Raw genomic sequence first — 72,089 nt, 5'->3', positions numbered from 1 at the left:
GATGTTATTTTAATCAAAGCATGGGGAACATTTGTGGAATCCAAGAAGCCTTGGAATTCCCTATGTCCCCCACGCTTGCTTTTTGGGAAAGCACATGGGGAACATTTGTGGAATCCAAGAAGTCTTGGAATTCCCATATGTCCCCCACGCTTCATATGTTGGGAAAAGCGCATGGGGAGCATTTGCGGAATCCAAGAAGTCTTGGAAATCGTTATGTCTCCCATGCCACATTTTTGAAAGAAGTAATAAATATAAGAAAAAATAAAATAAAAATACAAATAAAAACAAAGCATGAAAATTCAAAAAGATTTTGTATGTTGTCATCATTTTCCACACATAAGAAAATCGTGAAAAAAGGAGAAAATAACAGTATAGAAGTCCGAGTAGAGTTGAAACTCTGCCGAAATTTTGAAAATGAAAAAATGTCTTGTTATTTTGTTATAGTAAAAGCAAAGGAAAAATAAAAAAAGAAAATCATCATTGTTCTGTCTGGTTTTTTTAAAATATTAAAGAAAATAGTTTGTTTTGCCATGAAATGAAAATGAAAAAGAGTTTGTTTTTTTTTTAAAAAAAAAAAATGTTTTATTTTATTTTATTTTGCTTGTCTATGAAAATGCCAGAAATAAAAATAAAAAGAGTCCGGCGTTGAATGTGATTTTATTATTTGTTCCAAAAATAAGTATATATATAATCCAAAAAAAAAAATTCAAAAGAAAGTTCAAAATTCAAAAAGATAAAATAGATAAATAAAAATCCGAAAATATTTTGATTCTTCTTTAGAAAATTCAAAATTCAAAAATATTTTCTTCTTTTCTTTAGAATAAAAAAAAAACGAAAATCCAAAAACATTAGTCTTTCTTTTAAAAAAAAAGAAAATCAATCAAAAATAATATTTCCTTACTTCTTTTAAAGTAGTTCTTTTAAACGAAAATTCAAAAAAAGGGAGTTAGTTCATCTGCTTATTATTATTTGCCTACTTATTCTTATTTGACCGAACTACGCGGGTTTGATTCTCACCGGATGTGAGATACGTAGGCAACCCTCATCGGGTCCAACCCCACCTTCTCAAAAAAGAAGGAATGTTTTATGTTTTTCGTTAATTCGTTTGTTTGTTATAAATGAAAATAATAGAATAATAGTCTATTTGATTGTTGTGAAAAAAGAATAATAATAAAAAAAATAGAAATGGAAAAGGGTCTTCTCAAAAATAGCTTATTTGACCGAACTACGCGGGTTTGATTCTCACCGGATGTGAGATACGTAGGCAACCCTCATCGGGTCCAACCCCACCTTTTGCTAAAATAGCTAAAAATCAAAAATTTTAATCTTGTCATAAATAAGTCGGGTGATGTCCAACCCACCCTTTGCTAAAATAGCCAAAAAAAATAATAAAAGAATAACATGTCAAATTTTAATTTTGTCATAAAGAAGTCGGGTGACGTTGTTTTATCAAGACATAGCCGAATGTTCCCGAGAGGGACGCCGGAAGGCTGACTTTGCATAAACAGCCACCTTTGGGTCATATTTAAGATTTGGTCCAGTTGACCCACACAGCCTTAAAAATCTTCGTCCCCGAGACGTTGAAAGGCCGTGTTCGCAATATTGACTTTTCTAATTTTGAAAAACGATAAAAAGAGTTATAAATAAGTCAGGTGATGTTGTTTTGTCATAAATAGCCGAATGTTCCCAAAAGGGACGCCGAAAGGCTGACTTTGCATAAACAGCCACTTTTGGGTCATGTTTAGGATTTTGGTCCAGTTGACCCACACAGCCTTAAAAAGCTTCGTCCCCGAGACGCTGAAGGGCCGTGTGTTGCAACACCAAGTTTTATTATAATTTCAAAAAAAAAAGTCGACGGTCAGGTGAATACATACCGTTTGAATTTTTTCATAATAAGCCGAGCCAGCTTCGGCCGCGTCTTAAACCGTTCTTGCCGAAGTAGCCTTAGAGTATCTTTTCAGTTGTCGAAAGGTTATTTTCGTAAAAGAATGGACAAGTTTGTAAAGTGTCGAAATAATCCTCCCCGGCCTCAAAATTCATGTGAAATTAGGAAGGGGCCACATTTGCAAAAATAACCGTTTGGTTGCGCATTTGTCGAACAGAGAAAGGGAGCTAGCCTTTTGTTTGTGAAGTTTGTAAACCTTTTGATTAAAATAGGCGGGTTGTTTGATTTTCAAGTTTGCAGGTCATCTATAAACCTTTGAAACCCAGTTTGTTTCAATATGAAAATTGAAAAAATGTTCATTGTTGTTTATCTTTTATTGGTCCGAACTACGCAAGGTCTGATTCATGCAGGGACATGATACGTAGGCAATCTCCATAAGATTCGACCACCACTAAAATAAAAAATAAAAAAAATATAATAATAAATAAATAAAAGAGAGTGTGGAAGATTTTCCGGGGGCACAATTGCCTAACTGCTTGGGTACATTATTGATATATGATTGTCTGTCCAATGCCCTAACACTAACGTGATGACTTCCCTTTGATGTGTCCATATAAAGAGAGTGGTTGGTTGTGGTAACTCCTCCTTGCAAAGCAAAATCAAAGGACAATGGCTCAGAACCGCAGAACCGAGTGGGTCAGTACTGATGACCGACAACAATTGGTCGAACTGAACAACGGGTTGGTAGAAGAAGTGAAAATGCTGAGACAGCATGTGGCAGACATGTATCAGGCATGGATAACAGGAAAAGCACCACCCCCTCCACCGCCAAGTCTCTTGAACTCGGTCAATTCCCAAGCACCCAACACCATAATGGAAGATCCCCCATACTCTCCATCCCAACCCACTTATGGCAGCCTTCCCAGCTACCCGAGTAGCTCCATCACTCCTCAATGCTTCTCCACTCCCCAACACCACTTCTTTCCCCGCCATACTTCACTTTCCAGGAACCCGGCTCCACAAAATGCCTACCCACCTACACAAGCCTACCAAAAGCCACCTGGATCAGGTTTCCGGCCCTGTCAACATGCAAGAATGAAGAGGTTGCTGAAACGAGGAAAGGCTCTCACCCCCATCGGGGTATCTTATGCCAGTCTGTTTGAAAGGCTAAGGCATGCTGGTTCGATTGAGCCACTCCCCGCATGTACTATAAATCCGCTTGCAAGGAGCTTTGATCCGGCAGCACGATGCGCCTACCACTCCAATGTCGTAGGGCACAACATTGAGAGCTGTCATAGCTGGAGAAAGGAAGTAGAGAAAATGATCCGAGAAGGGCGGGTTGCAATTAATAACAGTGACATGGGGCACTCGAACCTCCTCGAGAATTCTCCGACGGAGGTTGATGAGGTTGAAGCTGGTAATGGTCTCGGCAGTATTGATGCAAAGCTCAGTGGCTAAAATGCCAATTTTGATAAAGTGGGAGGACGTTTTGTTCCTTAGTCAGCAAGAGAGAAGCTTGTGGTGGCTCATTTTGTTGTCATTTCTGTTGTTCGGATTATTAGGGTTATGAGTCGGATGTTGTCTTGTCCAGTTTGTTTTTAGGATTTTGTTCTGGATTATTTTGTTTGTTTTGTTATTTGAACCATTTCACCGGTAGTCTAATACAAAGTCCGGTCTTTTATTATTTCCAGTCATCTTTTTGTTTAGTCCTTTTACCATTTCTTGTTCGATGCCGATTCTAGGGACATGACATTCGCACCCAATTTGGGTCTAATCTTAAAAGTTAATCATAAAACCCCGGAAAGGTGATCAGACCATTTAAAGGAAATAAGGACGGTTGAGATTATTCAAAGCTCGAGTCATATGGAACTGGGGCAAGTAAAATATGAAGAAAAACCGTTAAAAGCAAGATTCGCCAAATTGGCATGAGGGGCGTTCATGATAATGAGAGTATCGCCCAACGGTGCTTTAGAAAAGGACCAATGAAAAAGCAAATGTTGAATATAATTGTCAAAGTCCAGCACCATCAGAAGAGACTACAAATTTAAATCGTGTTGTTTGCATTTGGCATATTTTGAAGACTGGAATGACGAAGGCATTTTGTTCTGCTACCCAAACACTTTATCCTTCGTTACCCCTTTGGAGCCTTATTTATTTTTCTTTCATACCCCTCGTTCGGAATCAGTAACAACGAAAAAAAGAGAAAGAAAGAAAACAACAAAACGAAAAAAAGAGAGAAAAGAAAAGAGAAAAAGAAAAGAAAAGAAATTGATAACAAAAAAAAAAAAAAAAAAGGAAAATCAAATGAAAAGAGGAATTGGGAACTACGTTTGACCTGATTCCTCAAAGAGGATACGTAGGCGCTTCACGGCTCGGTCATAGTTTTGAAAAATGAAAAAAAAAAAACAATTAAAATATCCCCAAGCAGGAAACTGGGGCAAAAGTTGCGTTTGATGTAAATAAATCTAATTCCGAAGGTTGTAACTAATAACCCAAAATCGATGCATTTTTGAGCCTTTAATACCCTTTCTTTCTAGCCCTATCCAAAAAACCACATTACGGTCCAAAGAAAGACCTTCTGATCAGTCTTTAAAAGATGCCAAGTCAGACAAATGAAGAGTCTTACCGGCGAACATAACATTCTGTTCCACAGCAGAAAGGACTCTAATCTCCAGCAGAAAGAGTCGTACCGGCGACACTCCAAATCCCCAGCTGGAAAGTGATACAAATGAGAGAGTCTTATCGGTGAAAACCTTCACAGGCACCATAAGGCGATGAAAGCTGAGAGAAAACCAAAATGAGAGAGACTTGATAGTGAAAACCCTTCGGGCACTACAAGTCGAATAAGATTGAGAATCAGAGGGGGAATCGCCAATGGAAGATCTTAAAAGATGATTGACGGCAGAGGATAGGCCACATACGCATGTCATGGCCATTAGAGTCAGTATCTGCATTTGATAGGGTTTTATTTATAGTTTCTTTTGTAAAAGAGTCATCGTTTCCTTTGTCTTTTATTTTGTTTCTGTTATCTTTCTCCTTTCATAAAAAATTTCCCCAATAGAGTCTGTCCGGTCAGAACAAGTATGAAATGACTTCAAAATATGCCATCATCTTTCCAAGATGAGATCTGACTAGTATATCCAAATGGTATAGTCAGCAAGGAACAAGCGCGAGGCCAGTGTCAAAAAGATATCCCCAGCAAAGGGAATTGACAGAAGGATTGACGAGCGTCAAGAGAGATATCCTTGCCAAAACCAAGGTTATAAACCTCAAAGGCCAAGGCCCATGAACAGAGCAAGAAGAGTAGTGAGCATGATTGGGCGAAATCCATACTAGACTAAAAGGTCGGGAAAATGCCAGTTTCCGAGCTATGCCACAAAAGAAGAGGGATATCCCCAGCAGGAAGGGATTATCCCCAGCACACGATATCATCCCCAACAAGTTGTGGAGCACAGAGAAAGGAAGGAGAAAGGGAAAGCCATCCCAGTAGGAGTGTCACAGCCAACCACCATGTTTTAAACTAACAAATTTTGTTTGATTTGAAACAGGTAAAGGAAATGGCATTGATGCAGAAACGCATGCCACAAGGGATATTATCAAACTGGGGCAGAAAATTTTCCTTTCATTTAGAAAATTTTCTGGAAGTCAGGTACCCTCAGCTGATAACATTTTACCCCCAACAGGTAAGTAAATCAAGGGAGGTAGTCTTCGAAGGAAGAAGCTATGCAAAAACAAAAAAGAAAAAAAGAGAATAAAAAAAAAAAGAATAAAAAAGATAATAATGAAAAAAGGGGAAAATTCATCCCAATCTGTTGGGTTAATCCGCCCTCAAATAGGATCTGTCGGGTTCATCCGCCCTCAAATAGGATATGTCGGGTTAATCCGCCCTCAAATAGGATCTGTCGGGTTCATCCGCCCTCAAATAGGATCTGTCGGGTTAATCCGCCCTCAAATAGGATCTGTCGGGTTAATCCGCCCTCAAATAGGATCTGTCGGGTTAATCCGCCCTCAAATAGGATATGTCGGGTTCATCCGCCCTCAAAAAGGATATGTTGGGTTCATCCGCCCTCAAATAGGATATGTTGGGTTAATCCGCCCTCAAATAGGATCTGTCGGGTTAATCCGCCCTCAAATAGGATCTGTTGGGTTAATCCGCCCTCAAATAGGATCTGTCGGGTTCATCCGCCCTCAAATAGGATCTGTTGGGTTCATCCGCCCTCAAATAGGATATGTTGGGTTCATCCGCCCTCGAATAGGATATGATACATTCAGTCTTTTATTTTAAGTGTTGAAATTGGGAGCCCGCCCAGATAATAGAGGCATACATTCAGTCTTTTATTTTAAGTGTTGAAATTGGGAGCCCGCCCAGATAACAGAGGCATACATTCAGTCTTTTTTATTTCAAGTGTTGAAATTGGGAGCCCGCCCAGATAATAGAGGCATACATTCCACGTCTTACCCATAGGAGATGCATTTCCTCCTAAGTTTAGTTTTACCCATAGGAGATGCATTTCCTCCTAGGTTTGTTTCAGTTTCACCCATAGGAGATGCATTTCCTCCTAAGTTCAGTTTTACCATAGGAGACGCACTTCCTAAGTTCAGTTCTACCCATAGGAGACGCACTTCCTAAAGTTTATATGTTTTACCAGTAGGAGACGCACTTCCTAAGAATAGTTCACCAATAGGAGACACACTTCCTAAAGTTTAGTTTCACCCAGTAGGAGACGCACTTCCTAAAAAACAGTTATCCCCAATAGGAGACGCACTTCCTAAGTTTATTGTACCCACAGGAGACGCACTTCCTCAAAGTTAAGTTTTACCCATAGGAGATGCATTTCCTCCTAAATTGTTTGAATAAAAAAAAAGAAAAAATGACCTAGTCCGATGAACCTTCTCCTAGGATCAAAATCTTAGTCCGACGAATTTTTCTCCTAAGATAGAGACCTAGTCTGACGAACCTTCTCCTAGGATCAAAATCTTAGTCTGATGAATCTTTCTCCTAAGATCACCAAAAAATGACCTAGTCTGACGAACTTTCTCATAGGATCAAAATCTTAGTCTGATGAATTTTTCTCCTAAGATAGAGACCTAGTCTGACGAACCTTCTCCTAGGATCCAAATCTTAGTCTGATGAATCTTTCTCCTAAGATAACAAAACAAAAAATGACCTAGTCTGATGAACCTTCTCCTAGGATCAAAATCTTAGTCTGACGAATTTTTCTCCTAAGATAGAGACCTAGTCTGACGAACCTTCTCCTAGGATCCAAATCTTAGTCTGATGAATCTTTCTCCTAAGATAACCAAAAAACAAAAAATGTCTGATGAACCTTCTCCTAGGATCCAAATCTTAGTCTGACGAATTTTTCTCCTAAGATAGAGACCTAGTCTGATGAACCTTCTCCTAGGATCAAAATCTTAGTCTGATGAATCTTTCTCCTAAGATACCAAAAAGAAAAGACCTAGTCTGACGAACCTTCTCCTAGGATCAAAATCTTAGTCTGATGAATTTTTCTCCTAAGATAGAGACCTAGTCTGACGAACCTTCTCCTAGGATCAAAATCTTAGTCTGATGAATCTTTCTCCTAAGATAACCAAAAACAAAAAAAAATGATGACCTAGTCTGACGAACCTTCTCCTAGGATCAAAATCTTAGTCTGACGAATTTTTCTCCTAAGAAAGAGACCTAGTCTGACGAACCTTCTCCTAGGATCAAAATCTTAGTCCGATGAATCTTTCTCCTAAGATGCTAAAAAACATTTTTTGAAAAAAAAAAGAGAAAAAAGAAAAGAAAAAAGAGTCATTTTCCTAAATCCAGGCGCCCACCTGTATAACGAGAGGAATATATCTTGGTTTTACTTTCAAGTGTTGAAATTGGGAGCCCGCCCATAATAACAGAGGCATACATTCAGTTCTTACTTTTCAGGTGTTGAAATTGGGAGCCCGCCCATAATAACAGAGGAATACATTCAGTCTTTAAATTTCTTGCTAGGCGCCCACCTGTATAACAAGGGAATACACCCTAATCTAGTGTTTAGTTCACTCTCAGCACTGCATCAGTAGTATCAGTGGGCTACGATTTTGCTAACGACTCACAAACCTTCCCAGTACAAACTGGGTTAGGAAATTTTGTTTGTTTGGTTTGTTTTGATTTTCAGGGGCCTGCCTGTAGAGCAGAGGATTGTTATATGTCAAAGATTGAAGAAGTTAGGGGACCGCCTGTAGAACAGCGGGATCGTTCAAAGTCAAGCCGTAACCCATTGGAAGGCAGAAAGCCACAACAAAAATCCCCAGCACTCAATCCAAGATAGAAGAACAAGAATCTCGCCCCAAGAATGCGAGTCAACAGTCTGAGAGGGTCAACAAAAGCTAGTCACAAAAACAAAAAGAAAAAAAAGAAGAAAAAGGAAAAAAGAGAAAAATGAATGAATCCGAAGCACGGATGAGGAGAACAAATGTGATCTGCTCAAGAACTAGCGCCTACAACTAGCAAGTATCAAGGTTCAAATCCAAAGTCTGTATGAAGCACCATTCAAGACTCAAGACCAAGTTTCAGAAGACTTAAAGATAGGAATCCTTGTAACTAGTAGCTGATAGACTTAGTTAGTCTTTTTCAGTTTTCATTTTTGTTGTAATGACAGGACCGCGGACCGGAACCTCAACGGAACGGAACCTCGATCGGCTCTTCACCTCGGTACACTCTACCATCTCTCTCATTCCCGAACTACACGTGGCCTGATTCCTGTATAACCAAGGATATGTAGGCAGCTCAGATACCAGGGCTCGGTCACATTCCCTCCCTTTCCTTAAGTGTGGTCCGTCCAAGTAATGGTCGGGTCAAAAACACGTCTAGTCGTTCTTTGTCGGAAAACTCTTCGTGTTTCCAGTCAAAGAGGGGCAGCTGTAAGCACGTGATTTTTGACCCTCCCCGAGAATTTTCACATTTTTAGCATGAATATGTGAAATTGGGTCCAGTATGGCTATTTTAACTATTTTACTTTATTTCGTTGCAAAAAAAAAAAAAAAAAAATTCAAAAAATATATATATAAATTTTAGTTTATGTATCTCTCATAAATTTGAAAAATACAAAAATTGTACTTTATTTTGGTACTTTATATAAAATTCGAAAATTACAAAAATATAATTCTATTAATGTTTTGTAGTCGTTTTAATTTTGGAAAAATACAAAAAAAAAATATTACTTTATATTTTGTCTTTATTAAAAACGAAAATTAAAAAAAAAAAAAATAGTTTTATTAATATTCTATAGTCATTTTAACTTTGAAAAATACAAAAATATTACCTCATATTTTATCTTAATATTTAAAAACGAAAATTATAAAAAATATAGTTTCATTAATATTTTGTAGCTATTTTAAATCTTGAAAAATATTCAAAAAGATATAGTTTTGTTTAAATACTAGTCTTATTTTTGGTAGTTATTTTGCTTACATAGGACTAGTTAAGCAACGTGTTCCTATTTCTCGGGTCCTGGCAAAAGAATAATATTCGGGTTTAAACTACCCGGTTTTAGGCCTAATTTTCGGACCTAGCCCATAATAAACCGTGTCCAGGACACGTGGGGAACCCCACCACGCGTGGGGGACATACGCCTCGAACCCCACCACGCGTGGGGCTCATTTTTCTGGGCAGAGACTATACAAATACACGGACAAAACTTTGAAAGGGGGGACTTTTGGATTTTGGTCAGAAAAAACGGAAAAAAAATTCCTTTTGCTCACTGTTCATCTTCTTCTTCACAAAGAAGAAGAAGAGAAAACCCTACCGGACACCACCACCCCGTCACCTCCACGCCATAACCATCACCCCAACCAGTCGGACCTCCCTTCCCCCACGCCTCAACACCACTGCCCACACCCCCTACTGTCCGAACGACCAAAAAACCAGCTGCGACACTCACTCCTTCGCGCCCGTCGACCATCGTTCGCCATCGTCTTCCTCACCAAAAAACCAGTCCGTCGACCACTGCTCAAACGATCATATTCCACCGTCGTCGTCGCTGCCCCCGACCCACTGTCCAAACGCCATAACAACCAACAAAACGCGGCCCGTCCCAGTTCACCAGCCTGACGTCCGAAAAACACCACCCCGTCATCCTCCTCTCCGCCTCAACACCACCATCCAAACGAAACCAGCCCCACCGTCGTCCAACCACCCCCCGTCAGTGAACCACCATTAACGACCCCTACTGTCAAACCCAATTCCTCCATAACCACCACCAAACGAGCTCGCTCCTCCAGTCCGTCGACCACCCTCCTCCTCCATCACTCTCGACAAACCACCACTACCCTACTGTCCAAACCACCATAACCCAGCCGGACGAGCAGCAGCTGTCGTTGCTGCGTCGTCACTGTCCGTCGCGCCACCAACTCCCTCCCGTTCGTCGACCGCTGCTGTGTCACCTTCCCCAGCACCACGACCAACAGCAATAATCAGTGTCCCTGTCGTTCCCCACGCCCCAGCTGCTATCGAGCAGCAGTTGCTGCTGTTTCCCTCGTCGGAACCACCATCGCTTCACCGTCCTGTCCAAAACACGACAACCAATCGGCCATGTTATCGTCGTTCTTCCACTGTCGGCGTACAGACCGTTGAGGTCGTCTCTGTTCGTCGAGGTCCGGCGCGTCGAGTTTGTTCGTTGAAGTCGATGTTGAGGTTCGGTCCATGGCTCCATGCATTTCTGTTTATTCAGGTTAGTTAAGTCTCGATGTATTGGATTAAAGAAATTTTACGTTCAATGTTTGAAGCTGCAATATATCAATTGATATGATAATTTTCTGCTTATGTTTTACCGTATGCATTTTATTTCATTCTTGTGTTATGTTATTATTGATTACTTGATGTCATTTGATTTAGTTGTATTAGTAGTCCTAAGATTAGTATTGTTATTATTTACGTTCAATGAGTTATGTTATTATTATCTTCGTTTATTTGGACAAAATTAGTATTAGTACATGTTGTTACTACGCCCGAGACATTCATTCGCTTAACTTCTTTTATCAAATCTTGACAAGTTATGAGATTGTAGATGTAAAGAAGCCGTATGGTTTAGTATTGTTAAAGGCGTAAAAATGGCATCCTTTAAAAAATAAAAATAATAAAAATAATAATAATAATAATAATAATAAAAAATAATAATAAAAAAAATAAATAAATAAAAAAGTAAATAAAAACAATTGAATAAATAAACAAATAAAAAAGAGACGAGCTTCGCTAAATAAAAATGTACAAATTGTGGAGCCCTCGCAAAATATATGTATTAAATACTTAGATTCCGGGACGTGCCGTTTTAGTAAATTTCACGGCCCTACCCCTAAATAATAACGCGCTAGTTGCTTTAGACGCGCCTTTAATAATGTTATCTCCCTAAACTCGGGTGCACATTTATGTGACCCAAATCCAAATCTCAACGGAGTCGAAATATGTCTCTAGTCACGGGCGCATTGATTGTGGCGTGGCCTGAGATGCATTTCCATGACGTTGCAAATTCTTTAAAGAAATAAGAATGAGATGAGCCTCGCCGAATAAAAAATACAAATTGCGGGGCCCTCAGTAAATACTTGTTTAAAATTACTTAGAATTCAGGAGGGTCGATTAGCGAATTTCACGGCCTCCGCAAAATAATAACGCGATAGTCGCTTTAGGCGCGTCTTTAATAATTTAATTTTCTTAAGCTCGGGTGCGCATTTCATGCGACCCAAATCCAAATCCTAAAACATCAAATAAAATATGTTTCGGATTGTGGGTGCATTTCATGTGACACAGTCCAAAGATATATTTTAAGCGATGTTCACATTCTTATAAAACAATAATAATAAAGCGGTTAAAAGATAAATTTGCACATAAGTTCATATTGTATTAAAAATCAGATAAATAAGCCAAATATAACAGTTGAGCGACCGTGCTAGAACCACGGAACTCGGGAATGCCTAACACCTTCTCCCGGGTTAACAGAATTCCTTATCTAGATTTCTGGTACGCAGACTGTAATATAGAGTCATTCTTTCCTCGATTCGGGATTAAAATTGGTGACTTGGGACACCCTAAATCTCCCAAGTGGCGACTCTGAAATAAATAAATAAATCCCGTTTCGATTGTCCTTTAATTGGAAAAAACTCCCTTGCGCCCCCTCGGGCGCGGAAAAAGGAGGTGTGACAGCGGCCCTCTCCTAACCTTGCGTAAATGCGAAATGCTCCGTGTACCGGATCCCCCCCTCTTTTATGTTCTTTTAATTTGAATTAAATTTATAATACTAGGACAATTCTTATATGTTTAGGTATATCAAACTTGAAAAAAGTTCCCCACAAAGCGATGTTCAATATATGTTATATACCTCTAAAACCTAATATTTTACCTAATATATATAATATAATTTTTCGATAAAGTGTAGATCCTACATCTAATGCATGTATTATTCTAACAAAAAATGTAATTTGTGACTTTTATAGTTAAATTGGTTATTCTATTATAAATATCTCGTGCGAGGTAAATATTTTTCTTGTCACTATCATAAATTGTTTTCTTGAAAATGAAGGAGTTAACTAGGGGGAAAAAATTTGGACTACAGATATCTCCTTCTCCTTTTATTTTATTTTATTTTTCAAAATTGAATATCTAGTTTTATTTATTTTTTGGATTAATAGAGTATTTAGTTATTTTTCCCTAGAGTTGGATATTTATATACCACATAATTCTTATACGTAGTGCCAATAATAGCAGCCCAACTTGTGTGGTTAATTTGTTCTGCTCTTCACTTTTATATTAATCAAATCATGAGAAAGAGCTGAGATAAAATGCATAAGCAAACAGTGACTGAGTACAAGACAATAATTTAGCGGTCAATACAACGAGTTCACAACCACTGCGGGTTCTAACATTGTTTTCATATAGCCTAAGCATAGTTTGTAACATGTAAGACAGTCAATAACTCAAGAAAAAAACAAGAATGAACAGGTGATAATAATGGGCTATTTGACTTTACAGTCTACCAGGACGAACCAAGTCTCAATCCCACATGGTGCACGCTCACACGCCCACCACCTAGCATGTGTGTCACCTTTAAATATCAACATCATATGAATTTCTAGGGGTTTCATACTCTCAAGACCAGATTCAAGACCGTTATTTATCTCAATCCGAACAAATCCCTACTCCGCAATGCTCGTGCCTCTCGATTTGTCCTCCAAATGCTTCGAATCTAGTCACAACCAATACAATTAATATATGCTAAAGGAAGCAATTCCATAAGAAAAACAACTATATTAGACTCAAAATCTGAAATTGGCTCAAACCCGGCCCCCGGACCAATGTCTGGAAATCCAACAAAAGTCACAAAATCCGAAAACACATTCACTCACGAGTCTATCCATACAAAATTTATCAAAATTCGACATTATTTGGTCCTTTAAATCCCCAAATTACACTCCCCAATTCCCAAGCCCTAATCTCCAAAATCTCACCTCAAAAACCCACCAACTAGGTGTAAAATCAGTAGGAAAATACCATTATTTAAGATAAATAGGCACGAGGAACTTACCTTAGTGATTACTTCGAAATCCCTCTCAAAATCCCCAAAATCCGAGCTCAAAAATAATGAAAATGGTGAAAAATCTCGAAGTCTTCTATTTATAGATTCTACCCAGACTTTTCGCACATGCGGCTTAAAATGCGCACCTGCGCAGCCGCTTTTGCGCAACTATCTCCGCATCTGTGGAAAATCACTTAAGCGCCCATCTCTGCACCTGTGCTCCATATCCGCTTCTGCGACCTCGCAGATGCGCACACCCATTCGCACCTACGATTTTCCCCAATCCAACTCACCTCCGCATCTTCAGCAATTCTCCAAACTTCAAACTTGATCCATTATCCACCCAAAACACACCCGAGGCCCTCGGGACCTCAACCAAACATGCCAATAAGTCATATTATCCCATAAGAACTTAGTCGAACCTTCGATTCACCCGAAACAACATCAAAATACCAAATTACCCTCGGATTCAAGCCTAAGAACTTCTAAATTTCCAAATTATGCAAACAATGCCGAAACCTATCAAACCATGTCCGAATGACCTCAAATTTTACACACGTCACAAATGACACCACGAACCTGCTTCAACTTCCGAAAATCCATTCCGACTCCGATATTAAATTTTTCACTGCCGATCAAAATCGCCAAATTTCCAACTTTCGCCAAATCAAGCCTAATTTTACTACGGACCTCCAAATCACATTCCAGACGCGCTCCTAAGTTCAAAATTACCTAACGGAGCTAATGGAACCATCAACATTCAAATCCAAGATCGTTTATATACAAGTCAACATCCGGTTGACTTTTCCAACTTAAGCTTCTAAATAAGAGACTATGTGTCTCAACTCACTCCGATACTACTCCGAACCCGAACCAACTAACCCGATATATTATAATATAGGTAAAGAACAGAAAAGGAAGCATAAATGGGAAAACATGGCTATAACTCTCAAAACGATCGGCCGGGTCGTTACACTACTTCATATTTTACAAACAAATTAAAATTTAGAGGGATTTGGACATAGGGATAGACCAACGTGTAAAATATTAGAATTCACATGTTAAGTCTCAGTTTGCATTTTCTTTTGTAAGAATATATTTCTGTTTTCAACTGAATATTTTCAAAGGTTTATTCTAGTCTTTAGTTGATTATAGGTAAACATTAACTCATTTAATATTGGATATTGTTAGAACTGAAAATACAATGGGTACGTATGTGATTAATGAAAGGATAGGGGAAAATAAAGTGGTAAAGATTTTGTGGTTTAGTTGCTTATTATTGGTTGTTGTTGGTTTTTTATTTTTATTTTATAATTTGTATAATATGACTTTATAGCTAGTTTAAATAAGGAATAATTTGGTGAGAAATATTTTATTTATTTTTAAAGTCTTAAATATTAGGAAAATACTCAAATGACTATTTTGTCTAATGTGAACTTTATTTTAAGAGGGTAAAAACGACGAACGACATCTCGTTAAGGATTTTCGTGCTTTTAATAAGGTATGCACGTTGCGCATGTACCCAACTTAATGAATACAAAATTTTAAAAAATAATACAAATATTATATTAAAAAATATATTTGAGTTCTAAAATAAAAGTTTAAAAAAAAGAAGTAAAAGTTTCTAAAAATGATAATCGTTGATCCGGATTAGCTAACTCAACAAAAAAAGAAAAAATCACATAAATATTATATTAAAAATTGTGTTTGTGTTATAAAATAAAAGCTTTTAAAAAAAGTAAAAGTTTCTGAAAATATGAAAATTAGAAAACTAAAATTTGTAGGAAAAATCAAGACTAAAAGTGAAACAATGAAATCTCGTGAATTTGTTTCTTTTAATAACAAAACTTTTTTGGATAAAAAATAAAAATGTACTTTAAGATATACTAAAACTATTCAATGATGACTCATACGTGAGCGTAATTCCTTTTTTTTTTGTATAAAAAAATAGATACCTTTTACATAGTTCTAAAATTTAAGTCCTAAATATTAGGACTTTTTACATAGTTCACATAAGGAAATATATAACACTCTAAAGTTTAGTTGATTTTAAGGTACCAAATATTAGGGAAATAATTTAATTACAATTGTGTCTAAAGTAAAATTTATTTTCAAAGGATAAAAACGGCGAACGACATTTTGGTAAGAGTTTTCTTGCTTTTAATATAATATAAATAAGATAGATAGATAAAGCTTAAGATTATGGCTTCAAAAAATTTTGTTGAAATTTGGGCCGAGGTTCTCCATCTCTGATTGGGCCACAAAAGAAAGCCTGTTACTAGTTTAAGGGAGAAATTCAAAATAGCCAGATTTACAAGTGGTCATTCGAAAAAAGCCACAATTTCAAAAATCATCGAAATTTAGTCATTTTTCATGTAATGATAAATCTGAACGAAAACACTATTCAAAACCTGGAAAATACTCCAGTATAATATACTGGAGTTCCAGCATAAGTATACTGGAACTCCAGTATATATATTAGAGTTCCATCAAAGTATACCGGTCTAGTATATTATACTGAAAGTTCATACACAGGTGCTCGAATCTCCAGTATATTATGCTGGAACTTTCTGCGTGCTGGAGTTCCAGCATAATATGCTGGAAGTTCATACATAGGTGCACCGAACTCTAGTATATTATGCTGAACCAGTCTCTGTTGCAGCAAAATAGTGGTTATTTTTTAATGACTTGACAAACGCTGGTTATTTTTCAATGACCGATCTGAAAACTGGCTAGTCCGTGCTATTTTATCTCAGAAGTAGGGTAGCTCGTCTGGTTTTTCAGAATTGTAATTTGGGCCCAAATTTGTGGGTTCGTTGGATCTCATGGCCCCAATTCAGGTGGGCTGGCTTAAACTTTGTTTGAATTATTTGAGTAATTAACCCAAAATGGCAACCCACCCAATTACTTAAATAAAAAATAGCCGATCGAGATATAATATATGTATAATTTATGTATTATATGTCTATAATTATGTATATGACTAGAAAAAATAAATAATGAATATGATTTGCATAACTAGGATTATTTAGTGCTACCATTTAACTTTTAATCCCATTAAATTCTTTCAGAAAAATAGTATTGCGTTAGAATTATGAAGTACACTGCTAGCTATGGCCAACATCTCATATTTGATTTGGGCACCATAACATATTGTGTATAATATGGCAATTACCAAGATTTTTCAGCATTGTGACTGAATTTCTGGTGATAGTCAGAATTTCTAGTCAAAATTCAGACGATCATCATAGCATGCGGGGTAAAAATCCACTAATAAATTTTTGCTTTATAATTGATCAAAATCAACTCCACAGCTTGATATAAAACGTTCTAATATCAACCCCATCAATTTCCAATAGCCATATTCAAATCTGACATAAACCTTCAAAAATCAATAGATCCATTTTTTCTTCTTAAATAAAAGAACTTCAGCTAAGAATTTTAATTTTTTTTCCAACCAAATCAATTCAAAATCATTACTTTGTGTGCTCATAGTCTAGAAGAAAATTTTGACGATGTCATGAACAATACTATGATTTTCTTAATGGGTCAAAAGAAAAAATGCCCATTTATTATTCCCTCAACATAAAGTAATTTCAATCAATTTATATATGCATATGTAAGCTTATGGTCTTTACAAATAATAAGCTTATCAAATTTTAGTTTAGTCGTTATTCACTCCCAAGTCTCATTTACAATTATTTATCTTATTTTTGAATTTCATATCATTATTAATCTCACTTTCCAACTCTAACTCACATAAAATGAAATAAAGAGAGCAATGCATATAACTATCAAGATTGACACATATATACAGTCAACCATCTCTATAACAGTCTCGTTTGTTCCGAATATTTTTGGATGTTATAACGAAGTGCTGTTATAGAGAACATATATGATAACATAATATAAAAATTAGTTCCGGAAAAGTTTAACTTTTATAATGAAGTGTTATTATATAAGTATGTTGTTATAGAAATCGGTTGATTGTAGTTAATTTCTTTCTCTTGGCCTCTTTTGTATTGGCCCCATGGAAACCCCCTAGCTGGAATATTCAATCATCCTTTTTTTGTCTTAAGCATATGTTGAAAACGATTGAGAATATAAAATAAAAAGAATCTTTACATAAATAGCAGATTGGGTTAGTTGTTTACGTTTATTAGCTGGTATACATATATTATAATCTATACATCAATCATATACAGTTATATACATATTTGTATTGGAAAAAAACTGAATCTAAATATTGAAGATGACGTGTCATGACACATGTATTGGTCAAAAGGTCAAAACGCAATAAATAGCCAAGAGGCACGGGAGACAACAGATATGAGGAGAAGAAAACAACATAGGTGTGGACCGTTACTCAAATAGGTACGAGTTTCGTACCTATTCGAGTCATTTAAAGACCGAAGATCGGAAGAAATTGAAGATACGAATCTGATGACGTAAAAGAGTCTAAATACAACATTAAATATTAAATACGTTAGAGAATTTGAATTAAATAGAAATGATTGTGTAACGTTTCTTTTAATGTCATTTATTGCTCATAATTGCCTCATTAAGACAAAGACATTACATCTTCTCCTAGAATCAACTATAAAAGGAGAAGGACTCAACATCTGCAAGAATAAGAAATATTATTGAGATTACACTGAAATACAAAATTACTTATTACTTTATTGTTCTCAAAAATCTTTTATTATTTTCGTCTCCAGATTATTAGTAACCCGAATTTCTCTATATTTCTAAGCTTTGACCAAAGACTCAGATTTTTGGTTAAACAAATTGGTTCTGTTACCGGGAATCTGATAATCTTCTCTTTTAAGCTACATTCCAGCCGTTGTTATCATCATGTCAAACAACAATAACAGTGAAAACACCTTGGGAAACCATGAAAATCAAATCCATCAAAATCAAGGAGATTTACAGAACATTGACGTGGCTCCCTCCCCTCAAAATTCACCACGTCAATCTCGTGAAGGCACTCCTGCTCCTGAATCTCGTGCTGATCAACAAGAGCAATCTGAACATTTTGAAGGGGTAGATGAAGCTTTACAAAAAGTAATTGATGCACGGGTTAACAAAGCTCTTCAGGCTCTAGTTAGTCAATTACCTATTGCACCACCCACACCTACACCTAATAATAATACATTGGAGAATCCTCGTTCTGGCCTTGTTAATTCTGGAAATGGAGGAACCCCCAGTGAACCACAGGAAGGAGAACCAGGTAATTCAAATAATTATCATTTGCAAAATTTAGTATTAACTTTGCAGAAACAGCTTAAGGAACAAAATGAGCGCATCGAGCAAATCCCTGGAGTTCCCCCTTTAATTAAAGGAGTGGATGTGGATAAATACTCACAACAACCTTGGAAACCAAGTGCTGCTCCCCTTCCAATCCCTAAAAAGTTCAAAATGCCTGACATCTCAAAATATGATGGCACAACAGACCCACGTGATCACGTAACTGCATTTACAACAGGCGTGAAAGGCAATGACTTGACCAAACAAGAAATTGAATCAGTACTGGTCAAGAAATTTGGAGAAACACTCACCAAGGGCGCATTAACCTGGTATTCTCTTTTACCCGAAAATTCTATTAATTCTTTTGCTGAGCTTGCAGATTCTTTTATTAAAGCACACTCGGGAGCTCAAAAGGTTGAGAAAAGAATGGAGGATATTTTCAAAATCAAGCAAGGGGACTCCGAGTTGCTCAGGGATTTTGTTGATAGATTCCAACGTGAAAGAATGACTTTACCTCGTGTACCTGATAACTGGGCTGCAATAACTTTTGCAAGCAACTTAAATGACAAAAGCTCAGAAGCCACGAGAATACTTAAAGAAAGCCTTCGAGAGTTTCCTGCAACCACGTGGAATGACATTTATAACAGGTATAGTACGAAGTTGCGAATTGAGGAAGATACCGTACCTCAGTTTCGTCATGAAGAGAGGAGTAATTCCAGGAGATCAGAAACCGAAAAAGATCAAGTAAAAACAGGTACAATCCATAAATGGGACCTGCAGGGAAAGACTCACGGTCAAAGCAGGATAGTTAACGATATGATCAAAATTCGAGGAACAGGGAATCTGGTTCTTCATCAAGTTCAGAAATGACCGAAACAGACAAGAGTCACGAGATAATGACAGTAGTTTAAAGGCAAGGTTAGGCGGATATAACTTTAATGTCACTACCTCCGAGCTCGTAGCTGTTCTGAGGAGCATGGGAGATAAGGTACGATGGCCAAAAGAGATGCGGTCAAATCCAAATAGACGCAATCCAGACCATTGTGCGAATTCCACAATGATCACGGGCACAAAACTTCAGAATGTAGATTCTTACAAAGTGAAGTGGATCATCTATTGAAACAAGGGTATCTCACTGAGTTATTTAGTGAGAAAGGTAAGCAAGCCTGTATGAAAAATAGGCAGGAGCTACCAAAGCCCCCTTCACCCAAGAGAACCGTGAATATTATAAGTGGGGGTGAAGATATTCACGGTGTAACATATACGGCTTCCAACAAGGTTTCTAAAGTAATGATAACACACGGGAAACAGGTACGACAGGTTTTAGAAAACGAAAGTATTTCTTTCGATGATGCAGATACCGAAGGAGTAATGACCCCATATAACGACGCACTGGTAATATCTTTACTTGTATATGATACTAATGTAAAACGAGTTTTGATTGATCTAGGAAGTTCCGTGAATATTATATTATTAAGGGTATTACGTGAAATGCAAGCTGAAGACAAAATGATACCTAAGGCGCATACCATATCTGGGTTCGACAATTCAAGTGTGGTAACAAAAGGAGAGGTAATTCTAACAACTTTTGTTGTGGGTGTTGTTAAAGAAACTAAATTTCAGGTAGTAGATATGGAAATGGCTTACAATATGATCATGGGGAGACCTTGGATCCATGATATGGATGTTGTCCCATCAACTCTACATCAAGTTATTAAATTCCCATCACCGTGGGGAATTTGCCAAATTTGTGGGGATCAGCAGACAACCAGAAGTATCAACGCTGTAACAGATACAAGCACCGTAAATAAAGAAAAATAGCAATTACAGGAAACAGTTGAAGGTATCAAGGATCAAACCTCAACAGAACAAGAAAAGACAGATTTAGACTCGAGACCTGATACAATTCAGGAACCTGAAGAGAATGAAGATATCAAAACAACAATTGAAGAGCTCGAGGCTGTGATATTATTTGAGCAATGACCTGAGCGAAAGGTTTATGTTGGAGCCAATTTAAGCTCAGACATGCGAGGTATGTTGATTGAATTTTTAAAAGCTAACGTGGGCTGTTTTGCTTGGTCCCATGCTGATATGACAGGGATACCACCGGATGTGATGACTCACAAACTAAATGAAGACCCTTCCTTCACACCAGTAAAGCAAAAGAAAAGAAAGCAAGGAGCTTTCAAAAATCAGGTGATTCAAGATGAGGTCCAAAAGCTATTAAAAATTGGGTTAATACGCGAGGTAAAGTATCCTAATTGGTTAGCAAACACAGTTGTTGTACCTAAGAAAAACGGTAAGTGGCGGGTTTGCGTGGATTATACAGATCTTAACAAAGCCTGCCCAAAAGATTCTTTCCCTTTACCGCATATTGATTAGTTAATTGATGCAACTGCAGGACATGAACTTTTGAGTTTTTAGATGCATATTCGGGGTATAACCAAATTAAAATGAACCCCAGTGACGAAGAAAAAACTTCTTTCATCATAGACAAGGGGACTTACTGTTATAAAGTAATGCTCTTTGGTCTCAAAAATGCTGGAGCAACCTATCAAAGGTTGGTCACCAAAATATTCCAAGAACATTTAAGAAAAATCATGGAGGTATATATAGACGATATGCTTGTCAAAACCCAACATTCTCATGATCATATTTTTCATTTATCTGTTACATTTGAAATTTTACGAAAATTTAATATGAAACTCAATCCAGAAAAATGTGCATTTGGGGTTGCCTTAGGCAAATTTTTGGGCTTTCTCGTTTCTAACCGTGGTATTGAGGTAAATCCTTCTCAGATCAAAGCAATAGAGGATATCCCTGATATCCTTACGAGTAAAAAAGAAGTCCAAAGGCTAATAGGAAGAATTGCAGCCTTGGGGAGATTTATTCCCAAATCTTCATAAAAATGCTTTAAATTTTTCTTCGCACTCAAAAAGCAAGATCATTTTGAATGGAACGAAAATTGCCAACAAGCCCTTAGAAATTTAAAAGCTTACTTGTCAAATCCACCACTATTGGGAAAACCAAAAGAAGGAGAAAAGCTACTCATCTATTTGGCTGTGTCAGAAGTTGCGGTAAGTGCTGTTTTAGTCCGTGAGGACCAAGGTAAACAGTCTCCTATCTATTATGTAAGCAAGTCTTTATTAGATGCTGAAACACGATATCCACAACTAGAAAAATTAGCATTAGCTTTGTTCATGGCATCTAGAAAATTAAGACCTTATTTTCAATGTCATCCCATTGTTGTAGTTAATGATTTTCCATTACGAAACATTTTGCATAAACATGAATTGTCAAGGAGGTTAGTAAAATGGGCTATAGAATTAAGCGAACATGAAATCATTTATCAACCTAGGACTGCTATAAAATCTCAAGTATTAGCCGATTTCGTAGCTGATTTTAGCCAAGGGATGCATTTAGAAGCAGAAAAAGAATTACAAGTTTTTAATGGTGCAAACCCGGGGACTTGGATTTTACTCACTGATGGTTCATCTAATGTAAAAGGAGCGGGCCTAGGGATAGTTCTCATACCACCTACGGGTGAGACTATTAGACAGGCTATAAAATGTCATTCTATAACTAACAATGAAGCAGCGTATGAGGCTGTAATTGCAGGTCTAGAATTTGCACAAGAACTCGGCATAAAACAGATTATAATCAAGAGTGATTCTCAACTCGTGGTCAATCAAATGCTGGGGACTTATACAACCAGGGAGACACGAATGCAAGAATATCTCGAAAAGGTACAGGAACTAATAAAGCAATTCCAAACTTGGAAGGTAATGCAGATCCCAAGAGATGAGAATGTGGAGGCAGATGCTTTATCTAATCTCGCATCTGCAGCAGACGTAGCAAACGATGCAAATGCTTCATCTTCATTAGTACATTTATTTCATTCCGTTCTCGAACCTGATAAGAACGAGGTAAATTTTAATCATTTAACATGGGATTGAAGAAACGAAATTATTGCTTTTTTACAGCGCGGAACAGTGCCTGCTGACAAAAGAAAAGTTTATGCACTTCGCAAAAAAGCTGCTCGTTACTGTTTACATCAAGGAAATCTTTATCGAAAGATGTTCGGTAGGCCATTAGCAAGGTGTCTCGGACCTTCCCAAACAGAATATGCGATGAGAGAAGTACATGAAAGACATTGTGGAAATCACGCAGGAGGAAGGTCGCTGGTAAAAACGCTGATTCGAGCAGGTTATTATTGGCCTAAAATGGAAGAAGAAGCAAACGGTTTCGTGTCCAAGTGTGATAAATGTCAAAGATACGACAATAATATGCATAGACCAGCTGAGCTATTGCACCCTGTTATAGCCCCATGGCTCTTTATGAAATGAGGAATGGATATCGTAGGTCCATTGCCACAAGCAAAAGGTACAAGAGAAGGAAGTTAAAGACTTCATTTGGAGAAATATAATATGCCGTTTTGGAGCACCAAAGGAAATCGTGTGTGACAACGGTCCGCAATTCATAGGAGCTCAAATCACTGAATTTTTTCAAAGTTGGCAAATTAAAAGGATAACATCTACACCATATCATCCAGTGGGTAATGGACAAGCGGAATCCACAAACAAGGTTATTATCAACAACTTGAAGAAAAGGTTACAGGATTCAAAAGGTAATTGGCCTGAGGTATTACCTGGAGTATTATGGGCTTATCGTACAACGACAAAAACAAGCACGAGAGAAACACCCTTTTCAATGGTTTATGGTGCGGAGGCTTTAATTCCAGTTGAAATAGGAGAACCGAGCACACGATACATTCAAGCAACGGAGGAATCAAATGATGAAGAGATGCAGGTGAATCTTGATTTGCTCGAAAGAAGAAGAGAAGCTGTATTAATATGGATGGCAGCACAAAAGCAAGTAATTGAACGGTATTATAACAGGAAAGCACGCCTCAGATTCTTTAAAATTGGGGACGTCGAGCTTAAAAAGGTGTTCCAATCTACAAAAGCTGCTAATTCAGGAAAGGTAAGTCCAACATGGGAAGGACCCTACAGAGTTTGTGACATTGCGGGAAAAGGAGCATACGAGTTGGAGATAATGGATGGCAAGGTTCTACCCTCGCATTGGAATGCTGTCCACCTAAAGCAATATTATTTCTGAGAAAGTACCTACGATCAGGTATTGCTGTATTAGAATTTTTCTTTGAATTGTTAAAATTTTACTAACGATTTTAGATGCTAGGCAAAAACCCTAACTCGTGCCAAATGATGAGTCACGACCTGCACGGCAAAATGGAATATTCTAAAATTCCCAGCCCAGGGTTACAAATTAATCTGATGGAAATACACACGGGTTAGGCAGTCTTCATCTTTAATCGCACCTCCGAGTCCCGTATGTTTTTCTGTTTTCAGGAAAAAAGACCAAATTGTGAGAAACAAACAAGTGCTCGAGGCTTCATACTTCAGCGCTCAAACACTTGGGGGACTGCATATTGTACACAAATACGTGTGGTAAGACGGAGACGTAAATTGAAACAAGTATCGAGCAGAAGTTACGGAACCTCAGCATTCATCATTGTGTTCTTTCCTATCAAAACAAAGGAAGATGCAAAACATTCATCGTAGTGTTCTTTCCCATGAGAACAACGGAATCACCTCTCAAACCCTTCCTAATACATTAAGATAGGGTCATGACTATGTATTGAAATAGGTTATAAGGAAAAATCTTGTTGAATAGTATTTACTTTATAAAAATCTGTTGCAAGAAAAATAGTTACGAGAAAGTTATAGATGTATCTCAATACATGTAATATTCAAAAGCTTGTCCATGTTCATGAATAAAAACTTGTCAAAGTTGTTTCAAACAAAACATATGTGTTCCTATTTCTTTCATCGTATTATAACACCATTATGAAGTTGAGACGTCTTCTTCATTTATTGTCGATATATAAAAAGGCCCTCTTTTATAAACCTCATGTTAATAATCCATGAGGAGAATCATAAAGCATTTTCAAAGGATAAAAATGCTAAACTATTCTATAAGTCCTAAGTAGATAAGGAAAAGGCAAGAATAGAGCACATTGAAGTACTAACAAACTTCTTGATATAATTAAAAAGACTAAGTAAGAACTTAATCAACAAAAAGTTTATACAAGTGCCCCATTATGATAACTGGGGACTTTCACCAAAAAATCCCTTAAAAAATAACTAAGGGATAAAACCATCATCCAACAAAGAAAGTAAAAACAAAGTCTGGAAATTTAACTAGTCACTGAAGGGGTTGGTACATCAGAAGTTGCAATATTAATTTCACTTTCAGAAACAGCCACAGGCACGGCGACAACTTCTGAAGAAGCAGCAACAGGAGCGGTTTCAGCTGGGCTTGAAGTGTTAGGTTCAACGAGGGGAGCAAGAGTCACGGAAGTTTCAGCTTCTATAGACTGAGTCGTAGAAATTTCACCCTCGGAAGCTGGAATTGCAACATCTTCAACTTCAACTGCCACAGCAACGACTTCGTCATTTACAGGTTCCTTAGCCACGGGAGCTTCAATTGCCGGAGAAGGAAAGTCAAATGATTGTTGGGTTCTTTCCATGGTTTCTAAAACTTTGGCCAACTCTGAGTCTAAGTCAAAGTTTTCTAGACTGGCCTCCGTTAAAGCATCACGACGAGAGTTTAAGAAAGCCCAACTCGCCTCTAAATCAAACTTCTCCTCAAGAGGTCCATACTCCCTTTCCCACATAGCAAGATCATTCTTTAACACTTGTTGTTCAGCTAAATGAGAATCAAGGGAAGCTTCAGGGGAGGCATGGGAACTTTCTAAGGCATGTACTTTGTCAGAGGAGATCTTTAAATCAGCTTGAACTTGAGTCAAGTTATGCACTAATTCTCCTGCATATTCTTCTTTCTTGTCCAAGAGTGCCTTAAGTTCTCTTATTTCTTCACTTGACTTTGATAATTGTTCTGAAAAGCAACATTCAAGGCGCTCATTGTCTTTTTCAAATTGACTTGAAGAAGCTTTGGCAACTGCTAGCTCAGAAGTCAGACTTCGCTTTTGCTGCTCCAAGTGATCTCTACTCTCTTGCAATTCTTATATGGTTCCCTGAGCATTCTCAAACTGCTCTTTCCAATTATCTGCTTCTAGCTGGGCTCTCTTGGCTATTTCCTCAGCCTCGTGGATAGACTTTTCAGACTCACGAGTTTTCTTTTCCAGAAGGGAAATTCTTCCCATCAATTCTGTACCAATGAGGTTAGACTACAGTGACAACTCATAGAAATAAAAAAAAGCTTGTTAGTAAGTAGAGAAAAAAAATACCTTCAAAGTAGAATGAACTATGTCATTCATCAGAGTTAAGCAACTGTGACTGCTCATCTTCTTCTTCTCAATATCTCCAATCAAAGGCCTAAGCCAGGCATCTGCTCCACTAGACTTCCTTAAAAGACTGTTATTAGCATGAACTTCAAGTGTAACGCTCCTCATAGCCAAGCTTCTGCTACTGGAACCCTCATCTGCATGTTAAACAGAGGGAAGGGGAGCTATAGAAGGAGGAGCGGTAGAAGAAGTGAAAATAACAGGAGTCAAAGGACTCGAAGCAGGTAAGGAAGCAGAGACATGCAAGGGAGCAGAAATAGATAAGGGAGCAGGAACAGATAGAATGGGCAAGGAAGCACTTGAAACCAACGGAGGAATAGAAGGAATGGGAACAGAGGAAGAAAAAGGAACTTCATCTAAAACTGGACCTAGTTCTCCACTTTCAAAACCACCAACGAAGAGACGTTGAATAGACTCATTGGTGTCCCTCGGAGTGGTTTCATCATCAGAAGGAATGCGAACAGGTTCGGTAAAAGAGGCACGGACATGGGTAACTTCAGCTTCATCCTGGGAAACGATGCGTCTCCTAACTCTTGGTCTAGCTATTAAAGAGGTGTCTTTATCTTCATCATTCTCAGAATCCTCTTCAACAACTTTCCTCTTTGATAGCGTAGCTTGAGTTCTCTCCAAAGAGAGTGAAGTACCAGAAGAGGCTCGAAGGGCAATAGCTAGTTCAGCTGTCATTCCTCGAATAGCAAATCCTGACAAAAAGAAGGATGAAAAAAGTTAGAAACAAGAAGGGACTTAACATACAAAAAAGTATAAAGAGATGCATACCGTGAGTTTTCACTTTCCAACCATGTAAATTGGAAATGGATTTCCAAGTTCTTACCTCCATAGGCACGACTTTCAAGATTGAATCTACCCAACCACGGAAATTAGAAACGGGTTCCACATCTCCCATAGTTGCTATAGAAAAGCAAAAAGAGACGAAATTAGAAAAGAAATTGAAATTCTTAAAGATAGGTACGGTAAGTAAAAAAAAAACTTACGTGCAAAGTTCCACTTCTCAGGGAAGGGGATATTTGTTTCACCCACCAAATCAACTGTGCGAACATCAACATAATGAGTGTACCACCCACGATTCTTATCATCTTCAGGGCTTACCAAGACCCTTTTACTTCTTGCAGTTAAAGTAAAAACCACATGGCGGAATAATTTGAGGTGGTAAAGATGAATAAGGTGGGGAAAGGTAAAGCTAACATTGACTTTTACAGACAAATATCTCAAACAAGCCACTTCTCTCCATACAAGGGGGCCAATTTGTCCCAAACAAATTTTGAAAAAGCGACAGAAATCAAGTATAACTGGGTCAATAGCAGGAATAAATCCCAAAGTGAAGGGATAAGTATAAACAAAAGAAAATCCAATCCTAAAAGAAGATGTTCTTTGGTTTGGATTAGGGATCACTATACAAAGATCACTTCTCCAATTGCAATCTTTTCGAACAATAGAAATCAAAGGTTCAGTGATTAGAGAAGGAAAAGTGTCAGGTTTCTCTAAATTAACAACTTGATCACGAAGAGATTTCCTATCATTCTCAAAGGACAAGTCATTGGGTACTATTTCCTCAACTAAAGGCTCTTGAAGAGGCTCAGAAAGTTCTTTACCTTTAGAAGAAGATTTCTTAGTGATAGAACCTCTAGAAATAGTGCTAAAACTAGAAGAAGGAGTGATGGAACCAGAGGAACCACCACGAACGGATCCTAGGCTACGAAGCCTGCCACCTCTACCCCTTCTATGTCTTACAAGGGCGTTGGGGAAGCTATCAAGAATTGAGATTCTCTTAGGGTTAGGATTCGGAGATGCCATTGCAGAGAAAGGATGAACTAAAAGAGAAAGGAACAAAAGTAAAAGTAAAGTATCTGTTAAGGGTTTATGAAGAAGAAGACAAAGGAAAAAAGGTTAAATATATGTATAATAGCAACCGTAAAACAAAGAAGCGTAATGATGGAAAGCCTATAATAAAGGCAACTATCACTTCGTAATTAGAGGGGATGAAGAAGCCTTGGAAAAAGGCTGTAGAATTACATACATATCAGAAGGTGACACGTGTGCAGAGCATTAAATAGAAAAGACAACTAAAGCGTCAGTACTGACATAGCATTGATTACGGCGAAAATTCCTTTTTCGTGAAGATCCACTTCCCAAATATTTAATTGATAAATAAATGGAAAGTGGGGGACTATCTGTATTGGAAAAAAAACTGAATCTAAATATTGAAGATGACGTGTCATGACACATGGACTGGTCAAAAGGTCAAAACGCAATAAATAGCCAAGAGGCACGGGAGACAACAGATATGAGGAGAAGAAAACAACATAGGTGTGGACCGTTACTCAAATAGGTACGAGTCTCGTACCTATTCGAGTCATTTAAAGACCGAAGATCGGAAGAAGTTGAAGATACGAATCTGATGACGTAAAAGAGTCTAAATACAACATTAAATATCAAATACGTTAGAGAATTTGAATTAAATAGAAATGATTGTGTAACGTTTCTTTTAATGTCATTTATTGCTCATAATTGCCTCATTAAGACAAAGGCATTACATCTTCTCCTAGAATCAACTATAAAAGGAGAAAGACTCAACATCTGTAAGAATAAGAAATATTATTGAGATTACACTGAAATACAAAATTACTTATTACTTTATTATTCTCAAAAGTCTTTTATTATTTTCGTCTCCAGATTATCAGTAACCCGAATTTCTCTATATTTCTAAGCTTTGACCAAAGACTCAGATTTTTGGTTAAACAATATTATAAATGAATTTTTATATATTATACGTTACCAACTATTTTTAGCTTAAGCGGTTGAGTGAACGGCTAGCTATTTAAGTTATTTTTTTAATAAAATAATAATATCAAGAAAATAATATATCGTTTTCAGCCAACTTGGCATCTAGGATGCACGTGACGTGATCACTTTAATAAAATTCTACGTCATTTATTGATTAATAAGAAATATAGACCTACTTTTCTTTTTTAATATTCTTGAAATCGCCTTAATGCTAAAGTCAAACATCTATATCTGATTAAGTAATTAATCAAAAAATTTAGTAATAAATAGGATGAGATTTGGGTGGATTCTGATTCTCAGATCCTTCTACTGCGGGTCAGTAATCAGAATTCAAGAAAAAAAAGTGCTTTTAACGTACAAACCAAGAATTACAAAACCTACATTATTCAACTTATTCTTTAGTTATTTTTTTCTTTTACTATGATTATTCTGCATATTTTATTTTCAATACGTATGTTCTCCGTCTGACTTATAAGTTACAAGTTCGAGCCGTGAAATCAGTCACTGATACTTGCATCAGGATAAGCTGTCAGCTGCCTACATCACACTTCTTAAGCGCGGCCCTCTCCTGACCTTGCGTAAACGCGAAATGCTCCGTGTACCGGACCCCCCCCCCCTTTTATGTTCTTTTAATTTGAATTAAATTTATAATACTAGGACAATTCTTATATGTTTAGGTATATCAAACTTGAAAAAAGTTCCCCACAAAGCGATGTTCAATATATGTTATATACCTCTAAAACCTAATATTTTACCTAATATATATAATATAATTTTTCGATAAAGGGTAGTCAATTGACCACCCTTAGGGTAATATAGCTTCGCCCCTGGTGAAGAATTAAGAATGTACTATAGAGGCATTTGATCCTACATCTAGTGCATGTATTATTCTAACAAAAAATGTAATTTGTGACTTTTATAGTTAAATTGGTTATTCTATTATAAATATCTCGTGCGAGGTAAATATTTTTCTTGTCTCTATCATAAATTGTTTTCTTGAAAATGAAGGAGTTAACTAGGGGAAAAAAATTTGGACTACAGATATCTCCTGCTCCTTTTATTTTATTTTTTTTTCAAAATTGAATATCTAGTTTTATTTATTTTTTGGATTAATAGAGTATTTAGTTATTTTTCCCTAGAGTTGGATATTTATATACCACATAATTCTTATACGTAGTGCCAATAATAGCAGCCCAACTTGTGTGGTTAATTTGTTCTGCTCTTCACTTTTATATTAATGTCAATGTCAATGACTTCCACAAAGACTTTCACTTTATTCATATATTGGATAAGACACATTTTCCTCACTAGCTATTTTGGTTGTAATATTTTGACCACTGAATTTTTATAAAACTCTGACTAAATAAATATTTTATGTAAACTCTTACATGTGTTTTTCAGTCATAATCCAAAATAGATGACCTTAAAGTTAAGATATTTGATGGAAATATATTATTAATAGCAATTAAATTGCTCCTTTACCAAGAGCAAAATTAATATAGAAAAAAGAAAACAGTCTTGAATTTATATCATAGTCACTAGTCATATTCTAATTACTATTAATTAGTTGTTTTTTAATTAATGGTAATTTTAGTATTATCAAAGTACGATTTTCATCTTGTAATTTCTATATTCCACGTTAATCTTTTCGGTTGATTAGTTCTAACGACAATGATTCCTTCCTATTTATCAGTTTCAGAGGCGTGACAAGAATTTGAAGCTTATAGTTTCGGAATTCAAATCTTTTTAAGTAACTGCTTTCTAAATTAATAATTTATATATATTAATAATTTGTTTAAAACAAATATAGAGTTTGAACCAAAACTATTAAGTTCTGTCAAACTATATAAACAATTACTAATTGCAAGTCTTGTATTACATGTAAATATTTGCATTTTCTCTACCATGTATATATTTATTTAATGTATTATAATATTTATATTTTTTTTATTTACCTGCTCTAATAAAAATTACTTTTCATCATTAATTTCCTTTTAATGGCTATTTTAGTTACCTTTCAAGAATATTTCATTGGATTACAAATAATCAGCTATCAGTGGGATTTGGAAACTAGTATCACAATATTCTATATCTTTCCTTGTAAAAGACTTCAAGAAATTAAATTATCCTTATAATTTCAATTCAGTCAACATACAAATTCTGGGAAGCAACCTCTTATAGAATTAATAAAATAATATAATATATGAAACATAGTAAATAATTTATTTATTTCTAGCAGCCTTGATCTTTATATTCTAAAGTGACTTAGAAAGTTTCATTTTGCTTCAGAATTCATTCTTTCAAAAACCAAAAAAAATGTTGTCTTTATTTGCTTCTAAGTTCAATACAGTGAAAGAGAATTTTGTATCTTTATTTGACAAATATTTTGTGTCTGGACTTTGCAAAGTTGTTCTATTTTCAGGTATAGTTCTTTACTTGGCTTCAATTTTCCTTTTTAAAGATCCTAACTGTTCACCTTCTGAGTTTTTAGAATCTTCAAATTCAAGACTGACAAATCCAAATCCAAATCCAAATCCAAATCCGAGTCCGAATTCGTCATTTTCTCACTTTATTTCATCAAATGAAACCAACCCCACAAATCTTAGCCATTTAGTTTTTGGCCTTCTTGGCTCAGAAAAAGCATGGCATTATAGGAAATCTTATATTGAATCTTGGTGGAGGCCAAAAATTACAAGGGGTTATTTATTTCTTGATGAGAAACCTAAGTGGAATTTATTACCATGGTCTAAAAATTCACCACCTTATAAAATATCAGATGATATTACAAAATTAGTTCAAGAAACTCAACATGTTGCACCAGTTATGGCAAGAATGGTACATGGTATTATGGAGTTGTTTAGAGAAGAACATGAAGGTGTAAGATGGGTAGTTATGGGCGACGACGACTCGATATTTTTCGTGGATAATATGGTTGATGTTCTTGCACAGTATGATCATACACAGTATTATTATTTTGGTGGTCAATCTGAGTATATTTTGTCAAATTTTTGGTATTCTTTTAGCCAAGGTTTTGGTGGTGCTGGATTTATTTTGAGTTATCCTTTGGCAAAAGCTTTGGCTGAAGATATGGAAAGTTGTTTAAGGAGATATCCATTCTTGAGATCTGCTGATCAAATTACTATGGCTTGTATTGTTGATCTTGGAGTTAGTTTTTCTCCCCTTAAAGGTCTTCATCAGGTATGTTTTCTTCTTCAAAGTACAAGAAAAGTCCACATCTTCATCCCAAAAATAAATAAATAAATAAAAGGCAAAAAAGAAAAGATATAATTGGTCAAACCTTTGAAAGTGCAAAGAATTTTGAATGCTTAGACTAGTTTTTTTGGGGTATTATCACTTTTAACCCCCGCCAGATACTATTTGCATTTGATAGTCGAAAAAGTGTATAAAATTTGTATAATTTTTGTATATAACATACCATGTGTGTGTGTATAATATGCAAATTTTATACATTGTTTCGGCTATTATTTTTACAGCGGCTATACAATATTATTTTTTCTTTTTTTTAATCCTCCGGTATCCGTATTAGAACCCTGACTAATTTGGATTTGAGCCCCTTAAGGCCCATTATAAGGGTTGAAAAGTTGATTGGGCTTAAGGGTGATGGAATATTATCCATCCTACCACAACCCTTGGTTGTATGCTTATAGTAGTTGTAAAGTCAGACCTCTTTATAACGACCATGCTTTATAATATCACTTCACTATAACGGTCAAATTTTCTTTAAAACCAATTTTTTATGTTATGTTATAATATATATTTTTTTATAACATCACTTTACTATAACAACAAAAAAATATCAAAATAGACAAGGCTATAAAAAGGTTTGACTGCATAAGGATTTGAATTTCAATCAATCACGATGTAATTTTCTTTTCCTTACATCATTAGTAGAGTTTAAGTTATTATAGTTAGCTACTCCTATTTTTATAAGGTGACTAAATAGATTTAATTGCGTAATATTTTTACATGGTCCGTACACTAAAATTAACATGATTTCAAATGTTGAAATGCATCCTAAATATTATGGATAATTATTTTAATCGAGAAGAGACATGACAATTATTTTGAGACGAAAAGAGTAACTATTGATTTTGTGCCTATTAAACCATCAAAGGCTTTGACTGCCGAGCGGGTTTGTTTCTCCTTTCAGTTTGGAGTGTATTTTTGAATAGTTATAGCGGCCCATAAGCACGAGATATACCTTTGGGGGGAGGGGCACGGTCCCCTGGACATAATCCTTTCAGGCAGTGGCCATTTAGTCCAGGGTCCATTGGATGGTCGGTGCAAGGCCAGAAATTGGAACACATTGATTCCGCTCGTTCCCGTCCTTCGCTTCACGACCTGTCCCTCGGTGTGGCGGTGGCCAGTACTCCATACTGTCGGGCAGCGAAGCTTACACTTGTTCACTAATTATGACGGTTCACCAGAACCTCTTTCATCCCCCCTTTTGTTAGTTTGACTTATAATAATCTAATATTTTCTTGCAGATAGATTTGCGCGGTGACATTTCAGGTTTATTATCATCGCATCCTAAAGTACCATTAATGTCCCTTCACCATTTTGATGCCATAGCACCAATTTTCCCATCAATGAATCGTATACAATCAACAAAACAACTTATGAAAGCAGCAAAATTCGATCAATCTCGTATGTTACAACAAACCATATGCTACCACAGGCCTAGTAATTGGTCATTTTCAATATCATGGGGATATTCAGTTCATATTTACGAGAAAATTATGCCTAGAAGTTACTTACAATATCCTATCGAAACATTTGATACTTGGAATAATAAACCACAAAATCCTCCATATTATATGTTTAATACTAGGTCGTCTGCAAATGATTCTTGTGAAACTCCCCATGTTTTTTTCCTAAAATCTATTGGAGAAACATGGAATAAAAATGAAATTTGGGCAACATATTCCCGGTCGGCGGTGCGGCGGTTGCCGGGTTGTTCGATCGGCGGCAACCATCCTGCAAACTACGTCAACAGGATTCAAGTCTACTCTCCTAGAACAAAACGTACACGAGTAAGTTTATCTTATTTTTACTTTTTCATTAATTTTATTTTCAATCGCGAGACTTTATACCCTACAAAAATAAAGTTTCAAAATTATTTTTTATCGAGTTAGATATAGAAAAAAAAAAAGATAAATAACTGACATATTTCTAAGTAAGTGATGAAACTAAAGATTCATCTTTTTGTAATAAAAAGAAAATAAATATATATTTAATGTGATTTTCTTTCTTATTTTCAGATGGATCGATGTGAATGTTGCGACATTATTCACATAACTGGCTCAAACAAAGCAAAGGTCAAATTCAGGGAATGCTTTAATAAGGAGAAAATTGCTTAGCCAAATTATAGAACATCGTTCTTTATTAAGAGTACTTATCTTACTTTCTATAACTTCTTACTAACAGGAGAAAATGATTTTCTATGATCAGTTACATTTTGAATAGAAGAAGATGATCATACAAAGATCTCTCGTTTTGTTTTATTAATTTTCTATGCTATTTTTTTAATATTTTAATAAATAGATCATATAACTAAAATAATATTTGTAATGAATCGCAAAATACGATATCTATACTATTATGCAAATCCTATGGCTAATTTCTTCAAAAAAGGTATAAAAAGCATATTAGTCTAAGAAACAATATACTTATCAAATTTTACAATAAATTATTCTGGGAATTTGAGGAATCTTTTTTCTTGCTGACTTTACAATAAAACCGGTTTAACTAATAACTTTTTATTATATAATAATGTGTTAAATCCCTTGAAGTATTAGTTTTATACTCATTGGATGCAACCTTTTCCTAGACTCCACGTGAATACGAAATATTTTGTGTATCAAGCTGCCCTTTTACATCAAGAATACAAAGTTTGATTATGTCCATAATATCCTTAACAAGGAACAAAACTGTAACGATCCGACTTGTCGTTTTGAGAATTAGCATCCCGTTCAATGGCTTAAGGTCCCGAGCAAATTCATATTGTATATTATGACCTCCGTGTGTGGTCGAGTTTGGTTTTCGGATGATTCGGGATTAAATTGAAAGAACAATTCTTATTTTGAAGCTTAAGTGAAAAGAGTTGACCGGAGTTTGACTTTTGAGCAAACGACTTCAGAATGGAATTTTTATGATTTCAATAGTTTCGTATGGTGATTTTGGACTTAGGCGTATGTCCTAATTTGGATTTGGAAGTCCGTAGGATAATTCGGCGCATTTTGGCGAAAATTGAAAAAGTTGGAGTTTTGACATATTTATAAGTTTGACTGAAGGTTGACTTGATTGATATCGGGTTTGGATTTTAATTCCGAAAATTGGAACAGGTTCAGTATGTCATTTATGACTTGTGTGCCAACTTTGAAGTCATTCTGGATTCATTTAATACGTTTCGGTACGAGTTCTGTAAATTGGAAAGTTTGAAAATTCATAAGTGCGATTCGAGGTGCAATTCGTAATTTTGACGTTGTTTGATGTAACTTGAGTCGTATGTGCCATCATTCCTGGTTATATTCATCGTTTAATTCGAATTTTGTGGAAGAAATTGAGAAAAAGTGTAAAACTTTTCAAAAACGAAAAATGAGGATTTGGAGGTCGATTTATTATTGGAATTTGATAATTCTCATATGCTTGAACTCATATCGGAATGCATTTTTTGAATTTTGTAAAAATTCTGTCGAGTTCCGAGATGCGGGCCTCGGGTTGACTTTTTAGTCTTACATTTAAAGTCGACGTTATATTATCCAGAATTATTTTCGATGAATTTTAATAAAGTTATGTAATTAATTTGGCTAGATTTGAGTCGTCCAGAGGTCATTTCACGCAAGAAGGCTATTTTGGAATATCGGCCTAACTCTACAAAGGTAAGTATCTTGTCTAACCTTGAGGGGGGGGGGGAGGAATTACCCCTTAGGCATTGAGTCGTATGTGCCATTTTGTGTAATGTGAAAGCCGTGTACGCGAGGTGACGAGTACGTACCCGGGCTTATATGTGCAAATTTTATTGGTTTAAAATCTTAGGCATTTTTATCTATTGAATTAGAAATTGTTGACATGTATTAAATCCTTTATTTGCCATGCCTCATTCCTTGTTTGTCGAGTTTGTTTTTATATGAAAATTTGGTGTGATTGCCACTTGATTTTTATGTGAATTTTGTATTTGTTTGAGTTGTCATTTCATGAAAATAATTACATTACGGATTTTTCATCTGCAAATAATTTATTAAATAAATTTAAAAGGAGGCATTAACCTATTTACCAAAAAATTGGATTAAAGAAGGCGTTTGTACCTTGATGAATTACTTTTCAGTTCATATTATTGAAATTGGTATTGAGTTATAAAGGTTGTGAATCATATTGAGGCAAAGTGTTAATTTGTAAAATTATTCGGTTGAGTTGTTCACTCCCGAATATTTTGTTAAGATCTTGTACACATTATGGTCGAGTTGTGGGCTTCTTATGTAATGACCAGACCGGTCGTTTTACTTTCTAGAACTACGTTCCCCTAAAAAAACTTTCCGTATGTGCTTTTACTATTTTATGACTTACAGGGATGGTTAGTTCGAGATTTGGAAGGGTTCGGGTTGAAATCAGAACACTTGGTTCCTTAAGGTTGACTAAAAGGGCTAAGTTTGACTTTGGTCAACGTTTTGAGTAAATGACCACAAAATCGAAATTTGACGGTTCCAACAGGTTCATATGATGATTTAGGACTTGGGTGTATGTTCGGATTGGGTTTTGGATGATTTGGGAGCGTTTCAGCGCTTAATAGTGAAAGTTGGCTCATTAATGATTTTAAAGTTCTTTAAATTTGGTTTGAAGTAAGTTTTGGTGGTATCGAGGTCAAATTGGGATTCTGAGATCAGGAATAGTTCCGTATGATGATTTACAAGTACGCAAAATTTGGTTCGTTCCGGGTAGTCTAAGTATGATTCGGCGCGTTCAGAGACTTGAAGTTCATAACTTGATTCAATTTGGTTTTGGAGTGTGATTCTTGGCTTTGTTATTGTTTTATGTATTTTGAAAGTTCGAGCAGGTCCGTATTGTATTTATGGACTTGTTGGTGCATTTGGACGGGGTCCCGAGTGGCTCGGCGATATTTTGGACTGCCCGGAGCTGAGTTAGAAAAACCAAAAATTCCAATTCTGATTTCCTTCTTCGCGAATGCGGAAGGACCCACGCGTTCGCGATGAAGGATTTGGGTAGTGGGGCAATTTTCTCTTTGCGTTCACGTTCAGGGGGTCGCGTTCGCGGAGCTTTGAGGTCCCTGGCCTATGTGTTCGCGAAGGCCCTCTCGCGTTCGCGTGGAAAGAAGGGGTTTGGGGAGGATACGTGTCCATTACCCTTCGCGTTCGCGAAGGAGCCCTCGCATTCGTGTAGGTTAGGCCAGGTAAGCCTCCGCATTCGCGAGGCCCCTGCCGCGTTCGTGCAGGGCATTTTCCTGGGCTGATAGAACTTTGCCTTCGCGAACGCGAGGCCTGTTCCGCATTTGCGAAGAAGGGGGCTTCTAGGCAATGTGTTTTAAATCGGGACTTAAGCCATTTTTGGGTTCATTTACTGCACCCTTGAGCGATTTTGGAGCTTCAATGAGGGGTATTTCAACCTAGCTATTGAAGGCAAGTAATTCCTACCCAATGTGAATTTAATACATAGATTATGGATAGATTTTAACATGTAAATTTGTGAAAATTTTGGGTTTAGATGAAAAATCTAGGTTTTGATTAAAATGGGATTTAACCACGAAAATGATTATGAAATGGGGTAAAATTATATATTTGAGTTTGTGAGCCTATGGGTAATATTTATCTTCGAAAATTTCCGGAATCCGGGTATGTGGACCCAGGTGAATTTTAGGAACCTTCCATTTGGGGTTAGGTAATTACTCTAATGGTTAAAATACGAACTTGTGAACGTGTTTTGATTAATTTATATAACATTTGACTAATTTTGAATTGTCCGGCACCGAGTTGGGGCTTTAGGACAAAATTGTGATCGGAAAGTGAGCTTTGAGATGAGGTAAGTCTCTTTTCTAACCTTGTAAGAAGGAATCTACCCCATAGGTAATTTGAATTAATGTGTGCTTCTAAATGTGAGGGCTACGTATGCACAAGGTGATGAGAGTCCATGCGTAGCTACTAATTATGCTTATGTCCGAGTAGTTTAGGACCCCAAATCATGAAATACTTGTAATGTTTGCACTTACTTGTTAATTGAAGTGCTTAAATTATGTTGGAACTTGATAAAGGAATTTTAAAAGATCGAACATCATTTACCTGAGTTTGCCGGATTACTTGACTGTTAATGGGAATTGGTGCTTTTTTGTATATTAGCCTCTAAAAAAAATCTTTAAAGCGGATATTATTATTAAGTATTTTCTCTTCTTGTGGAGCGGCTGAGTGCCTCGACAGTAGAATAGATGCATCTATGGTTCGTATCGTTCGACCCTCGACAGTGCACAGTATATATATTTATATTTTGGATCGGGTCGTACGACCTCGACATAGTGAGTATTAATACTTGGAGCCCAATTATAGTTGATATTGTTTCATTCGATTGAGAGGTTAAATTGTTAAATGATGAAAATTAATTTGGGATTTACTATTAGTGAAAGAATTGTTTATTTAATTCCTGTTATTGAGTTTTCTGTTTCATCTATGTAGCCCATGCTTAATAATAATTTTGGTATTTTATTGTTAGACCATAATATGTCGAAGTCGAACTCTTGTCACTACTTCTTCGAGGTTAGACTAGATACTTACTGGTTATATGTTATTTATGTACTCACGCTACACTTCTGCACTAATCGTACATGATCTGAGGCTCGGGCAGACAGTCAGCCTAGTCCGCAATTCAGAGTACTCGTGGTGCTCTAGTTAGTATTTTTAGTGCACCACCAGCACGAGATTCTTACAGTGGTTATTCCAATTACTCATCACAGACTCAATATGAGCAGTCGCACCCGCAGAGGGGTTGTTATGAGTGTGGTGATACTAGGCACATCATGAGATATTGTCCTAAACTTAGGAGAAATGGATTTTATCAGGGAACTCGCGCTACAAGCCTCATACCAGTTAATAGTCCACATGCATAGCCAGTTAGGGGTGGAGGACAGGCAGGTAGAGAACGCCCTATAGGGGGAGTCTCGGCCCGTTAATAAATTTGCTATGGTATGGCTGAGGCCGCTATACCAGATGGTGTCATTATAGGTATGATTTAATTCGTAACAGAGGAACACTATTCTTATTTTTTATTCAATTCTGATTATCGATGTGAGATCTCCTATCATGCTCCATATATTGTGAGTTTGTGATTTTGTACTACACTCATGTGTTTATCCTTGTTGGGAGATTCGATGGTGTTAGCCCATGTCTATCATTTTATTTGTACACTGTTGAGGTCTATGAGGTCAAACGAGACTTTTCGTTACTCACTACATTGGTTTTTGATGTAAATTCACAATTTGTGAATTTAATGCCCTACTAGTACGGGGGTTTATTATGTGTTGTGAAATTGTTTAACGGAATTTATTAAAAGAAGAAAAAGAAATGGAAAGTTTCAGTTGGCACGATGTGCATAATATTTGTGATTCAGAGTTGAGGATGGGATCCTCACATTTTCATTTGATTTTGATATGTTTGAACCGAGCCATGTGCCGTGGTGGAAGTTAAATCATGATCAGATCCTTGTGATTAAATACATGTGTTAAATTCTCCCTTGTGAAATTAATTTGCATTATATTAGTGATAGGGAGTTATGCATGTTGGGCTTATTTGATATATCTTTTGTGTTTTTATCTGTGCATGTTAGTCATATTTGTATTGTGCTTATTTTGTTTTAGCCTATGAGGTATGTGCCCATATGTGACTCAATGATTTGGGTAAACAATTATGAGGTTCTCCTCATATCATTGTCAGTTATGTGAAGAGTTGAAAATAGGCTAGAAATGAGATGAAATTTATTTGCCGGTGCTAAAATTGATTATGGGTAGCCATTGTAGCCAGAGTTACTATTATGGGCCTACGTATGATGTACGAGTGTAGGCATGAGTTTCTACAGTTGGTTAAGATTAATACCGTGTGTTGATGTAAAAAATCAAGCCTTTTTGAAAATGTTTGGAGTGTAAGAAATTTCGTTATAAGGTTTATACGTGTAGACAGGAAAAATAATCTCAATTGAGATGGTGTTGTCGGACCCATGTTAATTTCCAGTGACATAGAATCACCCGCAAGCATGTGTGTAAGAATACACTCAATAATTTAATATCCTCAGAATGATTCTTGGCGCGTTCGAGGACGCACGTATGTTTAAGGAGGAGGGGGGGGGGAATGTAACGACCCGACTTGTCGTTTTAAGAATTAGCATTCCGTTCAATGGCTTAAGGTCCTGAGCAACTTCATAATGTGTATTATGACCTGCGTGTATGGTCGAGTTTGGTTTTAGGATGATTCGGGATTAAATTGAAAGAACAATTCTTATTTTGAAACTTAAGTGAAAAGAGTTGACAAGAGTTTAACTTTTGAGCAAACACCCCCGAAATGGAATTTTTATGATTTTAATAGTTTCGTATGGTGATTTAGGACTTAGGCGTATGTCCGGATTTGAATTTGGAAGTCCGTAGGACAATTCGGCGCATTTTGACAAAAATTAGAAAGGTTGGAGTTTTGAAATATTTATAAGTTTGACCAAAGATTGACTTGATTGATATTGGGTTCGGATTTCAATTCCGGATATTGGAACAACTCCAGTAAGTTATTTATGACTTGTGTGCCAAATTTGAAGTCATTTCGGATTTATTTAATACGTTTCGGTACGAGTTCTGTAAATTGGAAAGTTTGAAAATTCATAAGTGCGATTCGAGGTGCAATTCGTAATTTTGACGCTGTTTGATGTAATTTGAAACCCCGAATAGGTCTGTGTTATGTTATGAGACTTATTGGTATATTCGGACAAGGTCCCAAGTGACTCGGATAAATTTCAGACGGGGTTAAAGCTGCTGGAATTTCTATTGCTGGTGTGATCGCTTCTGGAGAAGCTTGGTCGCAAAAGCGAGGCAGCATCTCGCAGAAGCAAAATGGGTAGGACTGGGCAGTGGTTGCAGGTGCGAAGAACTTTCCGCACCTGCGTGATCACAAAAGCGTAAAATGAAGGCGCAGAAGCGGAGGGCCTCACATGTGCGCTTCTTGGCTCGCAGAAGAGATACCGCAGGTGTGTGTGTTCTGCTCGTAGGTGCAAAATCTAGGTTGTTGAGTGGTCACCGCAGGTGCGAGATTTTCTCGCAAAAGTGAGCTCGCAGGCTGCCAAATATGTCCGAAGGTGCGAAACTGGATAGATTGTTAAGGGATCGAACTTGTTCATTTTCCTCATTTCATTTTGGATTTTTGGAGCTTGGTTTTGGGCGATTTTGAAGGAATTTTTCACAAGCTTAATTGGGGTAAGTGTTCTATCCGAAAGTAATTATACTTCATCATTCCATGGTTATATTCATCGTTTAATTCGAATTTTGTGGAAGAAATTGAGAAAAATTATAAAACTTTTCAAAAACAAAAAATGAGGATTTGGAGGTCGATTTGTTATTGGAATTTGATAATTTTTGTATGGTTGAACTCGTATCGGAATGCGTGTTCGAATTTTGTGAAAATTCTATTGAGTTCCGAGATGCGGGCACCCTATTGACTTTTGGGTTGACTTTTTAGTCTTAAATTTAAAGTCGACGTTATATTATCCAGTATTATTTTTCGATGAATTTTAATAAAGTTATGTAATTAATCTGACTGGATTTTAGCCGTCCGGAGGTCATTTCACGCAAAAAGGCTATTTTAATTTAATAATTTTTTTATCCAAATCAATAGCTTCTGTGATGCTTTATTTTAATTGAAATGTTATTTTCTTCACCCAAACGATTTCTAAAATAAACTCATTTCCTTGTTGATTTCTTACTTGATTTAAAAAATTTAAACTTACTTTATTGAAAATAAATTGATCCTGCAGATCTTATACACATTGATAATTTGGGCACGTGAGTTGCCCGCACGGTTGTGATAGATATATGGGCACGAGTTGCTATGAGAATATGAAAGTGAGCTGAAATCCGTATTTTATGATTATGAAATGAGGTATCAGAGAGTGACATTGTTGTGGAAAAACTTGTATTTGAAAGACTTGTTTTAGTTGGTTGTATTTGTGTTCCTTATTTGCTTGGACGATATTTATGGTGTTATGATTGCCTTGTTATTTATATCACTGGCTGATTTTGTTGACATCACTGCTATTTGTTTTCCATTATTATCGTATATTGTTGTATTGCACAGGTTACTTGACTAGAGAGTGTCTTGACTGTACCTCGTCACTACTCCACCGAGGTTAGTCTTGATACTTACTGGGTATCGACTGCATGTATTCATACTACACTTTCATACATTTTTGTGCAGAGCCAGATATTGAAGATATCGGATTCGGGCAGAGTTAGTGTGTTGATCGCGAGGATTTAGGGTAGAGCTGCTTGGTCCTCCCAATCCCTTGAGTCTTTCCATTTTATTGTACTATCAATTATTAGTCGAACAATATTATTTATTCGATCCTTGAGATCATTTCAAGTATTCAGTTAAAGTTCATGACTCAATATTACCAGTCTTGGGAGGTTTATAATTGTTTCCGCTTTTGTTTTCATCACTTGTATTAAATTCTAATACTTTTTTAAAAAAAATGGCTTGAATTGTAATTGTAACCGACTTACCTAATCAGTGGTGGATGCACATAGGGAGTTGTGGGTGTTTAATCACCCATTAACTTTGACCATATTAATAAATTTATATAGGCAACCTTACAATTATTTAGATAAATATTGAGCGAGCACCCATAAGTAAATTCATTTTTCCTTTTTTTTTGAAGTTTTTATCGGCGAGCACCCATAACTTTAAAATCCTGGATCCGCCACTGTACCTAGTCTTAGAGACTAAGCGTCATCACGACACCTCTGGTGGAATTTTGGGCCGTGATAGAAACCTAATTTTCCAATTTCAAACATTTAAAAATAATGCTTACATCAAATTGAATAATTTCACTTTAAGAGTTATAAATTAATCGATAATCGATAATTTATTTTTCACACATCTATTGCATCAATGTCAAATGCAAGTAAGGGTGTGTTTGGTATGTTGGAAAATGATTCCTATTTTTCACTGTTTGGTTGCATAAAATAGTTTGAAAAATATTTTCCTAGTTATCTCATTTTTCTGAAATTGGAGGAAAATGACTTCGCTAGAAAAAGTTAGGAAAACATATTCCAAAAACTCCACCTACCCCACATCTAACCCAACCCCCTACCCCACCTCTCTCACCCCCTCCAAAAAGGCTTTTTTTTTCTTTTCAAATTTCAGTTTTTTTTCTTTTCTGTCACCGCCCATCCCTGCTCCCCCCCCCCACACACACACATTAAATTTTTTTATAACCTTTTTTTTATGTATTTTTAATTTTTTTGGTTTTTTGGTTTACAGGTTTGAAATTACGAGTTCCAATGTTATGAGTTTGGAAGTTTGCGGGTTTAGAATTTACAAAGTTTATGGGTTCGAAAATTTAGCGGTTCAGAAGTTTATGAAATTTGTGGGTTCGAAAGTTTATGGCTTTATGTTTATTGTATCTAAATTATTTATGAATATTCTTGAGAAGTTATTTTTCTTAATTTGCGTACCAAACATCACAAAATGAGTAAGATTACGAAAATATTTTTTATGTCCCTAAATCTTTTCTAACAAATTGAACAATCTTGTTTTTTTTCCGCACGTTTATTATTTTTTGACTACCAAAAGGCACTTTTGTTTTCTTCTAGTAAATAACTTGATAATTCATGATAACTTAACAAACGTGTTTATTAAGTGGGCGTTCGGACATAAGAAAATATGAGATTTGATAAAAAGTAACTTTTGATATTAAGTTGAATAAAAGGTATTTGAAATTGAATAAGTTTTTAGACATATATCTCACTTGAAAAAAATTACAATTTTGTGAAGAAAAATATTATTTGCTTGAAAAAGTGGTAAAACTTAATACTCATCTTCAAATTTTTTGAAACTGGTCTTTAAAATTTCAATTTAATTTATAACCAAAATAATATTTTGAAAATGAGTTTAAAAAAAACAATTCTTCTGGAAAATAGGGTTCTATTGTGAAAAAATTTTGACATAAGAAAAAAAATTACACTCCCTCCTTTTTAATTTATTTAAACCTTTTTGGATTATAGTGATCAACTTGACTAAATTTCACTGTGAGGTCGGGCATAAATTCTTTAAGTTTTTTTTTGAAATAATTTATATATTTAAAAAGCAAGTAAAAAATACTATAAGTCACAATAATAAATAATTCAAAATATTTATAAATTATTTGTAAAAATATGATTAAAGAAAATCTTGTTTGAAATGGAAGTAGTACATAATAAAAAAAATTGAAAAATAATAATAATAATAAATAAAAGAAAAATAAAAACAATGTTCACTAACCACTTAGGAGTTAGGAGTTAGGGGAGAGTGCGAATATTTCTACAGCACAATAGAGGGAGACTATCCAGTTAGGAGTTAGACTAGGAATGTCATTGGTCGTCTATTGATGCAGGGATTTCCCTCTAGTTGTACTTATACCAGCCACCTATTTCGTATTTCGTATTTTGTATAATGTATTTCATATTTCATATCTCTTATATATTGTTGTTGTTATTGTTGTTATTTTTATTACGCATTTTTATGGTACTAATATATCATCTCCTATTGTTTTTTTGAGCCGAGAATCTCCTGGAAACAACATCTCTATCTTTGGGGTAGGGGTAAGGTGTGTCCTCAAACCCCACTTGTGAGATTATAATGTGTTTTTTGTTGTTGTTGTTGTTGTTGTTGTGTTCAATAACCACTTTCCTGAATTGCTAACCTAACAAAATTGCAGGCGGATACTTCAATGGAGAATCCTAAAATTAAATCCGCCATTTTCAGCATATCTTTCCTTCAACCCTCTTCTTCTTCTTCTTCATCTTCTTCCTCTCTCTACATTTCTCACTTTAACTAGAATTTCTATTCGTACCTTAAAAAATCTTTCCCAATGTCTTCTTGTTCTTGTTCATCTTCTCCTTTACACTTCCCTCTTCATAAACCCATCAACAAACACAACCCCATTTCACCAAATTCCGCACTATTTTCACCACCAAAACAAAGGGGAAAATTTACCATTAGATGTGAATCACTGGAATTAAAACCCAAATCACCGCCCACAAATGGGCCACCACCGTATCCGGGCGGAATGGGTCCATATACGGGTCGAGATCCGTCAGTGAAGAAACCAAGTTGGTTAAGACAAAAAGCCCCACAAGGGGAAAAATATGAAGAGGTGAAGAAAACTTTATCTGGGCTTAAACTTAATACAGTATGTGAAGAAGCACAGTGTCCAAATATTGGAGAGTGTTGGAATGGTGGTGGAGATGGTATTGCTACTGCTACAATTATGTTATTGGGTGATACGTGTACACGTGGCTGCAGATTTTGTGCTGTTAAGACTAGTAGAAATCCTGCTCCTCCTGATCCTTTGGAACCTGTTAACACTGCTAAGGCTATTGCCTCTTGGGGGTAATATTTCTTTTCTGCTTATTAAATTTTGCGAGCTTATATTAGTTTGGTTAGTAAATATTTCCTTCCTTTCAATTTATGTGGCAGACTCAGCACGGACTTTAAGAAAAAAAAGATACTTTTTTATACTTGTGATTTTGAACATGTCATAACATTTATGTGTGGTTATGGCAACTTCTCGTTAAGGGTAAATGAGAAATGTAAAGTTAATTATTTCCAAATATAGGAGTGTGTTATTCTTTTCAGAACGGAATAATGAGGAAATAGTATCACATAAATTGGAACAAATGGAGGTGTTTGGTTAGTAAAAGACCGGAAGACTTTCGAAACTTGTGGTCTTAAACATGTCATAACATTTTTGGGATATAAAAGCTTCCTATTAAGGGTAAAATGGAGAGTTTTTAGTTAAATTGTGTTAGAAATATGTCGTTCGTTTTGGGATAGATTTGTAAGGAAATATAAGCCCAATGGGGCAACCTTCTGAAAAAATGTTCACATTCGTAAGTCTGCATATTAAAGTTAACATGTGATTCCAAAATCGTGTTAAATATGTGGGAGGATGTTGAGTTATATGATTGTTTCACGATGGTTGTGTAAGGACTTGCAGAGGAATTTAAGATTTTGTATTGGATTCTCACATAGTATATTAGTGTAGTATAAGTATGCAATTTAGATGATCTCTATTTTCTATCTTTACAAAACTTCTTTGGTATTTGAATGAAATGGGCCCTGATAGAGCGGAATAGATATATGGTTCATATAACCGATTTTAACTAGCTTTCGATTGAGTCTTAGCTGATTGAGGGATCGTTTAACTAGTGGTATTTGGTAATGAGTAGCATATTTCATCTGCTTTGTGTCTGAATTTTATCAAACCGCCATGCAATAGAAATGTGGTACTAATATGAAACAAACTCTGAGTCAGGTGTCTGATGGAAGAAATTACTACTGAATGAACAGATATATACCGAAAATTCTGCTTGTGTTTTGCCAAGTTGAAGCACTTTGAAATGCTAATTAAATTGCTACGAAGAAGCTTATGTTTTCTATATTACACTTCGTATATAAGTGGTAGGAATAAGAGTTCCTTGATTTTCTTCTGCAGTGTGGATTACATTGTCTTAACTAGTGTTGATCGTGACGATTTACCAGATGGAGGTAGTGGCCACTTTGCCGAAACAGTCAAGGCCATGAAGGTTCGGAGTTCATTGTTATTACTAAGCCTAGTGCATTTTGTGTTTTGTCAAGCGTATCTGTATATGTATTGTACATGATTGTATCAAGTGAAACTAACTGGATTTGTGCTTATCTTACTTTCGCAGTTGCTCAAGCCCGATATCATGGTGGAGTGTTTAACTTCTGATTTCCGCGGTGATCTAAGAGCTGTGTCTACTCTAGTTCACTCTGGATTAGACGTTTTTGCACACAACATTGAAACTGTGAAACGGCTTCAGCGTATTGTTAGAGATCCTAGGGCAGGGTGAGTTCTGGAAAACACTTTCTTCCTCTCAGTTTTGTGCTATGAGTACTCCTTTTTTTGTCATTTGCAGCATTTATATACAGCCAGTGGGTTTGCCTGATGTTAATAGACTTGATATATATATATATATACATACTCTGAACTGAGATATTGTTCAATATACCTTTACTGTACCATTTGATGAGTTACCAAACATTCTTTTTATAAGGCGAACTTGCTGATATGGAAAACATCTATTAAGAAATAGCACTTGCAACATTATTACATTTGATATTTAGCTTTTTTTTTTTTTTTATATATATATATATCATTAAGATATGAGCTTTTCCCTCTTCTAGATTATGCATGAAGTTTGAGCTTGACTTTTTTGGTACTTTTGGCAATTCTAACTATCCCTTAAATAGGTCATATTGTGGTCAAAATGTAATCCTGTCTTAAGGGGTAGGAGAGGGCTGAAGAATATAGGTGCTATCTGCTCAAAGTTTTGGAGGTTCAGTTTAGTTACTTTCAGGCTGCTGAGTGTCCATTTTGAATAGGACAGATAGCTCAAAGTTTAGGAAGCGTAAAGTTCTGTGACTTAGAACTTCTAGAATGACTGGTTTTCCAAGAAAGACTCGATGAGTTTATCAAGTTATCTGACCAGCAGTTAAAGTATCAAACTGATGGAAGTCTCTTCTTTTTGACCTTGCTCTCTTTTCCTTGAGCACTGTGCTATTGTTGCCAAGCATGTCAAAGAAAAAAAGATCCTCAATGGGTTTAATGGGGAAAGTTGACTATCAGCTTACCTCCCAATGTTGTTCCTGATAAAAAAGAGGAAACTCCAGTCATAGCTAAAGGAATACTTCTGCTCAACATTACAAGTTCTGCTCTATCTCTATCTCTGTTTGTGCCGGCGTGTGTTTTTTCTAAAACCGAGTTGGTTCATACTCACAATTGGCGCAGTTTCTTTATTTTGCTCAAGACCATGAGTTAACCTGGTTATATGCTAGAGGGAATGTCAACTGATATCTGGTTCATATCAGTTCCAAGTCTAGAAAGCCAATATTTCATGCAAACTGAATATACCATAAATCAAACAATCATCGTTTAGTCTGAAGGATGAACTTAATGGAAATGCAAAATTAAATCTGAAAACTAATTTTTTTGGACCAAGTCAAGCTAATCCTATTGGATGAATGTGATTGTATTTGCCAGAAGTATAGTCCTACTTCAAATGAAAAGTTTTAATTCAATATAAAGTGTGAAAATGTTAGTTCTAGAGCACTAAACTGATTCACAATTGTTTGTAGTTCATGAATTGACTGCATATCATGATAAACTTGTGGGCTACTTGTTCGTAGAATTGTAATATTGATAATGATAATCAGTGTGCCGTCGGGGGATGGTATACTAATATGAGATGCTAAATAATTTCACATTGGATGATGCAGGTATGAACAAAGTCTATCCGTGCTTAAACATGCAAAACTCGATAAGGAAGGGATGATAACAAAAACTTCTATAATGTTGGGACTTGGCGAAACTGATGATGAGCTGAAGGAAGCCATGGCTGATTTAAGGGCCATAGATGTTGATATTTTGACGTTGGGTCAGTATTTACAGGTGAGCTAAATGGTACCCGCTTTCAACCTCTACATAGAAAGTGGCTTTACTGGTTCAAATCCTAAGTAACGACTTATGGAATGGCCTACTGGTTTCTGTGGTCTTGCCATTTTTATGTTATCAAACGACTTCATTTAATCTGTTTTTGACGTTTGAATTTTGTGATGCACTGATGCTGTATCTCTTTTCGTCGCTCCTAGCAGCTTAAACTTATTAACTCCTCGCAAATATCTATAGGCTTTAACAAAGTTATCTCTCCTTTGTGCAGCCAACCCCATTACATCTTACCGTCAAAGAATATGTTACCCCTGAAAAGTTTGCTTTTTGGAAGGACTACGGAGAGTCTATTGGCTTCCGTTATGTAGCGAGTGGTCCCCTGGTAAGATCTTACACTACTATCAATTACCTTTAGATAATAATAGCCTGCTTTTGAAGTTTGATTTTAGTTTTTCAATGTGGAACCTCCGACTAGATCATGGATGGTACTAATGAATCAAAGCCAACTCTTCTTAAACAGGAGAATGAGACTTTGTTCGTTCTTAATCATATCAATTATCATTTGTCAAGTTTGCGGGCATCTTTTGACTACTCTAATCGTGTAAGCTTTGTGATTTAACCAAGTCCTTTTCTTCTCCAGGTTCGATCCTCCTACCGAGCAGGAGAATTATTTGTTCAGACTATGGTAAAAGAGAGAACCAGAAATGCATAAAGTACCATAATAGTTTGATGTATCTTCTTCTCATACAGACAATACAAGAAGCTGCAATCAAAAGTCTTTTGAGTTATTGATGATTATGACGACCTCTGAACACACAATACTCTGTAGTCACAGCTTAGCGTTAAAAAGCCAATTTTGTCTGTGATTGTTGAACTATTTTCTTTATTCAATTACATTCAGTTGATTCTGTATACAAACTAGAAGGGAATTTTTTTGTTAAATCAATTTATTTATTGCTAGTAGATGTTTTTAAAGCTCTTGAGCTGAGTTTGTCCAATTTGTGGGACTAGTTCCTAAATACAAAATAACAATAAAGTAGAGGTAAACATTTGCAGATAAAATATCCATTACTACTTCTTAGTTCTTTTATGCAGACTAGTGCAGAACATAGACTGCATTTGGTAAGATGTTCATATAGCATATTTCCATATATACCTCATTAGACATATTAAAAAAAAATTATTGATGTTTAAATCAAATACTTAACCATATTTTAGTCACTTATAATAATAATTTAAATATTAAATTATATATAACACTAGAGGCGAATAAAGGTTTTTATGACGGCGGTGTTCAAGCCTACTTGTGAGCATCTCGACTATTCCAATAGGTACATGCTACCTTCTACTAGCATAGCATAGGTATCAAATACTTGTGAGCTTGAGTACAGTAACGTTAACGATTAGTTTTAATTGTTGGAACGAAATGAGCTGGATTAGACGAGAATGGCATAGAGGATTGATATAGCCAACTCAATTAGTTGGGATTGAGGTGCAGTTGATTGACTGAGTTGAACATTAGCAAGAATGGAGTGGAAAGATTAAAGCTTTCTTTCTTCATGAAACTGGGTCTGAATTACAATAAGTGACTTAACATAATGGTGTATAGTTACCACCAAAGGACGTGGAGCCGCAAATGGGGCTACTCTTTCCTTAACCAAAAGTCTCGGGTTCGAGCCTTGGATATGAAAAAATCCGGACACTTTTCCTGAATGGGGCGCTACGCTACGCGACGCGAATCTTAATATAGTCGGACTCCAATGCCGGTACCGACAGAGGCGGATGCAATGTGGTAGTTATGGGTTCAATTGAACCCATAACTTTCGACGTGGAGTAGAAATTTATGTGTAAAAATTCATTAAATTGTAAAAATTAATAGATTTGAACCCATAACTTTAAAAGTATAATGGGTTCAATATTAAAAATTTTAAAAATTGAACCCATAGAATTTAATTCGTGGATCTACCTCTAGGTACCGACACCAGATGGGAAACCAAAAAAAATTGTATAGTTTTCAGCTTTAATGATTTCAAAACGAAGTATGATTGGATTGATGGCAATGTCTAGATTAGATTAACTACCCAATGATATAATGTTCTCGTAAGCAAACTGATATTTCAATCAATATTTTAATATATTCTCCATTATCATTAATATAATATATGTCAATAAATAAAAGGGAAATTTGAACACGGATTAACAGTTATGTTATACCAGCCATTTGCAACTAACAGGGAATGTAGAAAGAGTAGGGATTTCAAATCCAAAGAGCCATTTACAAGTGAGAGGAAATAGGGAAAATACGTATAATCGCTCTTAAAATAATAGCCAAAAAATATATATCTTTTGTATATATATACATTATATATGTTATATACAAAAATTATACAAATTTTATGCACTTTTCAGCTATCGAATGTAAATAGTTTTTGCCGCGGGCTAAAAGTGAAAATACCTCGAGGAAATACAGAGAGTATGGATTTGAAATCCAAATATGCATTAACTTGGGAAAATTTACAAGGAAGCATCTCCCAACAAGGGCAAGCAACCTACTAAAACTTTACATCTTTATGCCCCACACAGCAATTAAGGAGGGGAAAAATCAAATAGAGAGATTAAGCCATAGGAATAATAGAAAGCCCCCAAAGCTAAGGTCTACAGGTAAGAGCGTAGCCCATGTCACGGATTTGTATCCTGCCGCACAAGAGCCTGGTATTTAATAGGGAAGGGTAGATGGGCGGACTCAACGGGGATTTCTAGGCTATATAAAAAATAGCAAAAACTTACAAGCAAATATCTAATTCCTAGTTCTTCTACGCCAATTTGTGGAAAACTAAACCTCTATGATCAACATGATACTCATTGTGGGGCATGAAGTTGAGTTAGAACCAAAAAGAAAAAGAAAGCTCATGTACAAATGGTAAATTGCATGTCTCAATGTGCTAAATCCACACTTGCAGTGCCAATACTTGCCTTGTCGACCACGCGTACATTGTACAGCTCATAGACTCTTGCACGGTTCTCTGCCCACCATTGTTCTGCCTGTTTCTCACTAAATCGCTTCCGACTGCACGTTTTGACATACATTAGCCTTGATTCCATTCAAAAACCAAGATTAAATGATATTCATTGTAAAATGAAGTTTTGCCAATCTTGGACAAGTAAAAAGAGGTCTATAGCACAAACAGCATATGCACATGAATATAATAGGCGACTCCCAGATAACTGCAGATATAAAAGCATGAACAGGATCTTGTTCACATGCTCAAATGTGTTTTCCTTTAATGCGACAGAAGATCATTTACTGGATGAATAATGTAGAAACGCAGAAAATTGCACACTAACGATTTACGTTGACTTAACCTACCTGAAGCGAACCCTTTTAAGATCTTTGACGCCTCCAGGTAGGGAGGTAAGAGTAATATATACACCTGGCTCATCTTGCTCAACCCATTCATTCTCGTTACGAGAATCACATTCTTTAGTTCTGCCCCCATTTTTTGTTGTTGCCTCTGAATTCCCTTGTCTATTGTGAACAGCACTGCGATTACTGGCATTGCTTGATCCATTCGAAAGCAAATGGCTGTTAGATACACTTGACTCCAGTTTTTGAAAAGTTAGTTGACTGTGAACTTGGTCGATACAGCCATTTGGCATATCACTAGAGGTAATATTGGACTCGGAGGAAACAGATTTAGGAGATTTGATGTTTCGGGCAGGACCTACTGGCAGCCTTTCAGCCATTTCCTTCAGCTATAAAAAAATAACGATCACAATACAGAATATCAGCAATATCAGCACGAGAAGCTAACGGAACTGTGAGAAATGAAGAAATACACAGGAGAAAGAATGGAGAATGTGTTGCTTGATTATTTGTTCAAGCTATAGGGTGTTTAAATAGTACATACACCTATACTAAACTAGGAAAGAAATCAAGGTTAAATAATTTCAAAGAAATTATATCTCTAATTGATTCTAATTAGTGCAAACCATATCCATGATTCTACCATATCTGCACCATATCTACATGATTCTACCATATGTACACAATATTCTTAACTTGGATCTCTAATAATAATTTACATTACTAAAATATTACAGTAACTTCAATGCTGCTCTACTTCTGGCTGTAACTGCATTTTACTTGTCGCTGGCAATTAATCAAGTACCTCTTAACTGATAAAAGGAGTATTCAACGTAGATCATCTGTATCTTAATTGAAAAGGGCCGCAAAAAAATGAGTATGAATATCAGAGTAAAAAGGTGATATACTAAATGACAGCATGAAACAACGGCGCATGCAACCGAAAAATTGAAGGAAACAGACTGAAAAACCCTGAACACGAAAATTTTAACAGATCACGCAAATTCTAGAAGAAATAATTCCTTCCTGTGTTTGGGAGCATTTTCACCCTACTTCATAATTTGGATTTTTTTTTTAAGAAAGATGTTTATAATTTAGAAATTATAAGCAGAATGAAATCTTTATCCTATTTTTGCTTATACAAAAAGTTACAAAAAAGAAAATATTTTTATACACGTTGGCTCAACTGTTCAACTCATTCATTGAACCAAAACCTCTAACTTTTTCTGTGCCTATAAAAAGAGAAGCACAATTTTTTCATACGTATGCACAACTTTGATCCAAAACTTGAAAGTCCAGTGATTAAAAAGAATTTAACTTACCTGAGCAGTAAGTGATTTGATCACTTCTTTTGCTGCTTTGCATTTGGCGGTCTCCTCCCCTGCAATTGCTATTGCCTCCTTCAGCTGCTTACTAGTTCTTTCCAGTTCTACCTCTTGAAATTGAGCCTTGCGTGTAAGAGTTTCCACCTACAATGAAGACAGTCAAACAGTGCTAAAAAGAAAAAATATATAGTACCTTTGCAAGTTGGGAACAGGGTTGCATTTTTTACTGTAACTTATTGCATTCCATATGAAGATAAAGCCTCGCAACTTACACATAAACGACCTATTTATTCCCTCCCCAAGAAAACAAAAAGCAAAAAGGAAAGAGAAAAGAAGAGAAGAAATTAGAGGTATCTTTTAAATAAGGAATTTTAGGATAAAATGGATGGTAATATTCATATTTCAAATGATGTCTGAAAATCGTCTAACATCTTATTTCAAGATATTGCAACCTCTATGTCTTCGTACAAATTTACAATTTTGGCTTTATCATTATTATGTATAGCAGTAACTGCCATTCTTTTTCCTAAATGAATAGAATGCCAAGTGCCTAGAATAAAGAAGACAAACCTTGACAGTAAGCAAGTTCTAGGGGTTCAGAAATAAATAAGTGCAACGAAGGACTCGTGAATTGGGCTTCCAACTTTCAACAGCATGTTTTGACTTTTGACCCTTCTCCCCACCACCCACCTCCCAAAAGAAAAATAAACTTTCAACAACATGCGATTTGACATTCTATTGCAAACGAAACTCTCCATTATTCTTTAAGTGGAGTAGAAATTGGATTGACTGGCTGTCCTTTAGAGTATAAATTTGCCTATTCAGATGTATTCAGATATAGTACAGCACAAAAACCATAGGACATGAGACAGTACCTCTGCCGAGAAGCCAAATAGTGTCCTTAAAGTGGCAAAAATAATTGAAAGATCAGTACAAAATACATAGTACAGATAATAGCTATGATTCATTGTCTCCTTATCAACATGCTTATCACGTATCTTATCTGGTTAAATAATACTGTTTATGCACTTGGATAATTTTTCACCCTACACAATAAGATCAGGTGCAACTTGTCACTGTTGGTCATCAAGTCCTTTTTTTTGGTTAAAAAACCCTGCAAATCATCAAGTATTTAACTGTGTTATACACACCATTGAGTGTCTGAAAGCACAATGATAATATTTATTCTTAACCAACGTCTTGCATTTTGACACGTCGCACTATTAAATGTTGGCACAAATATTAAACTCATACACAAGCTTCTATCTCAGTTTTCCACCACCGACTGGATAAATCCAGCTTAATATTTTTCACAAAACTAGAGACAATTTGGTATTTTTTTTTTTTTGACGGGCCAAATCAGCATCTCATTGCAAAGTTGAAGATCCACATCAAACAAGTATAAGAAGATGTAGAAAGTGAAGAAACTGCATCAGTACCTATTGCATAGTTCAGGATCCACATCAGCTATAAGTATAACAAGATGTAGCCAAATGAAGAAACTGGATCAAAGGGAGATGGTTGCATAGTGAATATATAACCTACCTGTGATCTTAGTTTAACAACCTCCTGACCAAGACTTTCATTTGTCCTTTTAGCATCATCCACTACAATCCTTGGAGATGTAAGTCCACCCAGTGTTGGAGTTGGTGTAGTAGAACGAGGTGGACTGGGCCGTCCAGATGTTGGTGATGTTGCTCGAGAAACAATCCTTGATCCGGGAACTGAAACAGAGAAAAACTTCTTGGACGACGCAAAAACTGGATTAGAAGATTTAGAATTATTGAGAGCTCTCAATTGCGAGGTACTACTGGGAATAGGCGAGACACGACTGCTGTTGAATTCAAACTTTTTCTTCTGTTTGGAAGAACGGCTTTCAACTTGTTTGAAGGACTCCATCGAAGAAAATCTAGCAAGATGAGGCCGAGACCTTGTATCCAACTTAGTATCTTTGTCTATGCCATCAGTTAACCCTTGGTTCAGGCTTCCTCTTCGGCTCATGGAAGTCTCTGATGAAGCATCGGTTTCAATAGCTTTTTTCAGTTTATTACAACAGTTATCACAGACACGATAAAGTTTATTGGGATTTGGTGCCATTGATGCCCTCAGTGATTTCTTGCTGCTGCATGAATGACAAAAGACAAGACCACAGTTATAACAGTTGTGGCGCTTCCTTTTAAAATTAAAAGGAAGGCGGCAGCCAGAACACATTGATTGGTCAACCCCTGACGCCCATTTATGAAGGCAAATAGCTGCAGTAAAATTAGTACCACAAGCAATACTTTTGACTTGCTTGTCTTTTAAAGCTTCCACTAAGGTGGGAGAGTTTCTGTCATCTGTATTACCATGACCCAACCTTCCATTTGCTCCCTTTCCCCATGTGTAAACTTCAGTCCGGGAAGTCAATACAGCAACATGGTAAGCACCACATGCTATCTCCTCCACAAAGCTCTTTGAAAGTTTTCCTTCAACCCGACAAGGAAGCTTCCCATCAGCTTGAGGGTGACCTAGTTGGCCATATACAGGACTTCCCATTGTATATACATGACCTGAAGTAGTTAGAGCAACTGTCAAGCTGTGTCCACAAGAAACCTGGCAAAAGTTGGGTTCAACAAGAGCTGCAACACAAGTAGGAACAAGTTTTGACTCCTTATCACCGTGCCCAAGTCGACCTTTATCACCATCTCCCCAAGTAAAAAGTTTCCCCGACGAACAATTGCTTGAACTAGAGTTTCCCACCATGACTTCAACAACTGCAGCAGTATGCCAAACCCCACAAGCTGCTTGAACAGTTCGAAGCCCCTTCAGAGATTCCACTTCCCTGGGTTTTGAAATACTTTTTCTATCTCCGTGACCAAGAACTCCAAAAGTTCCATCCCCGAAAGTAAATAATTGGCCAGCAGAGGTCACCACAGCGGTATGCCAGGGTCCACAGGAGATATAAGAAACATGTATGCCCTCTAAGGGTCCATTTACTCTTTTGGGCACCCAATGACTAACTTCATTCCCATGCCCAAGAAGACCAAAATCACCGGCACCCCATGTGTACAGTTCACCAGAGAGTGTTACAGCACAAGTATGATTTTCGCCACAAGCAACAAGCTCAATGTTTGTATGGCCAAGGGAATCTATAAGCTTTGGATGCAAAACATCAGAATCGACACCATGCCCAAGCCTGCCTCCTGATTCCTCACCCCAGGAGAAAATCTCACCCTGCTTTGTCACTAGTGCTGCGTGTTTTCCACTGCAAGCTAAATTTTGGACATCCAGTACTACTGCAGACTCTAGAGCTTTGGGCAATAAAGAATCTACTTTGACACCATTACAACTGCCAATCCTATGAGGTCCACCACCTAGTACACCATCTGCAGTCCCTTCCCCCCAGATAAAAACATCTCCCAATGCATCACCATCATCATGACCAGAACCTTGACTTGATGAGCTAACAGCACTTGAAAGGCTTACTCTAAAGTTATCCATACCCATTGCCTTCATCTGACCATGTATGCTATCTGAACCTCCAGAAGATAAGGAATGAATAGAAGCACTAGCAGCATCTGAAGTGAAAAGGCCCTTGGGAGGTAAACTATATTGAATTACGTCAGAGAATGCCTTATTTACACCATTTTTAGGTGGGCTTCCATATGGACTATGAAGGCGAAGCTGATCACCACCATCCTGATGGAAATAATGGATCTTATTCAGCATCTTAGAGAAACAAAATGAAATTATATAATTTTGACATGAATATTGACAAATATAAAGTCTCATCTGCATATGCATGGTTAGACGTGCGAGATAGAATGTACCTTCTGTGAACTATCACCACTACCAAAAGGAGAATGAAGAGGAGAGCTTCTCCGCGTATATGTTCTGGGACTAGTAGCACCAGAAGGAATTCCATCGCTCCTTGATTCTGTTCTCCACTTTCGCTGGTGTCCACGTGAGATTAAAGCCTTCAAGCCACTAAACCATACCTCTGCTTCGTCTTTATCTTTGCATATCTAAGACATAAGATTGAAGAGGAAGGTGAGAGAGTTAGTTGGTGCAACAATTTCAAATGACAATGGAATAAGACAGAATTGCATGAATTACGTACAAGACTTTCCCTCTAAAAAGGACACAGCTGTCACTAATGAAACTCTTACCAAATCCAGTGATCTATCATTGTATATGAGTGAAAAAGATTGGTACTCCTTCTCAGGTCGTGGGTGCCTTTGAAATATTGGCTGGAAAAGAGCAGAAGCAAAGCTTGTTAATCAGATCGCATCATTAAACATTTTAACATAGGTGGTTCAACTAGAATGACGGTCGTGCTCGTCTTGGACTTGGCCGAGCCCTTTGGGTCGGCCATGCTCATGCGACGCTAACATCAATGAGGAATGCCCCGACCCCATTTATGGGAATACACTGGGTCTATTGTTGTTGGTTCAACTAGACCGAAAACCATGTTCATTAAGAACTAGAAATTGCTAAATAAAAAAGAAAAACACACTGACACCAAATTATCATCATCAAAGTATGTAACTATGAATGGAACAAGCCAAAAGAAATCATTAACCAACCACTAAGGCTGATAAAATCAAATGAATGACCGCTAGTATAGCATGAACTTTGACCAAAAAGTGCTCATCTATGTAGAACGAATACTTAGATTCAACATGAAAACAACCAATCAAATTCAGCAATACTTCCTCAGAATGAGGTATATAACATTTGAGAAGAAGGCAAGAGTAAACTTCTAGCATAGTTTTAATAGGTTAATCATACACACAAGACTTCACATGTGACCCCAATTACTTAATGAAGAGCAAATGCAGTTATACTTTTTGATAAAGAGCATATGCGGATATACATATAGAGAAATGAAAACAAACAGTTAATACATCATATAGATTATCGATTAACCATGACATGTAAGCAAAAATTCCTTTAGCGGAAGATGTTTGATCCTACTCATCCAGTCATACTCCATTTCTTTCTTCTTCTTTCTTAGTTCTCTTAATTTTGTCTTTAAAAGACTAGAATATATTAACACGATACTTCCAAAAGAAAATAAAGAAGCTATGCTTAGAGACAAATTTGTGGACATGCTGATGTCACAGTTCACAAGAGTTCAAGAACAGTGATTAAAATTCTGTATCAAATTAACATTCAAGCTGCTTATCTGGCTAGATCTCTATAATTCTATGCAAATTGAATTCACATGCCTCTCCAAGGAAGTCTCCTAGCTTCTTTCTTTCTGTTCACCAATGAAAAGAGAGTGGGAATTGCTTGCGCAAAATAACAGAAAACATTTTATATTTTCGCTGAAACAGAAGCTCAAGGACCAAGAAAAGATGCAAGATAATTACCACACTGAAGATAACTTATAAATTCATCTGTCATTGAATTCGGTTAACATATGAAAGCCACTAATGCCCGTACATTTAACCACATAAATCTCTGGTGAAATGAAGTGAGCACACAGAACGAGCCATCTGACCTTTCACCATATAAGTTCTTCGAAATCCATTTTAAAACCACAAAAAGAGATATATAAAGATGGATAAATTTGTAGAATAGAATCAAATAGATACATGTCAAAAAGGTTGTAGAACGGAGAATAGTATCTTCAGCAGAGGGAACTTACAGTGCGCTGTCCAGATATTATTCTTGACACGTGACTTAGCTTAAGGTGTTTCTCCTCTTTACCAGAAAACCATATCAGAGCAGATTCATCCTGAAACCATAATGACATTTATTTACTTCAACTAACACTAAGTTTCAGAGGAGGTAGTTACGTTTAGCTGCGATACAACGAAGCAATACACAGTTGCTGTATTAAATCCCTACCTCAATAAAGAAAGGTAAAGTGAAACACCGATATCCATACAGCAAGCATGGGATTATTTTATATCAATAACAGGTTTATCTATAAGCAGTCATACACAATGACAAATAATGAAATGGCCATCCATCAAAGGCTTTAGGTTTAAACCCCAGAAAGTAAGAGACATGAGCTAAGATGCTGGCACTACTGGAACAAGGAAACTAGGAACAAACTACCTAGGATGAAGTTTACCACATGTATTCTAACAGCAGTCAAAAACACTACTTCACAATGGTTACATGGCAGTATGAATGTGAACAAAGAACCTTGACATGGATATCTCTGATGAATATTGTGTATCCACTGAGCATGAATTATCAACATTGAAGTTCTGGTATTCTGGATGACACAATAAGGTAGGCATTTGGAAGAGAACTCAAACTTCCAATTTTTTTATTAAGTCTCATTTTCTGATTTATTATCATGAGATAGTGCGATTATTTTTGCTTCTCTTTAGCGTATGGCAGTTTGGATAGTATCACTTCCAAATTGGCACAGAGATTGTAGGAGCTTTGATTACCTATATTTACTTTTCAAGCCTCCTAATCCACACTCTCCTTAACTGTGGTATTATTTACATCATTTGAAGGACACTACTTCAACCTGAGATACATGCATGCAAAAACTGAATACGGAGTATCAAAAAGGAACAAACTACAATCATGGTGGTAAACATCTTTTACTTTTTTGACAAGTATAATCATGATAGTAAACATTACCAATCACTAATCAGAAACTGACACAAGCATTTAGGATGAAATATCAACGCACTGACACATAAAACTGAAGATAGGCCAAAATACCACAAACTTCAACACTGCTGAAAAATCAAGGAGAAAGATCAAGGGAAATGTCCTAATTTGCTTCATTGAGATATCAAATTCATGGTGAGGATGCCAATGCCAACCTATTACGTGCTTCCTAGCAGCCAGTGTTACGTCCAGTATGGAGAACTCTATGTCGGTCTCTCAAATAAATGATATAGATTCTTGTTACGTATAGATGTGGGGTTTCACCAAACTGCTTTCCCCTTCTTGGATAGCTAATATGATTACGGAGTCGGAATGCATAGAATTTCATTATTTCAATGCTAAGAAAAGCAAGCCATATGTACAAAATTAAACAAAGAATGAAATGTTACTTACATTTGCCAGACGAAAGGGACAAAACTTTGGCTTTCCCCTTCTTCCATACTTCAGCAAACATGCCCCCTTCTTTAGAGCGGTTATCGCCTGAGATAAATCAAATGCAAAGGAATTTCAAGCCAATGAACCTTCTGTCTTAACCCACTGCAGTCAACAAGGTTCATAACTTTTCTCTCCCAAAAGCTGTAATACCATAGCTAAATCTTGGCACCATTGCCCATTCACCCCATGCCCAAAGCAGAAAACAAAACCTTATTTTTCAAATGAGGACTTAAGTGTTCCATAAAGACAAAGCAGCCGGTGGCGGATCTAGATAGACTCTTGTGGGTGCTCAAACACCCATTGCCTTGACCATACTTAGTAAATTTGCACGGGCCATTATAAAAGTATTTAAATAAACATTGAGTGAGCACCCACAACTAATTTTCATTTTCCTCTTCTTTCGAAGTTTTTTTTGGCGAGCACCCATGACTTTAAAATTCTGGATCCGCCACTGAAAGCAGCCCATACTAAGGAAGAGGAATCCAAAATGAGGTGTTGAGTGTATCACCATAGAGAATACATCTTAACTTACTTAATTATGCTTTAACATGCCCCTAATGTGCAGCCTGATTCTTGGGCCAAGCACATGTAAGTTTTTTTCCTATAATGGGTGGCGATAAGACTAAAACCCAAGACCGATGTCTTCTCTAATACCATGTTGAAGAGGAGTCTTGGAGTAATAGTAAAATTGTCTCCGTGTGACCAATAGATTACGGGCTTGAGCCGTGAAATCAGCCATTGATGCTTGCATTATGATAGGCTGCCTAAATCACACCCCCTTTGGATGTGGCCCTTCCCAGACCCTGCGTGAATGCAGGATACTTCGTGCATCGGGCTGCCTTTTTAGTGTAACTATCTCATTTAAAAGCTTAACCTATTAGAGAGAGTACACTTTAATTTACTTAATTATACATCTAAAATGAGTGGTTAAACACTGAAGGCAAGTAAATTAGGGGATGAAAATTAACTTAGTATAGGTGCCAAGCATAGTTGCGAGAACCTACCTAATTTTATTTATTTTTATAACAGTAGTACTCGCACTAGCTTGTGCGCACTTCGACTATTCCATCAAATACCTGTTGCCTCCCACCCGCACAGACACCGGATAACTCTTCCCACCAGGGCTTAGGCAGGTCGAAAGAAATCACCTAGTATTTCTTTCCACCGGGATTTAAACTTGATGCCTCGAGTCAAATGGAATTGAAAAGACCTTTTTTATATATATAAACAAGGTGGCATTTCGAAAGTGCCGCTAGTAGAGACCCCATACTACTCCTACCCCTTCATTGATCATTAGGGCACACCCTGATATTTTAATTAGTAAAACCGAAAGTGCATCCTCCAAACTTATGTCAAGGAAAAAATAGTATTAGTACAGTAGTAATAAGCAATAGTTTGACGGGGTTTAAAATAATGACAAAAATTGGAAGAATAAGACAGTAATTTTTTTCTTTTTACCTGTTCAATATCCCTTTCAACTGTTCCACTACCTCTGTTGACATCTGAATTCATTCCTTTCAGCTCAAAATTCTTCAAATAGTGAAGAAACCCATTTCTCAAAAATTAAACGAAAATCTCCGATTAAAATTGACGAAACTAAAACTTCAGTAATTGCAAAGACTTTAAGAATTTGTAGTAACAGTTTCTTAAATGCAAAAACCAAAACACTGGTTTAATCTCAACGCCACAAAGCTTATAAACCGAAAATGGGTTAAAAAAAATTAAAAGAGCTGAAACTGCAAATGGGCTGACAATGAGAGTAAATTTCACTGATTTTGATGAGAGAGAAAGAGAGAGGTTTTAGGAGAGAGAATGGCAGAGAGATTTGCTGAAAAGTGAAGCAGTAGAATCTAGCTATAATTGGGGAATATATCGTTTTGATCTGATTTTCCAAAACTGAAGCAGTACACACACACGCACACAGTACAAAGTGTTGCAGATGAGAGAGAAGAACTGAAGAGAGAGAGTGAGGAGCGAGGTGGTCAAAAGTGGACTGTGGATTTCTGTATAAAATTAAATTAAAATTAGATTACATATTTCTACCTCTTTCTATTTTGGAATGTATTTATGAAGGCAATTTTGGTATAACTAATAAAATTGCTGACATGTGATCGGGAGGTAATGAGTTTGAGCCGTGGAAAAAGCTTTTTGCAAAAGTGCAGAGTAAGACTGCATACAACATACCCTTGTGGTCCGGTCCTTTCCCGAATCCCGCGCATAGCAGAAGCTTAATGTACCGGGCTGCATCTATTTTAGGATGAAAAATATAGTATATTCACTTTTACTTTTATATTATATTAAAAATATATTTTTACTTGTTCATTTTAGCTAACCAAGAGAAAATTAATTTTTTTTTTTCTATTTTACCCTTTTTTGTTAACTACTCATTTCCTAAATTATTTTTTAAAACTTTATAAAATATTATCATTATTGTAAATATTATAGTAAAATATATACTTTATTTATTATTTTTTAAAGACGGTATAAAATACGTTTTGGACAATTAAAAGTGAATGAATGAAGTAATTTGGACTACTAAAAGAAGCAACAAGATGCAATAATTAGAGGTCTTGAGTTTGAACTTTAAAAATAAAGAAATTTTTAATAGTTTGGTGGGACTCATGCATTGTAAATTAGGATTAATCGAATTAGTGAGTTCGAAGATCGAATTATTATATTAAAAACTACTTTTAAAAAGAACCATGATATGCAAAAATGTATACCATTATCCTAATTTTGAAGAGTAGCTAGGGAAATAATAGGGGTGGCAAATGGGCAGGTTGGGCTGAATTTGGGCGGGTCAAGATGGGTTAGGTCAATAAATGAATTATTGCCCAACCCAACCCAAGTGTCTTTGGGTTAAGATGGGCTGGGTCAAGATGGGCTAAACAATGGGTCATAATCCAACCCGTCCAACTTGACCCATATTTTAGAACCATGCTCATCTTGCATAAAAAAAACTTTTTACCTTAAAATATGTAAGTTGACAAATATTTTATGGATGGGGGAGGGGGGATTGGAGTGGGTGGATGGTGCAGAAAAACGAAAAAATATAAAACAGAAAACAGAAAATTGAAATTATAAAAAAAAGTAAAAAAAAAATGGAGGGGAAGGTGGGTGGCGCAGAAAAACAAAAAAAAACAAAAAATTGAAAATACAAAAAAAAATAAAATTTATTTTAGGGGGTTTGCGCTCCGGGGTGGGTGGGTGGTGCAGAAAAATAAAAAAAAAACGGAAAATTGAAAATACAAAAAAAAAAGTGATTTTTTTCTTAGGGGTTTTACGGGGCGGGGGGGAGGGAGGGGGCAAATAAGTAAATTTTTAGATAAGTTGGGTTGAGATTCTTTGTGTTGGGTGAGTTTCATGAGTTGTATTTGAGTTGTTAAATGAGTCAGAATAGGCTATCAAAAATAATGGGTTAACTTGGGCTCAACCCAAATTGACCCATGAGCTAAAATGGTAAAAATTGTGTGGGGAAGCCACTTTTTAAAGTGGTATTTACTTTTTATCCAGCATTTTTAATGCTTAGCAATAGTAGCCACTAGTCTATTAAAATTAATATGAAAAAACTGTGTTACCCTTTCTTCTATCTGTTTCATGTGTCATGGAGAATTTGTTTATATTAACAGACTTGGAATATCTGTTTGCTTTCATTTCGCATCAGCATCGACTTCCTTATCTTCTGTCAGGTCCAAAACAGAATGTGGATCCGCTCTTGCTGTGATCTCAATGTATGTGTTTGTACAGAAAGTATTTGTAATCTTTTGTATCATCTGTTTCTTCTCTATTCTCAACTCGTCCAATAAGACACCATATGGGCAACTCATCATAGTACACTTCAAAGTAATAGTCTTTATCTACTGCTCTTCGGAACTGAGCTACTTCTTCCTTTGTTAGCTTCTTCCCACAAAGAATCTATGTTTTGTGGTATCGGGTTGGTCGGATCGATTCCAGAATGATTTTGCTAAGGTTTAAGACACTTAGTCTCTTTTAAGGAAGTTTAAATTGGAAAAGTCAATCGGATGTTGACTTATTTCCAAGTCTTTCTCTATTATCCTTATTGTGTGTTTGCATTTAATTTATTTTGTGTTAAAATAAATTAAAAGTTAAGGACAATAGGTCCTGAACTTATGCTAAAAAGCCAAAAAGTTAAGGACAATAGGTCCTGAACTTAGGCTAAGAAGCCCAAAAGTTAAGGACAGACAGTCCTTAACTTACAGTTACAAGTTCAAAAGTTAAGGGCAATAAGTCCTTAACTTTAATTTCCAAGTTCAAAAGTTAAGGGCAATAAGTCCTTAACTTTAATTTCAGATCACTTAATAGTTAAGTGGAAAATAGTCGTCGGCATTCTATAAGCTACTTAATCGAGTCTATGAAACGACCTAAGGAACAACAGTCATCGTCTCGTCATGATCGTTCCTCATTTTTGGTGTTTTAGAGCCATAAAACAGGAATTCCGCTTGATTCCAAGATTTTCGTGTGGTATAGCCCACGCCATCTGCATGGGCCCGAGCGACCAGACCCGAATCGTCTAAAATTTTGCCGGCCCATGAAAAGCGATCGAAGGAACAATAGTCATATCCTTCCCATGACCGTTCATCATTTTTGGCGTTTTAAGGCCATAAAATTGAAATTCCGCCAAGTTCTCAAATTTTCGTATGTTATAGCCCACGCAGTCTGCATGGGACCGAGCAAACGGACCTACCTAAGGAATAATAGTCATCGTCTTGCCATGACCATTCCTCGTTTTTGGCGTTTTAGTGTCGAAAAACTGAAATAACGCCAAAAAATTAGAATTTCGCTTGATTCCGAAATTTTTGTGTGCTATTTGCCTACGCCATCAGCGCCAGACTCGAATCGCCTAAAATTTTACCAATCCATAAAAATAACATAAAGAACAATAGTCATCTCCTCGCCATGACCGTTCCTCATTTTTTGGCATTTTAAGGCTTTAAAACAGGAATTCCGCCCGATTTTCAGAGTTTCGTGTGTTATAGCACACACAATCTGCATGCATCCGGGCGAGCGGACCTGAATCACCTACAATTTTACCATCCTATCTAAAATGACCTAAGGAACAATAGTCATCACCTTGCCATGATCGTTCCCCATTTTTTGGCATTTTAGCATCATAAAACTAGAATTCCGCTTGATTCTCAAATTTTTGTGTGTTATACCATCTACATGGGTCCGGGCACCCAGACCCGAATCATCTAAGATATTTTTGTCCCATCAAAAATGACCTAAGGAATAATAGTTATCGCCTTGCCATGACCGTTCCTCATTTTTTGGCGTTTTAGGGCCAAAAAATTAGAATTCCGCCTGATTCCTAAATTTTCGTGTGTTATAGCCTACGACATTTGCATGGGCCTAGGTGATTGGACCCGAATAGCCTAAAATTTTGCCGGCCCATCAAAAACGATCTAAGAAATAATAGTCATTGTCTGCCCAAGACCGTTCCTCGTTTTTAGGCATTTTAGGGCCATAAAACTAGAATTCCGCCTGATTTCCAGATTTTTGTGTGTTATACTACCTACATGGGTCTGAGCGACCAGACCCGAATCGTCTAAGATATTTTCAGCCCATAAAAAATGACCTAAGTAACAATAGTTATCGCTTCTCCATGATTGTTCATCGGTTTTTGATATTTTAGGGCCATAAAACTGGAATTTTGCCCGAGTCTTAGATTTTCATGTGTTATTCCCCGTGCCATCTACATTGGCTCGAGCAACCGGACCCAAATCGCCTACCAGCCCATCAGAAGATCTAAGGATCAATATGCACCGTCTTTCTATGATTGTTCCTTGTTTTTAGGCGTTTAGGGCCATAAAACTGGAATTCCACCCGATTTCAGATTTTCGTATGTCATAGCCCACGCCATCCGCATGGGTCCAGGCGATCGGGCCCGAATGGAATAGAATTTTTCCGGACCATAAAAATGACCTAAGGAACCATAGTCACCTCCTTGTTATCATCGTTCCTCGTTTATTGGTATTTTAGGTCCATAAAATCGGAATTTCACCCGATTCCCAGATTTTCGCATGTTATAGTCTACGCTATTTGCATTGGCTCGAGTGACCGAACCCGAATCATCTAAAATTTTATCGTCCCATAAAAAATGACTTAAGGAATAATAATCAATGTCTCTCCATGAACATTCCGCATTTTTTGGCGTTTCAAGGCCATAAAACTGAAAATCCGCTCGATTTCCATATTTTTGTATGTGCCATATGCATGGGCCTGAGCGACCAGACCCGAATCACCTATAATTTTGCCCGCGCATAAAAAATGACCTAAGGAAAAGAGTCATTGCCTCACCATGACCGTTCCTCATTTTTTGATGTTTTAGGAACATAAAATTGGAATTCCACCCGATTCCTAAATTTTTGTGTGCCGCCATCTATATGGACCCAAGCGAACGAACTTCGATCGCCTAAAATTTTTTTGATTCATAAAAACGACCTAAGGAACAATAGTCATTGTCTCGCCATGATCATTCCTCGTTTATTGGTATTTTAGGGCAATAAAACTGAAATTCCGCCCGATTCATTGATTTTTATGTGCTATAACCCACGCCATATGTATGGGCTCGGTGCTCGGACCCCGACCGCCTAAAACAATTTCAGCCATAAAAAAACGATCTAAGGAACAATAGTCATCGCCTCGCTATAATCGTTCCTCATTTTATGGTGTATTAGGGCCATAAAAGGGAAATTCAACACGATCTCTAGATTTTTATATGCTATAGCCCACGCCATTAGTGTGGGTCTGTGTGACAGAACCAGAATTGCCAAAAATTTTGCGGGCCTATCAAAAATGACCTAAGAAACAATGGTCATCGCTTTTACACGAACGTTTCTTATTTTTTGGTATTTTAGGGTCATAAAATTAGATTTTTGCCTGATTCCCCGATTTTCATGTACTATTGCCCACGTTATCTGCATGGGCCCAGGCGACCGGAACTAGATCGTCTAAAATTTTTTCGGCCCAAAAAATATGACCTAACGAAAAATAGTCATTGCCTCTCCATGATCACCATCATTTTTTGGCATTTTAGGGCCAAAGAATTGAAATTTCGCTTAATTCTTAGATTTTTGTGTGTTATAGCCCATGCCATCTAAATGGGTCCGGACAACCGGAACCGAATCGCCTAAAAAAATTTGGCCCATCAAAAACGACCTAAGGAATAATTGTCATCATCTCACCACGACCGTTCCTCATTTTTTTGGCGTTTTAAGGCTATAAAATCTAAATTCTGCCCGATTGACCGGTACCGAATAAAATTTCGCCGCACCATCAAAAATGACCTAAGGAACCCTGGTCATCGCCTCGCCATGACTGCTTCTTTTTCTTTGGTATTTTAGGGCGATAAAATCGGAATTCCACCCGATTCCCAGATTTTCATATGCTATAGCCCACGCCATTTGCATGGGCCAAGGCGATCGAATCCAAATCATCTAAAATTAGGAATAATAGTCAAAGCCTTTCCATGCCCGTTCCTCATTTTTTGGCATTTCAGGGCTATAAAACTGGAATTCTGCTCGATTCCTAGATTTTCGTGTGCTATAGCCCACGCCATATGCATGGGCCCAGGAGACTGACCCCGGATCACATATAATTTTGCCGGCCTATAAATATAACCTAAGCAACAATAGTCATTGTCTCGCCATGACCGTTCTTCGTTATTTGGTGTTCTAGGACCATAAAACTGGAATTCCGCCCGATTTCCAGATTTTTTATGCCGCCATCTGCATGGGCCCGGGCGACCAGACCACAATCGCCTAAAACTGGGGCCGTTCATAAAAAACGATCTAAGGAACATTAGTCATCGCCTCGCCATGATCGTTTCTTGTTTTTTTGTGGCGTATTCCCGATTCTAAGATTTTTGTGTGCTTTATTCTACACCATCTGCATGGACCCGGGCGACTGGACCCCAATCGCCTAAAAGTTTTTCGGAATATAAAAAATGACCTGAGAAATAATAGTCATCGCCTCGCCATGACCTTCCTCATTTTTTGGCATTTCAGGGCCATATAACAGGAATTCCGCCCAATTTCTAAATTTTCGTATATTATAGCCCACACCGTCTACATGGGTGGCGACCGGACCTGTATCACCTAAATTATTTTCGACCTATCAAAAATGACCTAAGGAATAATAGCCATCACCTCGTCATGACAGTTCCTCGATTTTTGGCATTTTGGGATCATAAAACTAGAATTTCCCCGATTGTCAAATTTTCTTATGCTATAGTTCACGCCATTTATATGTACCTAAGTGATCGCACCCAGATCGCCTTAAATTTTGTTAGCCCATAAAAAATTTCCTAAGGAATATTAGTCGTCACCTTGCCAAGATCGTTCCTCATTTTTGGTGTTTTAGGACCATAAAACTGGCATTCCGCCCAATTCCAAAAATTTTGTGTGCTATAGCCTATAGCCCACGACATCTACATTGACCTGGGCGACCGGACCCGAATCGCCTAAAAAAATTTTGCTCAGCAAAAATAACGTGAGAAACAATAGTCATCGCCTCACCATTATCGCCATAATACTTGAATTCTACCCGATTCATAAATTTTCATGTGCTATAATAGCTCACGCCATCAGCATGGGCCCGGAAGACTGGACCCAAGTCGCCTAAAGTTTTCTCGGCCCATAAAAAATGATCTAATGAACAATAGTCATCGCTTTGCCATGATTATTCCTCGTGTTTAGGCACTTTAGGGCCATAAAACTTGACTTCCGTCCGATTCTAAATTTTCGTGTGCTATAGCATACGCCATAAAAATGATCTAAGGAATCATAGTCATCGCCTCGCCATGATCATTCCTCCTTTTTAGCCTTTTAGGGCCATATAACGAAAATTTCGCCTGATTCCCAGGTTTTCGTGTGCCCATACCATTTGCATGGATCTGGACGACCGTACCCGGATCGCCTTAAAATTTGCCGGCCTATCAAAAATGACTTAAGGAACAATAGTCATTGCTTCTCTATGGTCGTTCCTCATTTTTTGGCGTTCGAGGGCCATAAAATCAGATATATGCCCGATTCCCAAATTTTTATGTTACACCATTTACATGGGCCCAGACGATCGGACCCCGATAGCTTACAATTTTGTCGGTTAAGAAAAAATGACCTAAGGAACAATAATCATCGCCTCTCCATGATCGTTCCTCATTTTTGGCGTTAATGGGCAATAAAACTAGAATTTTGCCCGATTCCCTGATTTTTATGTGCTATAGCGCACGCCATCTGCTTGGGCAATTTTTTTTTCTGCCCATCAAAAATGATCTAAGGAATAATAGTTATCGCCTCGCCATGATCATTCCTCATTTTTTGGCATATTAGGGCCATAAAATGAGAATTACACCCGATTCTCAAATTTTCGTGTACTATAGCCCACGCCATCTGCATGGATCTTGGCAACCGGACCCGGATCTACTCAAATTTCGTCGGCCTATCAAACATGATCTAAGGAACAATAGTCATCATCTCTTTATGGCCGTTCCTCATTTTTGGCGTTTTAAGATCATAAAACTGGAATTTTGCCCGATTTTTAGATTTTCATCTGCTATCGCACACGCCATCTACATGGGCCCAGGAGACAGGACCCCAATTGCCTAAAATTTTGCATGTTCACAAAATATGACCTAAGGAACAATATTCATTATCTCGCCATGATCATTTCTCATTTTTTGGCATTTTAGGATAATAAAACTTAAATAACGCCCCATTTCCAAATTTTCATGTGTTATTCGTGTGTTGTAGCCCAGGCCCATCTGCATGCATCCAGGCGACTGGACCCGAAATGCCTAAAAATTTATCGGGCCATCATAAACGACCTAAAGAACAATAGTCATCGCTTTGACATGACCGTTCCTTGATTTTTGGCGTTTTAAGAACATAAAACTTGAATTCTGCCTGATTCGTAAATTTTCGTGTGCTATAGCCCATGCCATCAGCATGGGCCCAGGCGACCGGGCGCGAATCGCCTAAAAACTTTTGCACACTTAAAAACGACATAAGGAACAATAATCATCGTTTCGCCATGACCGTTCTTTATTTTTTAGCGTTTTAAGGCCCAATTCCCAAATTTTCGTGTGCTATAGCCCACACCATCTGCATGGGCCCGAACGATCAGACCTGGATAGCCTAAATAAGTCATTGCCTCGCCATGATTGTTCCTCATTTTTTGGCATTTTAGGACCATAGAACTGAAATTCTGCCCGAATTCTAGTTTTTCGTGTGTTATAGCCTTCGCCATTTTCCTTGGTCTAGGCGATTGGACCCTGTAGCCTAAAATTTTGCTGGTCCATTAAAAAAGATCTAAGAAACAATAGTCATCGCCTCGCCATGACCTCCTCATTTTTTGGCGCATTAGGGCCATAAAACTGGAATTCTGTTTGATTCCCAGATTTTTGTATGCTATAGCCCATGCCATCTGCATAGGCCCGGGCGACCCGACCCGAATCACCTAAAAAAATTTGGCCTATCAAAAATGACCTAAGGAACAATAGTCATCGTCTCACCATGATAGTTCCTTATTATTGGGTGTTTTAGGACCATAAAACTTGAATTTCGCCCGGTTCTCAGATTTTTGTATGTTATAACCCAAACCATCTGCATGGGCACAGATGACCGGACCCTAATCACATAAAAATGTTCGGTACATCAGAAATGACTTGAGCAACTGTTCCTTATTATTGGTGATTTAGGGCCATAAAATTGGAATTCCGCTCGATTTCTAAATTTTCGTGTGCTATAGCCCATGCCATCTGCATGGGACTGGACACCGTACACGGATCACCTAAAATTTTACCGGCCTATCAAAAATAACTAAATGATTAATATTCATTGCTTTTCCATGATCGTTCCTCGTTTTTTAGCACTTTAGGGGCATAAAATTGACTTTCGTCCGATTCCTAAATATTTGTGTGTTATATCCCCCTTCATATGCATGGGCCTGTGCGACCGGATCCGGATCACCTAAAAATATTTCGGCCCATAAAAAACGATCGAAGGAACAATAGTCAAGGCCTCACCATGACCGTTCCTTGTTTTTTGGAGTTTCAAAGCCATAAAACTGAAATTTCGTCCGATTTTTAAATTTTGTGTTGTAGTCCACACCATGGGCCAGGGCGACGGGTCCCGGATAGACTCAAATTTTGTCGGCCCATAAAAATGATCTAAGTAACAATAGTGATCGCCTAGCCATAACCGTTCCTACTTTTTTGGTGTTTTAGGGCCGTATAACTGGAATTCTATCCGATTTCTAAATTTTCGTGTGTTGTAGCCCATGCCATCTGATTGGGCCCGGGCGACCGGACCCTTATCGCCTAATATTTTTTTGGCCTATCAAAGACGATATAAGGAACAATAGTCATCGCCTAACCACGAGCGTTCCTTATTTTTTGGCATTTTAGGGCCATATAACTGAAATTTTGCCCGATTTCTAAATTTTCGTGTGCTATTGCCCACACTATCTGTATGGGCCGGGGCAACCGGTCCCAAATCACCTAAAAGATTTTAGTTCATAAAAATGACCTAAGAAATAATAGTCATCGCCTCACCATAGTTGTTCCTCATTTTGGCGTTTTAGGGCCATAAAACTAGAATTATGCCCGATTCTCAGATTTTGTGTGTTATAACCCACGCCATCTGCATGGGCTCGGGCCACTAGATCCGAATCGCCTATTATTTTATGGCACATAAAAAATGACCTAAGGAACAATAGTTATCGCATCGCCATGATCTTTCCTTATTTTTGGCGTTTTAGGGCCATAAAACTGGATTTCCGGCCAATTCTCAAATTTTCT

General features: G+C 36.8%; 4 protein-coding genes across 6 annotated transcripts; 2 read left to right on the top strand and 2 right to left on the bottom strand.

Moving 5' to 3' along the window:
* Positions 1-24,892: 24,892 nt before the first annotated feature.
* LOC138878956 (uncharacterized) lies at positions 24,893-26,110 on the bottom strand. The gene is made up of 3 exons (XM_070158523.1): positions 25,946-26,110; positions 25,749-25,885; positions 24,893-25,703 (listed from the first exon to the last, which is right to left on the bottom strand). The coding sequence occupies exons 1-3, from the start codon at positions 26,108-26,110 to the stop codon at positions 24,893-24,895; spliced, it is 1,113 nt and encodes a 370-aa protein (XP_070014624.1).
* Positions 26,111-31,082: 4,972 nt separating this feature from the next.
* LOC104233769 (uncharacterized) lies at positions 31,083-34,329 on the top strand. The gene is made up of 3 exons (XM_009787213.2): positions 31,083-32,002; positions 33,313-33,858; positions 34,087-34,329. Exons 1-3 carry the CDS (start codon positions 31,121-31,123, stop codon positions 34,183-34,185), a joined length of 1,527 nt encoding a protein of 508 aa, XP_009785515.1. The 5' UTR covers positions 31,083-31,120; the 3' UTR covers positions 34,186-34,329.
* A 10,391-nt stretch (positions 34,330-44,720) lies between these two features.
* On the top strand, positions 44,721-49,498 carry LOC104233768 (lipoyl synthase, chloroplastic). The gene is made up of 6 exons (XM_009787212.2): positions 44,721-45,444; positions 46,550-46,640; positions 46,767-46,924; positions 48,355-48,526; positions 48,795-48,905; positions 49,164-49,498. The coding sequence occupies exons 1-6, from the start codon at positions 44,924-44,926 to the stop codon at positions 49,233-49,235; spliced, it is 1,125 nt and encodes a 374-aa protein (XP_009785514.1). The 5' UTR covers positions 44,721-44,923; the 3' UTR covers positions 49,236-49,498.
* A 1,501-nt stretch (positions 49,499-50,999) lies between these two features.
* LOC104233767 (PH, RCC1 and FYVE domains-containing protein 1-like) lies at positions 51,000-62,271 on the bottom strand. 3 transcript variants are annotated; one of them, XM_009787209.2, is made up of 9 exons: positions 61,730-62,271; positions 60,230-60,316; positions 58,845-58,934; positions 57,361-57,441; positions 57,022-57,216; positions 54,758-56,890; positions 53,210-53,356; positions 51,891-52,276; positions 51,000-51,590 (listed from the first exon to the last, which is right to left on the bottom strand). In XM_009787209.2, exons 1-9 carry the CDS (start codon positions 61,781-61,783, stop codon positions 51,458-51,460), a joined length of 3,306 nt encoding a protein of 1,101 aa, XP_009785511.1. In that variant the 5' UTR covers positions 61,784-62,271; the 3' UTR covers positions 51,000-51,457. The 3 variants fall into 3 exon arrangements, 2 of the variants coding, with proteins under 2 accessions (XP_009785511.1, XP_009785513.1); XR_011402780.1 differs by lacking the exon at positions 51,000-51,590 and adding an exon at positions 54,263-54,326 and having other exon boundaries at positions 52,020-52,276; XM_009787211.2 differs by lacking the exons at positions 51,000-51,590; positions 51,891-52,276; positions 53,210-53,356 and adding an exon at positions 53,691-54,326.
* Between the last annotated feature and the right edge of the window lie 9,818 nt (positions 62,272-72,089).

This window comes from Nicotiana sylvestris, chromosome 10, assembly GCF_000393655.2.
Source record: "Nicotiana sylvestris chromosome 10, ASM39365v2, whole genome shotgun sequence".
Lineage (NCBI taxonomy): Eukaryota > Viridiplantae > Streptophyta > Magnoliopsida > Solanales > Solanaceae > Nicotiana > Nicotiana sylvestris.
The sequence above is the reverse complement of the archived record's forward strand: the minus strand, read 5'-3'. Positions and strand labels throughout refer to the sequence as shown.

Excerpts from the sequence above, each read along its gene's own strand:
- LOC104233768 (XM_009787212.2), top strand. The coding sequence starts at position 44,924 with ATGTCTTCTTGTTCTTGTTCATCTTCTCCTTTACACTTCCCTCTTCAT. Across the intron at positions 45,445-46,549 it reads AAGGCTATTGCCTCTTGGGG|TGTGGATTACATTGTCTTAA; the intron begins GTAATATTTCTT and ends TTTCTTCTGCAG. Across the intron at positions 48,527-48,794 it reads CGTTGGGTCAGTATTTACAG|CCAACCCCATTACATCTTAC; the intron begins GTGAGCTAAATG and ends TCCTTTGTGCAG.
- LOC104233769 (XM_009787213.2), top strand. The coding sequence starts at position 31,121 with ATGTTGTCTTTATTTGCTTCTAAGTTCAATACAGTGAAAGAGAATTTT. Across the intron at positions 32,003-33,312 it reads CCCTTAAAGGTCTTCATCAG|ATAGATTTGCGCGGTGACAT; the intron begins GTATGTTTTCTT and ends ATTTTCTTGCAG. Across the intron at positions 33,859-34,086 it reads CTAGAACAAAACGTACACGA|ATGGATCGATGTGAATGTTG; the intron begins GTAAGTTTATCT and ends TCTTATTTTCAG.
- LOC138878956 (XM_070158523.1), bottom strand. The coding sequence starts at position 26,110 with ATGAGGAGCGTTACACTTGAAGTTCATGCTAATAACAGTCTTTTAAGG. Across the intron at positions 25,886-25,945 it reads TAGTTCATTCTACTTTGAAG|TCTAACCTCATTGGTACAGA; the intron begins GTATTTTTTTTC and ends TTGTCACTGTAG. Across the intron at positions 25,704-25,748 it reads GCAGATAATTGGAAAGAGCA|AGATCACTTGGAGCAGCAAA; the intron begins GTTTGAGAATGC and ends GCAAGAGAGTAG.
- LOC104233767 (XM_009787209.2), bottom strand. The coding sequence starts at position 61,783 with ATGAATTCAGATGTCAACAGAGGTAGTGGAACAGTTGAAAGGGATATT. Across the intron at positions 60,317-61,729 it reads TTGAAAGGGATATTGAACAG|GCGATAACCGCTCTAAAGAA; the intron begins GTAAAAAGAAAA and ends GATTTATCTCAG. Across the intron at positions 57,442-58,844 it reads TAATATCTGGACAGCGCACT|CCAATATTTCAAAGGCACCC; the intron begins GTAAGTTCCCTC and ends GCTCTTTTCCAG.